Source organism: Hordeum vulgare, chromosome 5H (assembly GCF_904849725.1).
Source record: "Hordeum vulgare subsp. vulgare chromosome 5H, MorexV3_pseudomolecules_assembly, whole genome shotgun sequence".
Lineage (NCBI taxonomy): Eukaryota > Viridiplantae > Streptophyta > Magnoliopsida > Poales > Poaceae > Hordeum > Hordeum vulgare.
The window spans coordinates 131551600-131622689 of NC_058522.1; the positions used below are offsets into that span (position 1 = coordinate 131551600).

Here is a 71090-nt window from a genome sequence, read left to right on the forward strand (position 1 = left end):
CTGCAAAAACAAGTTAGACGTCCTCTAATTTGTTGTTGCATGTTTTATGTGGCTGTTATGGGTATCTAGTATGATCGCATCTTACTTACGCAAAGACACAACGGTGATATGCAAATTGCTATTTAACCTTCTCCAAGGACCGCTTCGGTCAAATCCGATTCAACTAAAGTTGAAGAAACAGACACCCGCCGGTCATCTTTATGCAACAAGTTGCACGTTAGTCGATGAAACTGGTCTCTCGTAAGCGTACGAGTAAAGTTGGTTCGGGCCGCTTCAATCCAACAATACCGTCGAATCAAGAAAATACTAAGGAGGGCAGCAAATTGAACATCAAATCCCACAAACTCTTTTGTGTTCTACTTGAGATATCATCTACGCATGAACCTAGCTCATGATGCCACAGATGGGGAACGTTGCATGGGAGATAAAAAAAATCTACGCACACGCAATACCTATCCATGGTGATGATCATCTACGAGAGAGGAGAGTGAATCTACATACCCTTTTAGATCGCTAAGCGGAAGCGTATATAACACGGTTGATGTAGTGGAACATCTTCGCGATCCAAATTGCAGCCCGTCTCGAGATCTCATCACAATCAGACCCGCGATCCCATCACTATCCATCCCGATCTAGTGCCGAACGGACGGCACCTCCACGTTCAGCACACGTATAGCTCGATGACGACCCCCGTCTTCTTGATCGAGCAAGAGGGGCGGAGAGGTAGATGAGTTCTCTAGCATGGAGCTCTGGTGGTGGTGGTGGTGAACTAATCCAGCAGGGCTTCGCCTAAGCACTGCCGAACTAGACTAGAGGACAAACATATTGATATGTCCATTTCGCATCATGTTTTCATGTTGATATTTATCGCTTCTTTGGTTGTTATTTCACTTCATGGTACAATTCTTATGCCTTTTATCTCTTATTCTCCAAGGTTTACATGAAGAGGGAGAATACCGGCAACTGGAATTCTGGCCTGAAAGTGGAGCAATGTTGAGATACCTATTCTGCGCAACTCCAAACGCCGTGAAAATCAACGGAGATTTTTTTCCCAATTTATAAAAAATACTGGGCCGAAGAAGTGCCGGAGGGGCACTAGGGGGTGCCCACAATCCTGCACGGCGCGGCCACCCCCCCCCCCCAGGTTGCGCCATGGGGGCTTGTGGGCAGCCCAATGGCCCACTGGCCCCCCTCTTTTGCTATATGGAGGGTTTCGTCCAGGAAAGAAATCAGGAGGGGAGCTTTTTCGTGGTTTCGCCGCCGCCACGAGGCGGAACTTGAGCACAACCAATATAGAGCTTTGGCAGGACGATCGTGCCGGGGAAACTTCCCTCCCAGAGGGGGAAATCGTTGCCACTGTCATCACCAACACTCCTCTCATCGGAGGGGAGTCGTCACCATCAACATCTTCATCAGCACCATCTCATCTCCAAACCCTAGTTCATCTCTTGTAACCAATCTCCGTCTCGCGACTCCGATTGGTACTTGTAAGGTTGCTAGTAGTGTTGATTACTCTTTGTAGTTGATGCTAGTTGGATTGCTTGGTGGAAGAGTTTATGTTTAGATCCTTGATGCTACTCATTACCTCTCTGGTCATGAACATGATTATGCTTTGTGAGTAGTTACTTTTGTTCCTCAGGACATGGGATAAGTCATGCTAATAGTAGTCATGTGAATTTGGTATTCGTTCGATAATTTGATATGTTGTATGTTGTTTTTCCTCTAGTGGTATTATGTGAACGTCGACTACATAACACTTCACCATTATTTTTGCCTAGAGGAAGCCATTGGGAAGTAGTAAGTAGATGATGGGTTGCTAGAGTGACGGAAGCTTAAACCCTAGTTTATGCGTTGCTTCGTAAGGGGCTGATTTGGATCCACTAGTTTAATGCTATGGTTAGACTTTGTCTTAATTCTTCTTTCGTAGTTGCGGATGCTTGCGAGAGTGGTTAATCATAAGTGGGATGCTTGTCCAAGTAAGGGCAGTACCCAAGCGCCGGTCCACCCACATATCAAACTATCAATGTAACAAACGCGAATCATATGGACATGATGAAACTAGCATGACAGAAATTCCCGTGTGTCCTCGGGAGCGTTTTTCCTTCTATAAGACTTTGTCAAGGCTTGTCCCTTGCTACAAAAGGTATTGGTCCACCTTTCTGCACCGTTGCTACTTTTGTTACTTGTTGCTTGCTACGAATCATCTCACCACACAATCACTTGTTACCGACAATTTCAGTGCCTGCAGATTTTACCTTGCTGAAAACCACTTGTCAGATCCTTCTGCTCCTCATTGGGTTCGACACTCTTACTTATCGAAAGGACTACGATTGATCCCCTATACTTGTGGGTCATCAAGACTCTTTTCTGGCGCCGTTGCCGGGGAGTGAAGCGCCTTTGGTAAGTGGAACTTGGTAAGGAAACATTCATATAGTGTGCTGAAATTTCTTGTCACTTGTCACTATGGATACTAATCCTTTGAGGGGCTTGTTCGGGGTATCTTCACCTCGAACGGAAGCACGAATGGTTGCTCCTCAACCTGCTGCACCTACTGAAAGTATTTGCTTTGAATTTCCTTCGGGTATGCTTGAGAAACTGCTGGCTAATCCTTTTACAAGAGATGGAACATCACATACAGACTTGCATCTAATCTATGTAGATGAAGTTTGTGGTTTATTTAAGCTTGCAGGTGTGCCCGAGGATGAGGTCAAGAAGAAGGTCTTTCCTTTGTCTTTGAAGGATAAGGCGTTGACATGGTATAGGCTATGTGATGATACTGGATCATGGGACTACAATCGGTTGAAATTGGAATTTCATCAAAAGTTTTATCCTATTTATTTAGTACATCGTGATCGGAATTATATTTACAATTTTTGGCCTCATGACAGAGAAAGCATCGCTCAATCTTGGGGGAGGCTTAAATCAATGCTATATTCATGCCCCAATCATGAACTCTCGAGAGAAATTATCATTTAGAACTTCTATGCTCGGCTTTCTCATGATGATCGCACCATGCTTGACACTTCTTGTACCGGTTCTTTTACGAAGAGAGATATTGACTTCAAATGGAATTTATTGGAGAGAATTAAACGCAACTCTGAAGATTGGGAGCTGGAAGAAGGTAAGGAGTCAGGTATGAATTTCACTTTTGATTGCATTAAATCCTTTGTTGAGACAAATACCTTTAGTGACTTTAGCGCTAAGTATGAACTTGACTCTGAGATAGTAGCTTCATTGTGTGAATCCTTTGTTGCTCATATTAATCTCCCCAAAGAGAAGTGGTTTAAATATCATCCTCCGTTAGAAGTCAATATAGTTAAACCCACTCCAGTTGAAAAGAAAGTCAACGCCTATAATGATCCTGTTGTTCCCAGTGCTTACATTGAGAAACCACCTTTCCCTGTTAGGATAAAGGATCATTCTAAAGCTTCAAATGTGATACGTAGAGGCTACATTAGAACACCTACACCCCCTGAACAAATTAGAATTGAAACTGGCATTGCTATTATCAAAGATCTTCTGTCTGAAGAAGTTGAGGGACATAATATTCACTTCTGTGAAGATGCTGCTAGAATTGCTAAACCTCGCGTTAGAGACAAACATAGGCCTGTGGTTTCTATTAAGACAGGAGATCACTGTTATCATGGTTTATGTGACTTGGGTGCTAGTGTTAGTGCAATACCTCAATCCTTATACGATGAAGTCAAAGATGAGATTGCACCTGTTGAGATAGAACCTATAGATGTCACTATTCAGCTTGCCAATAGAGATACTATCTGCCTTGTGGGAATTGTTAGGTATCTTGAAGTCTTGTGTGGTAAAACAAAGTATCCTGTTGATTTCCTCGTTCTTGCTACCGCACAAGATAGCTTTTGTCCCATCATATTTGGTAGACCTTTTCTCAATACTGTCAATGCTCATATTGATTGTGAGAAGCAAACTATCACTGTTGGCTTTGAAGGTGTGTCACATGAGTTCAATTTCTCTAAGTTCGGTAGACAACCTCATGAAAAGGAGTTGCCTAGTAGGGATGAAACTATTGCCTTAGACTCTATTGTCGTGCCTCCTACTGATCCCTTAGAGCAATACTTGCTTGAGCATGAAAATGATATGCATATGGATGAAAGGGATGAAATAGATAGAGTTGTCTTAGAACAATATCCTATCCTTAAGAATAACTTGCATGTTGAACTCCTTGGGGATCCACCCCCACCAAAGGGTGATCATGTGTTCGAGCTTAAACAGTTGCCTGATACTCTTAAGTATGCCTATCTTGATGAAAAGGAGATATATCCTGTCATTATTAGTGCTAGCCTCTCAGAGTATGAAGAAAAGAAGCTACTAAAAACTCTGAGGAAGCATCGTGCTGCTATTGGATATACTCTTGATGATCTTAAGGGCATTAGTCCCACTCTATGCCGGCACAAGATCAAAACTGATCCTGATTTCAAACCAGTTGCTGATCATCAAAGGAGATTGAATCCTAATATGAAAGAAGTAGTAAGAAAAGAAATACTAAAGCTCCTGGAAGCGGGTATTATCTATCCTGTTGCTCATAGCGATTGGGTGAGTCCGGTGCATTGCGTTCCTAAGAAGGGAAGCATTACCGTTGTCCCTAATGATAAGGATGAGTTGATCCCACACAGGATTATTACTGGCTATAGGATGGTGATTGATTTTAGGAAGTTGAATAAGGCCACTAGGAAAGATCATTACCCTTTACCTTTTATCGACCAAATGCTAGAAAGGCTGTCTAAACACACACACTTCTCCTTTCTAGACGGTTATTCTGGTTTCTCCCAAATACCAGTTGCACAAGCTGGTCAGGAGAAAACCACTTTCACCTGCCCTTTCGGTACCTTTGCTTATAGACGTATGCCTTTTGGCTTATGTAATGCACCTGCCACCTTTCAAAGATGTATGATGGCTATATTCACCAACTTTTGTGAAAAGATTGTTGAGGTTTTCATGGATGACTTCTCCGTTTATGGGTCTTCTTTTGATGATTGCCTCAGCAACCTTGATCGGGTCTTGCAGAGATGTAAAGATACCAATCTTGTCTTGAATTGGGAGAAGTGTCACTTTATGCTCAATGAAGGCATCATCTTAGGACATCAAATTTCTGAAAGAGGTATTGAAGTCGATAAGGCTAAGGTTGATGCAATCGAGAAAATGCCATACCCCACAGATATCAAAGGTATAAGAAGTTTCCTTGGTCATGCTAGTTTCTATAGAAGGTTCATTAAAGACTTCTCTAAGATTTCTAGGCCTCTTACCAATCTCTTGCAAAAGGATATTCCTTTTGTCTTTGACAATGATTGTGAGGAAGCCTTCGAAATACTTAAGAGGGCTTTGATAACTGCACCTATTGTTCAACCACCTGATTGGAACTTACCTTTTGAGATCATGTGTGATGCTAGTGATTATTTTGTTGGTGCTATTCTAGGGCAAAGAGTTGATAAGAAGTTGAATGTTATTCACTATGTTAGTAAACTCTAGACGATGCCCAAAGAAACTATGCCACTACAGAAAAGGAATTTTAGCAGTCGTGTTTGCATGTGAAAAGTTCAGGTCTTACATGGTTGATTCCAAAGTCACTATTCACACTGATCATGCTACTATTAAGTACCTCATGGAGAAGAAGGACGCTAAACCTAGACTTATCAGATGGGTTCTCTTGCTACAAGAATTTGATTTGCACGTTGTTGACACAAAGGGTGTTGATAACCCAGTAGCAGATAACTTGTCTAGGTTGGAGAACGTTCTTGATGACCCACAACCTATTGATGATAGCTTTCTCGATGAGCAATTGAATTTCATCAATGCTTCACGTAGTGCATCATGGTATGTTGATTATGCAAACTATATTATTGCCAAATACATACCACCTAGTTTCTCGTACCAGCAAAAGAAGAAATTCTTCTTTGACTTGAGACACTACTTTTGGGATGATCCTCACCTTTATAAGGAAGGAGTAGATGGTGTTATTAGACGTTGTGTACCTGAACATGAACAAGGACAGATCCTACAGAAGTGTCACTCCGAGGCCTACGGAGGACACCATGCGGGAGATAGAACTGCACACAAGGTATTGCAATCAGGTTTCTATTGGCCCACTCTCTTCAAGGATGCCCGTAAGTTTGTCTTGTCTTGTGACGAATGTCAAAGAATAGGCAATATTAGCAAACGTCAGGAAATGTCTATGAACTATTCACTTGTCATTGAATCATTTGATGTCTGGGGCTTTGATTATATGGGACCTTTTCCCAAATCCAACGGGTATACTCATATCCTAGTTGCTGTTGATTACGTCACTAAGTGGGTAGAAGCTATCCCCACTAGTAGTGTTGATCACAACACCTTTATCAGGATGTTGAAAGAAGTTATCTTCCCTAGATTTGGAGTCCCTAGATATCTAATGACCAACGGTGGTTCACACTTCATTCATGGTGCTTTCCATAAAACGCTTGCTAAGTACGATGTCAACCATAGAATTGTGTCTCCCTATCACCCTCAGTCCAGTGGTCAAGTAGAGCTAAGTAATAGAGAGATTAAACTGATTCTACAAAAGACTCTCAACAGGTCTAGAAAGAATTGGTCTAAGAAGCTCGATGATGCACTGTGGGCTTATAGAACTGCCTATAAGAATCCCATGGGCATGTCTCCCTACAAAATGGTGTATGGGAAAGCATGTCACTTACCTCTTGAGTTAGAGCATACAGCTTATTGGGCAATCAAAGAGCTCAACTTTGATTTCAAACTTGCCGGTGAGAAGAGGTTATTTGACATTAGCTCGCTTGATGAGTGGAGAACTCAGGCATACGAGAATGCCAAGCTGTTCAAAGAGAAGGTTAAGAGATGGCATGATAAGAGGATACAAAAGCGTGAGTTCAATGTAGGTGATTATGTCTTGCTATATAACTCTCGTTTAAGATTCTTTGCAGGCAATCTTCTCTCTAAATGGGAAGGTCCCTATGTTGTTGAGGAAGTATATCGTTCCGGTACTATCAAGATCAATAACACGGAAGGTAACTGTCCGAGAGTTGTAAATGGGCAGAGAATCAAGCATTATATCTCAGGTACTCCCATAAATGTTGAAAGCAATATCATCAATACCATAACTCCGGAAGAATACCCAAGGGTCATTTATCAACCTATTTCAGACTTCGAAAACAAAGAGGTATGTGATTCGGTAAGAAAACAGAGTCCAAAACTTTTTCAGTAGGAAATTTTCTCCGTTTTGGAATATTTGAAAAAATAAAAAAATTGGAAGTAGTCCGGAAAGTGCGCAAGGAGGCGACAAGCCTGCACGGCGCGGGCCCACCCCCTGGCCGCGTCGTGAGGGCTTGTGGCCACCTCGTGCACCTCCCGCACTCCGTTTTCGTGCAGGGTACTCCTTCTGGTCTGGAAAAAATCATTATATATACTTCCGTTTGGTTTGACCCCTCCATCACGCAGATTTCCTCTGTTTTTCGTTTCGAGCCTGCTTCTGTTGCAGATCTAGATTGCCATGACTTCCCCAAAAGCTCCAAAGGACAAGATCTTCGAGAAGGTCATCAATCCCTACCTCACGGAAGTGCTGCAACACCCTCAATCTATCGAGATGCGTGAGGGATGTTGCACATCCGTGATGTTGAGGGGCCTAAGAAGACCGGAAGCATGGAGACGAGGCTCAAAGCAATGGAGCAACAAGTCTTCAAGTGCCAAGGGATGGTGGAGCGTGGACTCACCGCCAACCACATGATGATCACGGAGTTCACTAACAAGCACAGGATTGATGCCAATGACATTGGGAAGCACCTCTCCAGGCTCTATGATAGGGTTGATCAACTCCAGGGCCAGATCTATGACCTGCAGAACCAAAACTGTGAGTATGAGTATAGATTTAAATCAATAAGGTTGCCTGCAGATTTGAGGATTTCGTAGACTCATTCATCTTTCCATGGTGGAGCACCTATGCCTTCGAAGATGGAGCATCAAACTCATGTTGCAACAACTCCACCACCATCACCACCAAAGGAACACAACTGAGCATTGGTATGGGCAATCCCCTTGGCTTGTGCCAAGCTTGGGGGAGTTTCCCCAGTATCGTATCACCATCACATCTTTTTGCCTTTACCTTTGTTTTAGTTTTCCTTTTCAGTTTTCTTTTTCTCTAGCAGTTTAAAAGTCTTAGTGTTTTAGTTTTGAGTTTTGCTTTGTGTCACCCCCGATGTATTCTTGCTCGTGAGCCATATAATAAAGAGTGTCTTAGTTGAAGGGCTTTGCCTCTTGCCATGATCAAAAGAGTGAGAATAGAACAAAAGCATGAAAGATCATGTAGTGATCTTATGGGAAGTGATGGCTTCACATATAAAAAGAATGAGGATTGAAACTTGTTGAGGGTAGGCAAACATAGACCTTGGTCATTGTTGCAATTAATAGGAAGTGATAAAGAAGGAGAGGTTCACATATAAATATATCATCTCTGACACCATCTACGATTATGAACACTCACTAAACTATTACATGCCTAGAAGTAGATGTGAGACAAGGAAGACAACGTAATGGATTGTGTTTGCTTGGCTCTGAACAATGTTATATGATTAGAGATCCCTTAGCATGTGACGATTCCTTCCACCTCATATTAGCCAAAACTCCCGCACCAAGTAGAGATACTACTTGTGCATCCATAAACCTTCAAACCAGTTTTGCCATGAGTGTCCACCATACCTACCTATGGATTGAATAAGATCCCTCAGGTAAGTTGTCATCGGTGCAAGCAATAAAAATTGCTCTCTAATATGTAAGATTTATTAGTGTGTGGAAAATAATCTTTATACAAACCTGTGATGAGGAAGACATAAAAGCGACAGACTGCATATTAAAGTTCTTTATCATAGGAGGCAATATAAAGTGATGTTCCTCCGCACTAAGAGGACAGGCATCCAAACCTCAAAAGCGCATGAGAACCTCTGTTTCCCTCTGCGAAGGGCCTATCTTGTACCTTTACTTTTTGCCCTTGAAAGAGTCATGGTGATCTTCACCAATTCCTTATTTTGCCTTGGTCTTGGCTACCGTCACATGCTTGGGAAAGATCTATATTCATATGTCAACTTGGAGGTAGGTATCCATGAATTATTATTGTTGACATTACCCTTGAGGTAAGTGATACGTCTCAAACGTATCTATAATTTTTTATGGTTTCACGCTGTTATCTTGTCATCTTTGGATGTTTTATGTACCTTTTATATCTTTTTTGGGACTAACGTATTAATTCAGTGCCAAGTGCCAGTTCCTGTTTTTTCTGTGTTTTTGGCTCTTTTCAGATCTGATTTTGGAACGGAGTCCAAACGGAATAAAATCCCCAAAATGATTTTTTCCCGAACGGAAGAAGATCAGGGGGGCTGTGGACCAAGCCAGGAGGGCTCTTGGGAGCCCACAAGCCCCCACTCCGCCACCAGGGGGAGGCGGCGGTGGCAGGGCTTGTGGCCTCCCTGGCCGCCCCCTGACCTAGATCCTTGGCCTATATATTCCCTAAAATACAGCAAAAAATCAGGGGAGCCTCGAAAATACTTTTCCGCCGCCGCAAGCTTCCGTTTCCGCGAGATCTCATCTGGAGACCCTTCCCGGCGCCCTGCCGGAGGGGACTTTGGAGTTGGAGGGCTTCTTCATCATCATCGTCGCCCCTCTAATGACTCGTGAGTAGTTCACTTCAGACCTACGGATCCGTAGTTAGTAGCTAGATGGCTTGTTCTCTCTCTTGGATCTTCAATACAAAGTTCTCCATGATCTTCATGGAGATCTATCCGATGTAATCTTCTTTGGCGGTGTGTTTGCCGAGATCCGATGAATTGTGGATTTGTGATCAGAGTATCTATGATATATATTTGAGTCTTTGCTGATTTCTTATATGCATGATTTGATATCCTTGTAAGTCTCTCCGAGTCTTGGGTTTTGTTTGGCCAACTAAATATATGATTCTTGCAATGGGAGAAGTGCTTGGTTTTGGGTTCTACCAGGTGGTGACCTTTCCCAGTGACAGTAGGGGAAGCAAGGCACACATTAAGTAGTTGCCATCAAGGGTAACAAGATGGGCTCTGTCGTTGATATGAGATTGTCCATCTACATCATGTCATCTTGCTTAAGGCGTTACTCTGTTCTTTTGGACTTAATACACTAGATGCATGATGGATAGCGGTCGACATGTGGAGTAATAGTAGTAGATGCAGAAAGTATCGGTCTACTTGTTTTGGACGTGATGCCTATAGATATAATCATTGCCATAGATATCGTCACGACTTTGCGCGGTTCTATCAATTGCTCGACAGTAATTTGTTCACCCACCGTCTACTTGCTTTCATGAGAGAAGCCACTAGTAAACACTACGGCCCCCGGGTCTATTCACATCCATCGGTTACACCTCCGCTTTTACTTTGCTTTGTTACTTTGTTGCTTTCAGTTCTCACTTGGCGAACAATCTATAAGGGATTGACAACCCCTTCATAGAGTTGGGAGCAAGCTTTTGTGTTTGTGTAGGATCTTGTGATACTCCTCCACTGGATTGATACCTTGGTTCTCAAACTGAGGGAAATACTTACCACCGCTGTGCTACATCACCCTTTCCGCTTCGAGGGAACACCAACGCAAGGCTCCATAGCTGTAGCAGAAGGATTCCTTGTGCCGTCGACACGACAGTTCCTGTCGCCATTGCCGGGGAAGCACAGCTGACATCAGTAAGCAGTTGGGAGGCAAAACTGTAAGCCCCTATCTTTCTCTGTGTCCAGCTGAAACTTTGATCTCATGAGTACCATGTAAGTCGTAGCAATTGTATAGAACGAAAGAATTTTTGAGTATGTGGATTTGCTTTACAAGCTCTTATTTGACTCTTTCTGATGTTGTGATAAATTGCAATTGCTTCAATGACTAAAGACTATCAGTTGTTACTTCTCGGTAAGGTTCTTGATCCATGCTTTACTTTGTGAAGGAATTATCACTTTAGCATGAGATATTATATGTTGGTATTGCTGTTCTGATCTTGATCATGATGCATGCATGTTCGTATCTTATTTTGTCGACACCTCTCTCCCTAAACATGTGGACATATTTATTGAGCTCGGCTTTCGCTTGAGGACAAGCGAGGTCTAAGCTTGGGGGAGTTGATACGTCCATTTCGCATCATGTTTTCATGTTGATATTTATCGCTTCTTTGGCTGTTATTTCACTTCACGGTACAATTCTTATGCCTTTTCTCTCTTATTTTGCAAGGTTTACATGAAGAGGGAGAATACCGGCAACTGGAATTCTAGCCTGAAAATGGAGCAATGTTGAGATACCTATTCTGCGCAACTCCAAACGCCGTGAAAATCAATGGAGATTTTTTTCCCAATTTACAAAAATACCGGGCCGAAGAAGTGCCGGAGGGGCACCAGGGGGTGCCCACAAGCCTGCACGGTGCGGCCACCCCCCGCCCCCCAGGCCGCGCCATGGGGGCTTGTGGGCAGCCCATTGGCCCACTGGCCCCCCTCTTTTGCTATATGGAGGGTTTCGTCCAGGAAAAAAATCAGAAGGGGAGCTTTTTCGTGGTTTTGCTACCGCCACGAGGCGGAACTTGAGCAGAACCAATCTAGAGCTCCGGCACGACGATCCTGCCGGGGAAACTTCCCTCCCGGAGGGGGAAATCGTCGCCATCGTCATCACCAACACTCCTCTCATCGGAGGGGACACGTCACCATCAACATCTTCATCAGCACCATCTCATCTCCAAACCCTAGTTCATCTCTTGTAACCAATCTCCGTCTCGCGACTCCGATTGGTACTTGTAAGGTTGCTAGTAGTGTTGATTACTCTTTGTAGTTGATGCTAGTTGGATTGCTTGGTGGAAGAGTTTATGTTCAATTCCTTGATGCTACTCATTACCTCTCTGGTCATGAATATGATTATGCTTTGTGAGTAGTTACTTTTGTTCCTGAGGACATGGGATAAGTCATGCTAATAGTAGTCATGTGAATTTGGTATTCGTTCGGTAATTTGATATGTTGTATGTTGTTTTTCCTCTAGCGGTGTTATGTGAACGTCGACTACATAACACTTCACCGTTATTTGGTCCTAGAGGAAGGCATTGGGAAGTAGTAAGTAGATGATGGGTTGCTAGAGTGACAAAATCTTAAACCCTAGTTTATGCGTTGGTTCGTAAGGGGCTGATTTGGATCCACTAGTTTAATGCTATGGTTAGACTTTGTCTTAATTCTTCTTTGGTAGTTGCGGATGCTTGCGAGAGGGGTTCATCATAAGTGGGATGCTTGTCCAAGTAAGGGCAGTACCCAAGCACCGGTCCACCCACATATCAAACTATCAAAGTAACGAACACGAATCATATGAACATGATGAAACTAGCATGACAGAAATTCCCGTGTGTCCTCAGGAGCGTTTTTCCTCCTATAAGACTTTGTCCATGCTTGTCCCTTGCTACAAAAGGGATTGAGCCACCTTGCTGCACCGTTGCTACTTTTGTTACTTGTTGCTTGCTACGAATCATCTCACCACACAATCACTTGTTACCGACAATTTCAGTGCGTGCAGATTTTACCTTGCTGAAAACCACTTGTCAGATCCTTCTGCTCCTCGTTGGGTTCGACACTCTTACTTACCGAAAGGACTACGATTGATCCCCTATACTTGTGGGTCATCACATATCTTGATGAAGTAGAGGGAGCATGTGGCAATTAGGGTTAGCTTTTCCCTCTAAATCCTCTAGTATATATAGGAGGGAGGGAGGGGAGGATGCAGCCAAAAAACCCTTTAGGGGTTCGGCCGAACTAGGAGGAGGTGGAAGAGTCCACCTCCAATCCTACTCCAAGTAGGATTTCTTTCCTACTTGGACTCCTTCCCTTCCTTTCCTTTCCTGTGGGTTTTCCCCACCTCTAGCCGCATGGGCCTTGGTGGTTGGTTCGGCCAGCCCACTAGGGGATGGTTTGACTCCTCCCACAGCCCATGAGGCCTCTTGGGTCGAGACACCCCTCCCGATGGCCCCCCGGTACCCTCCCGGCACTCCCGGTACACTACCGATGAGCCCGAAACCTTTTCGGTGACCAAAACAGGACTTTCTATGTATCAATCTTTACCTCCGGACCAATCCGGAGCTCCTCGTGACGTCCATGATCTCATTCGGGACTACGAACAACTTTAGGTTACCAACACCTATAACTCAACTATACCGAAACGTCACCGAACCTTAAGTGTGCAGATCCTGCGGGTTCGAGAACTATGCAGACATGACCTGAGACACTCCCCGGTCAATAGCCAATAGCGGGACCTGGATGTCCATATTGGCGCCTACATATTCTACTAAGATCTCTATCGGTTGAACCTTTATGTCAAGGATTTAGTTATTCCCGTATGTTGTTCCCTTTTCCTTCAATATGTTACTTGCCCAAGATTCGATCGTGGGTATCTCCATACCTAGTTCAATCTCGTTACCGGCAAGTCTCTTTACTCGTTCCATAATACAAGATCCCATGACTAACTCCTTAGTCACATTGCTTGCAAGGCTTGTTGTGACCTTATATTACCAAGTGGGCCCCGAGATACCTATCTGTCACACGGAGTGACAAATCCTAGTCTTGATCCATGCCAACCCAACAGACACCTTTGGAGATACCTGTAGAGCACCTTTATAGTCACCCAGTTACGTTGCGACGTTTGATAACCCACAAGGTATTCCTCCGGTGTCCGGGAGTTGCATGATCTCATAGTCATAGGAACATATACATTGACATGCACAAAATAGTAGCAATAAAGTGACACGATCATATGCTATGTTTATAGTTTGGGTCTTTTCCATCACATCATTCTTCTAATGATGTGATCCCATTATCAAGTGACCACACTTGTCTATGGCCAGGAAACCTTGACCATCTTTGATCAACGAGCTAGTCAACTAGAGGCTCATTAGGGACAGTGTGTTGTCTATGTATCGACACATGTATTTGAGTTTCCAATCAATACAATTCTAGCATGGATAATAAATGATTATCATGAACAAGGAAATATAATAATAACCAATTTATTATTGCCTCTAGGGCATATTTGCAACATGATGCATGTCGCATAATTTAGCCACGGATACTTGAGGTGGCATTGGAGTATCTAGGTGAAATTAGGGTTGATTGATATGTATCATGGGTGTTATTCTAGTACGAACCCTAGAGCTGTTTGTGATGCTTATAGGAATAGCTCAAAAGATTGATCGGGAAGAATAGATTTGAGTTGGTTCATTGCCTACAACAATTTCACCTTATGTTCTCCACTACTTATGAACTTCGGAGTGATTCTTTGTTGCACGCGAGGGATGATCATATGATTCTACTATGTTAGCATTGTTGAGAGATTGCACTAGTGAAAGTATGAACCCTAGGCCTTAATTTTAAGCATTTATATAATGTTTTGCTTGCTGTTTGCCACTTTCTACCTTGTTGTTTTTATTTTTTTAGATTACAAAAATCTATTTCTAATATGCATACAACACTTGTATCACTATCTCTTCGCTGAACTAGTGCACCTATACAATTTTCCATTGTGTTAGGTGTTTTGGGGACACAAGAGATCTCTTGTATTTGATTACAGGGTTGTTTGAGAGAGACCATATTCATCCTACACCTCCCGCGAATTGATAAACCTTAGGTTATCCACTTGAGGGAAATTTGTTGCTGTCCTACAAAACTCTACACTTGGAGGCCCAACAAAGGCTACAAGAACAAAGTTGCATAGTAGACATCACAAACCACTCAATATCTTCTCCATACCACCCTCAAATGAATGGTCAAGTTGAACTCTCGAATCGAGAGGTAAAAATGATACTACACAAGATAGTGCATAAGTCCAAGAGGGACTGGGCTAGGAAATTAAATGAGACCCTCTGGGCCTACCACATCGCTTACAAGAACCTCATGGGTTTAACACCATACCTACGCTAAGGCATGCCATTTACCTTTATAATTATATCACAAATCTTATTTGGTAATAAAAAAATATAAATTTTGATCTTAAAGAATCAGGTAAAAAGATATTGCTAGTTATGCATGCCTTAAAAGAACTTCGGAATAATGCTTATGAGAGTGTCGGTTGTTTGAAGAAAAATTAAGATGTAGCATGGTAGAAGATCCTAAGATGCACATTCACTACGGGGGGACAAAGTCCTGCTATTTAACTATTGTCTTAAGTTGTTTTCAAGAAAAACTCATGTCTCGATGGGAAGGACCCTACGAGATTGAGGAGGTGTGTTATTCCGGAGCCGTTCGGTTGAAAGGTGGAAAATATGCTCCATGGATAGTCAATGGTGAGCGCACAAAGTTATACCTCACTAACGAACAAAGGGAAACATGGGAGGTTGAAGAGGTAAGTTTCATCACAGTCGGTTGAGCTGAGACTTATAGAAGAAAGAAATAAAGAATGTAAAATAGAGTAATCTTGTAATCCTTAGTGTTTGCTAATGTTAATTGAATATTAAGTCTAATTTTTGTTGCTTTAAGACATAATTGGATTGAATCACCAAGTCTGTATATGGAGATTGGAAGTCTCATTAATAGCTTTTCAGGAGAGAATTTTTTCTAAGGAAAAGTTGTCGAGAAGAGGACGTAGACGATGTTTCATACCATCGAAGACACTTGTATGGATGGTCGTATGAGAGGAGGACAGAACACCATGACAGAGTCAACGACAGTGTACCATATGACCGGTGATGGTCGTATGGATGCTCGCATGCCTTTGAGATGCTAGGAGAGTTTTGCGACAAAATCGAAGGCAATGTTCCATAAGGGCTTCGATGATCGCATAGGTGGTCGCATGGATCAACTTTGATGCTAGGTTTGAAAAAAGGAATCGATAGCAGGTAGTACGACAGACCATACAAGCACACCCGCCCATATGGAAGGTCGTCGATCGATTTAATTGCGTGATTCTTTCTTGATTTTGTCTCGGTTTCTTCTTAACTAACTTTTTGTATCTAATCTTGAGATAATCAATTTGCCTAACCATTATAAAAGACCGAGGGGTCACATCCCTTAGAAACAATCTCATCTCAAGATAATTGGTTGTAGGAGGTAAGCACAGAGAGAACAACGCCTCCAGAGTGAACGAGATGTTATATACAAGTAGCCTCGCTCATATCGTATGAGCGGCCGTATGGATCTCTGGGGCCACAACCCCCCTTCTAGACGCCCACCTTACAAGGGCGCCTACATGAGGCTCCTAGGGCCCTAGGGCCAGGCCCACTAGTTCACTAGTGATGCAAAAACACTCATGCATTTTCTTGGATTTTTGAGACTTTTTGTACGATCATTTTTTTAAGTACCAAAATCCACAGGAAACATGACATGTAAGTAGGCACTGAATTAATTGGTTACTCAACAAAAAATCTTTAGAATAATTACAAATTTACAAGATAATAGTCATGAAGCATACAAAATTATCGATGCGTCGGAGATGTATCAAGACCTATCCATTCGTTAGAGGCCAAACTATTGAGTAGGTTGTGTAACACGTGCCATCCATAGAAGTATGGAGAAGCTTGTACCACATCGGTGGCAAGAAGCCTCTCGTAGAGCTTGGCGTGACTCATCTTCCTGTAAGATGCCAAGGCGACGTGGTAGAAACCGGTATGACCTTAGTGTGAGTGTCAAAACTGTGGTCCGCTTTAGAGATCTGGTAACTGGGGTTTTTCAGTGTTTTGACCCGAGGGGGTAACTTAATCACGGAACGAACTCGTTTGAAAACAATTTCATGTTTTGACCCTTCTTTTTGAAACGCCACAAACTGTGGCATTGCAGCTCTATAGAGAAACGCCACTCTATTGTGGTGTTGCAGCCCTTCTGTGCAACGTCTGTGTACTGTGGCGTTTCTGGCCTGAGGTGAAACGCCAGGTACCATGGCGTTTCTTGGCTTTATATTCTGCCACCCCGACCCCCTCGCCCACCAACCACCATTTCTCCTCTTCTCTTGTTCTTCCTTTGACGAAAAAGCTCTCCCTTGTCCTCAAGATCCCCCCCCTTTGATCTCCCTCCTCCCTCAACCTTTTTGTTGGTTCTTTTGGGCAAATCAAAGAGGCCGGTAAGCTCCTCCAATCCCTCCAATTAGTTTTTGCAATGACTTTGTATCTGTGTAGCTTTTTTGCACTAGGTGTTCCATTTATGTTGCATTGTATTGGTTGGTTTATTATTATTGATAAGATTTAGTGTTAGGTTTAGGGTTATGCCTAATTTGGTTGGACAAGGGTTAGGGTTAGTGTTAGGTTTTGTGTTATGCCTAATTTGGATGGACAAGGGTTAGGGTTAGGGTTTGTGTTATGCCTAATTTGGATGAACAATGGTTAGGGTAATGTTTTGTTATACTTAGAATTGGTAAATTTGTCCCCTTTTTAGATGGATAAGATTGTGAATATTCATTATGTTGACAAAGAGGCATTCATGAATGTTGATATTGTTGACAAATATGAGGAAGTGTTGACATTTCTTGATAGTCCTACTTATGAAGAGGTTGTGGCAAAAACTCGGATAAGATTGAAGTGGGTTGATCCAAGTGACCAAGTAGAATTATTAGGAAGATATGATGTTGGGTCGGCACACAAGTGTCGAATGAAGACAATGCCTATCAAGTCCAATTTTCATTGGGTTGCATACAAGGAGGCTGTTGCATCCTCGATAGACAAGTCACTCGAAGTGTTTGCTAGTACGGTGGTCAATGCTCCTCTTCATGTTGACTTGAACCAACCCTTAGTAGATGATTTGAGCCCGTATAATGGTGTGGCACCTATTGTTGAGCATAAAGTAGAAGTGCAAGTCAATGAGTATCCTCAATATGAGTTTGGAGGTAGTGCACCGATCAAAGATGATGGTCATGACTCCAACGAAGAGTATGAGAGGCAACACAACATTGTTGGTGACGTAGAGGCTCAAGTAAGACATGATGACATGGATCCTGACATTCTTGTAATGCCACAATAGGGTGGCGTTTCTCTGTAGAGCTGCAACGCAACGGTTTATGGCATTTCAAAAGGGTCAAAACATGAAATTGTTATCAAACGAGTTCGTTCCGTGATTAAGTTACCCCCCGGATCAAAACAGTGAAAAACCCCTGGTAACTGTGGTGAGGGGCAAAGTTAGGAGTAATTGAAATTTCTATTAAGTTATTTCTGTGATACATCATTTAATATGTCTAATTTGAGCTTCAATTGCAACTGGGCAAAGACGGCGGGTGTATCTTTGAGAAGGATGACATCATCTACAATTGTGCCTGTTCAATTTGCGACTAAGGATCCAAGACTAACCAGTATGTACTTCCGTGTTATCTATCATGTGTGTTGAGGCCTCAGTGGAGGTGAAGTGTACACTGATTTGAGCACTTGCAAACTGTTCTATCTATGTAGGCTCTGCATTATGCAGCTGATCATGCTACCTGAAGAACACCTGCACCTTTTCTACAAGAAGGGTCCAATTGGCCATGATCATATGGCACAGGAACGAGTCGAGGATTTTGGTAACCATGTCAACGGTGCTATCAAGGAATTTGCCCGTCTATTCAAGGAGGTTACTGGAAATGATTTCGAGCCATGGGAGAGAGAAAAGAAGTTTGAGAAGAAGAGTATGAAGATGTACCCCTTGGACATGGTACATCTTTCAGTTTCTTTCTTTTATGATTCCATGCTATGGAGTAGCACCCAGAAACATAACTGTTTTTTCTCTCCTTATCAGGACTAGTCCGTTGCCCGTGCGTTGCTACGGTGCCATGCATATACTCTGGTTCAACACCAGTTCTGAAGTATACCTTTAGAATCCTCATGAAAACTAAACAATATTGTTATCCTTTTCTTTACAATTAAATCACTATTTTCATTTACCGTCAATTTATTTTTATTTCATTGATCTACAGAAAAATATATATGTGTGCTTGCATAATTTGCTACATCATGGGTTGCCAACGCCTTATATTTGACTTTTGTAATTGGATATCCAACCTATACTTGGGAAAGGGGTGCTTCCTTGTTGTAAGAGCTATGCAATAACCTTGAGACTGGGATTAGCAGCCTAGTATATGAGAAGACATGCCTTTATCCTAGTGTCGTATATATATCAAAATTATGTATTATGCCTTAATCAGAAGAACTCCGGAAAATCTACCAAATAAAAAAACAACAAGCACATGAGCACATTTCCCACTTCCAGAAATAAAGAAGAACAAGGAAAGTGTGTATGAGAAAGAAAAACAACTTTTAAAAAGAGTGAATAATGCAAAAGTGTGTATGAGAAGAGACACAAAACTGAAGGCAAATGGACATAATTCTCATCATACCAATATGCATGATACTTGTTTTGTGCATACATACATGTTCGAGAGTAATACTTTTTGTGTGCATACAAGTGCCGCAAAAGCAGCTTGTCTAAAAGTAGCAAAACTAAGAAGAGAAACAAACAACCTTCTCTGCTCCCATGGCTCTTTTCAGTTGTTTTTTGTTAAACAATCTACTGATCACACCGTTGCAATTGATCTGCAAGACTGATTCTCGAGGCTCAAACCTCAATTGCAAGATTGAATTGAATAGCAATATGTTGGTCAAAACCGTTTGCGTCTCCATCTTGTTCTACCTGATCCACCATGGAACATACAGTAATACTTTATGTACAAAGTAGAGTATATACTTTTTGCCAGAAGAAAACAAAGCAGCGTATGTACTTTGTGACACAAGAGGTAATATTACAAGCTAAAAAATGCTCCCTCCGTCCCAAAACAAGTGACTCAACTTTATACTAACTTTAAAATTTGTACAAAGTTGAGTCACTTATTTGGGATGGGGGGAGTAGTAAACAAGTAGCATGCCTCTTACTTAACATATTAACACACTAACTTCAGATATCATATCATGTCACAATGATGAGCGAACAATTTAATACAGCAGAAAATATAAATAAATGTAACCACTATGAAACAAACAGTACTGGAATGAACCATGTATCTATTTAACTTTTTAAACAGATTGTTAACAAACTAAAAGAAATACAATCTACTGTATGAGGGAAGACTATTAGTGCAATTTTTCCAGTCAAAAAATATATATTACCAGTCTATTTTTCATTTAAGAAAATAAAAATTATGTTTGCATGAGAGAATATAACTTCTACAACAGACAAATCTTAAAGCATGGGAAGTAATGTGAGGAGTTTTCTTGCATCACGTTGTGATGTTGTCTCTTCTCCTCTATTGATAATGTGGTTAATATCTTCATTTCTTATTATGCTAGCCTTAGAACTGAATACCATTTCAGCAAATAATCTCACCATCAGCTCATCCTTATTGGCAACTAATAAAGAACACAACAACAAAAGTACATTAATACGTGTTCCACTTTAACATGAAAATTAATGAAATTACAAGTAGTGGGAAGAATCATATTCACAGTCTCAACAACAACTTGTACATACTTGAAGAAAGATACAGGCCGATAAATGCAGCAAGAAGAATTGTTGAAGGGCAAACAAACCTCTCTTCAAATGGGCATCTGTAAGCATCCCAATAGGAAGGTCAGGCAGATCCTGGGCCATCTCTGTCAAAGCATACCTGTGACACAAACCAGTAGGTATCATATTTGTTATGATCTCTCCGACAAACAGAGAGCCACTAAATTGTAGGCGACTAAACTATTCAGCAAGTTAAACAATTCCCCAAGAAACATGAACATGTGTTAACTGACACGTGTATATTTATTGGCCGCACAATTGCTTTAGAAGAAAAGAAATGGTAGGGTCAAGCTTGCAGTGTGCTGCTGCAGCTCCCAGCTGACGAAGTGACGCACCTCCATGACGCACCTCCATGACGCACGTCGAAACCAACATCCTGATAAGGAGAGAAAAAACAGTTATGTTTCTGGGTGCTACTCCATAGCATGGAATCAGAAAAGAAAGAAACTGAAAGATGTACCATGTCCAAGGGGTACATCTTCATACTCTTCTTCTCAAACTTCTTTTCTCTCTCCCATGGCTCGAAATCATTTCCAGTAACCTCCTTGAACAGACGGGCAAATTCCTTGATAGCATCGTTGACACGGTTACCAAAATCCTCGACTCGTTCCTCTGCCATATGATCATGGCCAATTGGACCCTTCTTGTAGAAAAGGTGCAGGTGTTCTTCAGGTAGCATGATCAGCTGCATAATGTAGAGCCTTCATAGATAGAACAGTTTGCAAGTGCTCAAATCAGTGTACACTTCACCTCCACTAAGGCCTCAACACACATGATAGATAACACAGAAGTACATACTGGTTAGTCTCGGATCCTAAGTCGCAAATTGAACAGGCAGAATTGTAGATGATGTCATCCTTCTCAAAGATACACCCGCCGTCTTTGCCCAGTTTAGAGTCCTTGTGCACCGATCTTTTGCGAGCAAGTTTCAGCTGCCCAACCAAAACAGAGCTATTGATTACCCGACTGAAGCTGCAATTATAAGTGCAAAAGTTAAAGGCAACTAATTACCTCTGCCGCCAAAGTCTCGATGGCCTCCTCGCTTGGATCAAGCTTGTCCAGCGGCAGTCCTGTGCCCTCCGGAACAACATCCGATACAATATCATAAGCAGCCAATGGCTGGGCTTCCTTCTTCTGAATGCTATCGACTATCCAGTTCTCACTCACTACAGGAGTTCCGCGCTCCCTGTGCATGCATGGTCCAATTGTGCAATGAACACATGATCAGAAAGGGTAATGTACAGGCAAGCATTCCTTTTTAAAAGTAAAAATAGAAATGGACTGCTTTCATATGTGCTAAACACAGCATGGACTACAATGGAAGATAAGAAAGTGGTCATCAAGGGATTATTATAGTGCTTCAGCAAACCCTCCTCAGCCTCCCTTGTCTCTCTCAGCTGGAAAAGCAACTACACATGTGACACCTGGAATGCAAAGGCACCGACATCAGCAATGGCAGCAGTTCATAGATGATACAACAGAAAGGTTAGTACTACATGTTACCCACCAAGCACGAAATTATTCACTTGTCCTCCATGGTTCAGAATCTGCTCCTTGAAATAAGCATGGCCATTTTCAGAAGCAATAGAATCGGATTTATGCAACACATAATCGTAATGTAGAAGGGGGTAAGTGTTCAGGTACAATACGTGTGAGCGCGACATCCGTCCAGACAGCGCAACCATCATGCCTGAGAAGATATGGGCCTCTTCATCCACATCACGCTTAGGGTACCCCTTCCCTTCTTGCCGCTTCAGCCACTGCAGGGGATCAAGCAAATTATTTCAAATTGTTGACCGTTCACAAAGTGAATGCAGCACTGGTACATAAATACCCGGAAGAGTGTGGCCTCATTTCCATGTTCAAAAAACCATTGCTGACATCCTCCGGCACCTTTATAGGATCATATTTCCTTGGAGGACTATTGCTGCTGAAAATGCAGCTTGCCCACTCACTGTATTTGCTAGTACACTTGTATTTCCACCCCTTGCACTCAAGCTGACCACCACAAATTGGGCACTTCTCGAGAGGCCCATAAACATCATATCCTCACTATGGTCATCAAGCAGTATTGTTAGGAGTTGGCAGAACATTTAGAATATAACTTCTACAATGAACAAATCTTAAAGCATGGGAACTAATGTGAGGAGTTTTCTTGCATCAGGTTGTGATGTTGTCTCTTCTCCTCTATTGATAATGTGGTTAATATCTTCATTTCTTATTATGCTAGCCTTAGAACTGAATACCATTTCAGCAAATAATCTCACCATCAGCTCATCCTTATTGGCAACTAATAAAGAACACAACAACAAAAGTACATTAATACGTGTTCCACTTTAACATGAAAATTAATGAAATTACAAGTAGTGGGAAGAAACAAAAGCAACTTTTCTGTTCTGGCAATAAATCTTGCTGAATGAACAAAGCATCCAAGGCAAGCTTCTTATATGCTCTCTTGATTACTTTTGCCTCAATAGTAATACTGCAATAGAAATTTTCTGCATGACACAAGTAAAACATACTGCTACCCTTCCATTTCCAAAAATAAACTAAGATACTCAGTGCAAACACGGAAGATATGGAATTCTTTTACAAATTCTATATTACAGTATTCACCTTGCAAGATGTGAGGTCAAAGATGATGAATCCGCAGCAAGTCCCCTCTCCATTTTTACGAAGCTCAACAATATGGCATGGAGCAACCTCAAAACCTGCAAAAGATTGGTAAGTAAATATTATAACCTTGAGTTTGAAGCAAACATATAAAATGTGTGATAATGTATCTATTCTGTCTCTAGGAACTAATATATTATTGATGTCATGAGCATAAACATAGAGATGTAATATACATATATCAAACAAAGAAAATGCATACTATGATCTTATAGTAATATTCCATGATGATTTTGTATCATCATCATTCATGAAATAACCTGTAGAAAAGTATTCATTTCTTCTTGATGAGGGGTCCTACTTCAGGATGTATGTAGCTAGCGTGATGACCATCTAAGCGAGCCATGGCACGTGTCTGTACCTGCAGCCGCAGCACGGCCTTGTAGACCAGAGATAGAGAGAGAACGAGAATAAGAAAGCTTCAACACTTGATAATTATAAGAAGCCAAAGATTGATCTTTTAGTAGTAAACAGTATGCCTATGAGTTCCCTTGTCTAATATCGTTTCTTTCTCCATTGGGGTTATATCATAATTAACAAATTAAGAACGCCTGCAGTTTATTACCTGGAAAAACGGCATGCCATTTTAATTACTGTAGAAATTAGCATGCTTACCTGACAAAGATCACAAAGCTTTGTGTGGAAATTATGGATAGCAATGAACAAGAGATGCCATATATTTTTGAGAAAATTCACAACCAATGCACCGCCCCTATGTTTTTTAAACAACCATTATCAAAGAGGAAAATAATGCTGAAAACCAAGATTAGGACAAGCTCCGACGAATCAATGCTGGAATCAAACCTCAATAAGTCATTCTGAAAAAAATGAGAGGTCTTTCCCTAGAAATTTGTTACCATGCAGGACAAAAGATTGTTCTTTTGCATGCTAAGCGGGAGTCGAGGAGCGCCGGGATGGCGACGGCGTCTAGGTCGTCGTAGAGACACGCGTGCGCCCCATCGCCCGCATCCCTGAACCAGTCGAACGCGGCGGGAAGCTGCGCGGCGCGGATCTGGCCGTCGCTGAGATGAGGGTCGTCCCAGCGAGGAGGGGAGCGGCAGGAGCGATGGAGTGGGGGAAGTTGGGGGCTGGGGACCTGCGGGAAGTGGTGGTCGACGTAGAAGCCCAGCGATATGAGGGTGAGGAGGCGGTTGAGTGTCGACCTTCTCGCCGTCGAAATGGGAGTCGAGGAGCGCCGGGATGGCGACGACGTCCAGGTCGTCGTAGAGATACGCGTCCGCCCCACCGCCCGCATCCCTGAACTAGTCGAACGCGGCGGAAAGCTGCGCGGGGCGGATCTGGCCGCCGCTGAGATGAGGGTCGTCCCGGCGAGGAGGGGAGCGGCACGAGCGATGGAGTGGGGGAAGTTGGGGGCTGTGAGTTGGATGCGTCGTGCGGGGGGAGGTGCCAGCGGATTTTCCAATCGCAGAGGAAGAAAGAGATTTTTTAATTAAACCGACTGGTTTTTGAAGGGTTGAATAAAAATCGGTGGTGGAACGTGGGTGGGAGGGTAGCGAGCGTTAGCGTTGGGAGGTCGAACCATCGCGGAGGTTGAACCATCACGACGGCACATCCTGCTTTAACAGTAGAGATGTTGGTTTTGACGTGCGTCATGGAGGTGCGTCACTTCGTCAGCTGGGAGCTGCAGCAGCACACTGCAAGCTTGACCCTACCATTTCTTTTCTTCTAAAGCAATTGTGCGGCCAAGAAATATACACGTGTCAGTTAACACATGTTCATGTTTCTTGGGGAATTGTTTAACTTGCTGAATAGTTTAGTCGCCTACAATTTAGTGGCTCTCTGTTTGTCGGAGAGATCATAACAAATATGATACCTACTGGTTTGTGTCACAGGTATGCTTTGACAGAGATGGCCCAGGATCTGCCTGACCTTCCTATTGGGATGCTTACAGATGCCCATTTGAAGAGAGGTTTGTTTGCCCTTCAACAATTCTTCTTGCTGCATTTATCGGCCTGTATCTTTCTTCAAGTATGTACAAGTTGTTGTTGAGACTGTGAATATGATTCTTCCCACTACTTGTAATTTCATTAATTTTCATGTTAAAGTGGAACACGTATTAATGTACTTTTGTTGTTGTGTTCTTTATTAGTTGCCAATAAGGATGAGCTGATGGTGAGATTATTTGCTGAAATGGTATTCAGTTCTAAGGCTAGCATAATAAGAAATGAAGATATTAACCACATTATCAATAGAGGAGAAGAGACAACATCACAACGTGATGCAAGAAAACTCCTCACATTACTTCCCATGCTTTAAGATTTGTCTGTTGTAGAAGTTATATTCTCTCATGCAAACATAATTTTTATTTTCTTAAATGAAAAATAGACTGGTAATATATATTTTTTGACTGGAAAAATTGCACTAATAGTCTTCCCTCATACAGTAGATTGTATTTCTTTTAGTTTGTTAACAATCTGTTTAAAAAGTTAAATAGATACATGGTTCATTCCAGTACTGTTTGTTTCATAGTGGTTACATTTATTTATATTTTCTGCTGTATTAAATTGTTCGCTCATCATTGTGACATGATATGATATCTGAAGTTAGTGTGTTAATATGTTAAGTAAGAGGCATGCTACTTGTTTACTACTCCCCCCATCCCAAATAAGTGACTCAACTTTGTACAAATTTTAAAGTTAGTATAAAGTTGAGTCACTTGTTTTGGGACGGAGGGAGCATTTTTTAGCTTGTAATATTACCTCTTGTGTCACAAAGTACATACGCTGCTTTGTTTTCTTCTGGCAAAAAGTATATACTCTACTTTGTACATAAAGTATTACTGTATGTTCCATGGTGGATCAGGTAGAACAAGATGGAGACGCAAACGGTTTTGACCAACATATTGCTATTCAATTCAATCTTGCAATTGAGGTTTGAGCCTCGAGAATCAGTCTTGCAGATCAATTGCAACGGTGTGATCAGTAGATTGTTTAACAAAAAACAACTGAAAAGAGCCATGGGAGCAGAGAAGGTTGTTTGTTTCTCTTCTTAGTTTTGCTACTTTTAGACAAGCTGCTTTTGCGGCACTTGTATGCACACAAAAAGTATTACTCTCGAACATGTATGTATGCACAAAACAAGTATCATGCATATTGGTATGATGAGAATTATGTCCATTTGCCTTCAGTTTTGTGTCTCTTCTCATACACACTTTTGCATTATTCACTCTTTTTAAAAGTTGTTTTTCTTTCTCATACACACTTTCCTTGTTCTTCTTTATTTCTGGAAGTGGGAAATGTGCTCATGTGCTTGTTGTTTTTTTATTTGGTAGATTTTCCGGAGTTCTTCTGATTAAGGCATAATACATAATTTTGATATATATACGACACTAGGATAAAGGCATGTCTTCTCATATACTAGGCTGCTAATCCCAGTCTCAAGGTTATTGCATAGCTCTTACAACAAGGAAGCACCCCTTTCCCAAGTATAGGTTGGATATCCAATTACAAAAGTCAAATATAAGGCGTTGGCAACCCATGATGTAGCAAATTATGCAAGCACACATATATATTTTTCTGTAGATCAATGAAATAAAAATAAATTGACGGTAAATGAAAATAGTGATTTAATTGTAAAGAAAAGGATAACAATATTGTTTAGTTTTCATGAGGATTCTAAAGGTATACTTCAGAACTGGTGTTGAACCAGAGTATATGCATGGCACCGTAGCAACGCACGGGCAACGGACTAGTCCTGATAAGGAGAGAAAAAACAGTTATGTTTCTGGGTGCTACTCCATAGCATGGAATCAGAAAATAAAGAAACTGAAAGATGTACCATGTCCAAGGGGTACATCTTCATACTCTTCTTCTCAAACTTCTTTTCTCTCTCCCATGGCTCGAAATCATTTCCAGTAACCTCCTTGAACAGACGGGCAAATTCCTTGATAGCACCGTTGACATGGTTACCAAAATCCTCGACTCGTTCCTGTGCCATATGATCATGGCCAATTGGACCCTTCTTGTAGAAAAGGTGCAGGTGTTCTTCAGGTAGCATGATCAGCTGCATAATGGAGAGCCTACATAGATAGAACAGTTTACAAGTGCTCAAATCAGTGTACACTTCACCTCCACTAAGGCCTCAACACACATGATAGATAACACAGAAGTACATACTGGTTAGTCTCGGATCCTAAGTCGCAAATTGAACAGGCACAATTGTAGATGATGTCATCCTTCTCAAAGATACACCCGCCGTCTTTGCCCAGTTTAGAGTCCTTGTGCACCGATCTTTTGCCAGCAAGTTTCAGCTGCCCAACCAAAACAGAGCTATTGATTACCCGACTGAAGCTGCAATTATAAGTGCAAAAGTTAAAGGCAACTAATTACCTGTGCCGCCAAAGTCTTGATGGCCTCCTCGCTTGGATCAAGCTTGTCCAGCGGCAGTCCTCTGCCCTCCGGAACAACATCCGATACAATATCATAAGCATCCAATGGCTGGGCTTCCTTCTTCTGAATGCTATCGACTATCCAGTTCTCACTCACTACAGGAGTTCCGCGCTCCCTGTGCATGCATGGTCCAATTGTGCAATGAACACATGATCAGAAAGGGTAATGTACAGGCAAGCATTCCTTTTTAAAAGTAAAAATAGAAATGGACTGCTTTCATATGTGCTAAACACAGCATGGACTACAATGGAAGATAAGAAAGTGGTCATCAAGGGATTATTATAGTGCTTCAGCAAACCCTCCTCAGCCTCCCTTGTCTCTCTCAGCTGGAAAAGCAACTACACATGTGACACCTGCAATGCAAAGGCACCGACATCAGCAATGGCAGCAGTTCATAGATGATACAACAGAAAGGTTAGTACTACATGTTACCCACCAAGCACGGAATTATTCACTTGTCCTCCATGGTTCAGAATCTGCTCCTTGAAATAAGCATGGCCATTTTCAGAAGCAATAGAATCGGATTTATGCAACACATAATCGTAATGTAGAAGGGGGTAAGTGTTCAGGTACAATACGTGTGAGCGCGACATCCGTCCAGACAGCGCAACCATCATGCCTGAGAAGATATGGGCCTCTTCATCCACATCACGCTTAGGGTACCCCTTCCCTTCTTGCCGCTTCAGCCACTGCAGGGGATCAAGCAAATTATTTCAAATTGTTGACCGTTCACAAAGTGAATGCAGCACTGGTACATAAATACCCGGAAGAGTGTGGCCTCATTTCCATGTTCAAAAAACCATTGCTGACATCCTCCGGCACCTTTATAGGATCATATTTCCTTGGAGGACTATTGCTGTTGAAAATGCAGCTTGGCCACTCACTGTATTTGCTAGTACACTTGTATTTCCACCCCTTGCACTCAAGCTGACCACCACAAATTGGGCACTTCTCGAGAGGCCCATAAAACATCATATCCTCACTATGGTCATCAAGCAGTATTGTTAGGAGTTGGCAGAACATTTAGAATATAACTTCTACAATGAACAAATCTTAAAGCATGGGAACTAATGTGAGGAGTTTTCTTGCATCAGGTTGTGATGTTGTCTCTTCTCCTCTATTGATAATGTGGTTAATATCTTCATTTCTTATTATGCTAGCCTTAGAACTGAATACCATTTCAGCAAATAATCTCACCATCAGCTCATCCTTATTGGCAACTAATAAAGAACACAACAACAAAAGTACATTAATACGTGTTCCACTTTAACATGAAAATTAATGAAATTACAAGTAGTGGGAAGAAACAAAAGCAACTTTTCTGTTCTGGCAATAAATCTTGCTGAATGAACAAAGCATCCAAGGCAAGCTTCTTATATGCTCTCTTGATTACTTTTGCCTCAATAGTAATACTGCAATAGAAATTTTCTGCATGACACAAGTAAAACATACTGCTACCCTTCCATTTCCAAAAATAAACTAAGATACTCAGTGCAAACACGGAAGATATGGAATTCTTTTACAAATTCTATATTACAGTATTCACCTTGCAAGATGTGAGGTCAAAGATGATGAATCCGCAGCAAGTCCCCTCTCCATTTTTACGAAGCTCAACAATATGGCATGGAGCAACCTCAAAACCTGCAAAAGATTGGTAAGTAAATATTATAACCTTGAGTTTGAAGCAAACATATAAAATGTGTGATAATGTATCTATTCTGTCTCTAGGAACTAATATATTATTGATGTCATGAGCATAAACATAGAGATGTAATATACATATATCAAACAAAGAAAATGCATACTATGATCTTATAGTAATATTCCATGATGATTTTGTATCATCATCATTCATGAAATAACCTGTAGAAAAGTATTCATTTCTTCTTGATGAGGGGTCCTACTTCAGGATGTATGTAGCTAGCGTGATGACCATCTAAGCGAGCCATGGCACGTGTCTGTACCTGCAGCCGCAGCACGGCCTTGTAGACCAGAGATAGAGAGAGAACGAGAATAAGAAAGCTTCAACACTTGATAATTATAAGAAGCCAGAGATTGATCTTTTAGTAGTAAACAGTATGCCTATGAGTTCCCTTGTCTAATATCGTTTCTTTCTCCACTGGGATTATATCATAATTAACAAATTAAGAACGCCTGCAGTTTATTACCTGGACAAACGGCATGCCATTTTAATTACTGTAGAAATTAGCATGCTTACCTGACAAAGATTACAAAGCTTTGTGTGGAAATTATGGATAGCAATGAACAAGAGATGCCATATATTTTTGAGAAAATTTACAACCAATGCACCGCCCCTAAGTTTTTTAAACAACCATTATCAAAGAGGAAAATAATGCTGAAAACCAAGATTAGGACAAGCTCCGACGAATCAATGCTGGAATCAAACCTCAATAAGTCATTCTGAAAAAAATGAGAGGTCTTTCCCTAGAAATTTGTTACCATGCAGGACAAAAGATTGTTCTTTTGCATGCTAAGCGGGAGTCGAGGAGCGCCGAGATGGCGACGGCGTCCAGGTCGTCGTAGAGACACGCGTGCGCCCCACCGCCCGCATCCCTGAACCAGTCGAACGCGGCGGGAAGCTGCGCGGCACGGATCTGGCCGCCGTTGAGATGAGGGTCGTCCCGGCGAGGAGGGGAGCGACAGGAGCGATGGAGTGGGGGAAGTTGGGGGCTGGGGACCTGCGGGAAGCGGTGGTCGACGTAGAAGCCCAGCGATATGAGGGTGAGGAGGCGGTTGAGTGTCGACCTTCTCGCCGTCGAAGCGGGAGTCGAGGAGCGCCGGGATGGCGACGACGTCCAGGTCGTCGTAGAGATACGCGTCCGCCCCACCGCCCGCATCCCTGAACCAGTCGAACGCGGCGGGAAGCTGCGCGGCGCGGATCTGGCCGCCGCTGAGATGAGGGTCGTCCCGGCGAGGAGGGGAGCGGCAGGAGCGATGGAGTGGGGGGAGTTGGGGGCTGGGAGTTGGATGCGTCGTGCGGGGGGAGGTGCCAGCGGATTTTCCAATCGTAGAGGAAGAAAGATATTTTTTTTTAATTAAACCGACTGGTTTTTGAAGGGTTGAATAAAAATCGGTGGTGGAACGTGGGTGGGAGGGTAGCGAGCGTTAGCGTTGGGAGGTCGAACCATCGCGGAGGTTGAACCATCACGACGACACATCCTGCTTTAATAGTAGAGATACTTCACACAACAAATGCCTATCGTTGATATGATGAATCTATGAGAGTTGGTCTAATGGTCAAGCGGACCCCTCGCCTTTCTTTGGGGGGTAAAAATGGATTAATTTTGTACGGATGACAAAGTGAATCTCCCAACTTAACTTGAACGTTTGAAAAACTCGAGATCAAACTTTAGAAATAGAAAGAAAAAGAAAAACTTATTCTTAAGGGAAGATGAGATGGAAACCCAATTCTCGGGCCGGCCCACCTCCACTCTCTGTCTTGTCGGTCTCGTGCACCACCATCCCGGGAGAGGAACAAAACCCTCCTCTCCTCTCCTTCCACCAAAGCCGTAGCAGCCGTCCGGCCGGAGCAGAACCGTCCGCTCCCCCCTCGTGCTCCTCGGCGGCGGCCGCGGCCCTCCACCGGGATGGAGTCAACCGGAGGAGATCCGTCCGGATTCGTCGCTGCGGGTGAGCCGGCCCTACCCAGCAGCTTGCTTATTAGGCTACCTTTTCTTCTTCTTCGCCGTGAGCAATCAAACCCGAATCCTGTGCGCTTTTAGCAACCCTCAATGCATCCCTGCGTGATTCCATCCGATCCGATCGATCCGATCATTCTTCTCCCGCGCGCGCGCGCGCAAGCTCGATCTTAGCTTCCTGGTTGGTGCCTCGGTGGGTCCCATGCTGCGTGTGAACCCGCGCACCGGGGCAAGTCAATCATGGATGGATGCCTGCTTTCTTCTTAGCCACGCGTGTTTTACTAGTTACCACTTTCCTCTTTTACATGTTTATTAATTAATTGACTAGCAGCATGTCGGGCTATATGGTGATATTTGATGGCGGCGAGTTTAGGCTGAGAATTGCATATTCAAGTGTTCAACAAGTGCAACCATGCTAGTATCTACAAGTAGTTTTTAATTGCCGGGAGCTGGGTGGTATTTAGTTCATAAGATTTGTTGTTTTCTGTTCATACTAATGTTTTTGTTCCTTTTCTCTACTTTGTCTTTTCCCTTGCTAGCTTTACATGCTTCTAGTGATGCGAGCGAACATGAAGAGATTAAACCCGCTGATGACAGCAACACCATTTCAGACCATGCCCAGGAACCACTGATTTTTTTTCTGGAACAAGAATCAAACGATGCTAGTGTTAGTACAGAAAAGAAACAGCCTGTCGTGTCCAAATGCAAGTCGGTGGAAGAAATTCCAAGAGAAGCAACCGCAAAAAGGTGCAAGAACATTGATTCCAAGAAGCTCTTCTCAAATAACAACAATAGTCCAAGCCTCACTGGTATTCAGGCTCTCAGGAAGCCCCCAAGAAAGGCGGGCCATCCTATTCAACTACGTGAGAGCGAAGTGTTTCAAGACAAAAAGCCTCCTTCCACATGGATATGCAAAAATGCAGCCTGCAAAGCTGTGCTTACCTCAGAGAATACATTCTGTAAACGGTGTTCGTGTTGTATATGTCACCTTTTCGATGACAACAAAGATCCTAGCCTTTGGCTCGTCTGCTCATCGGAGACTGGTGACACAGATTGCTGTGAGTCGTCCTGCCACGTCGAGTGCGCACTCCAGCGCCGAAAGGCAGGGCGCATTGATCTTGGGCAATCTATGCACCTAGATGGTAACTATTGCTGTGCTGCCTGTGGGAAGGTTATTGGAATACTTGGGTGAGTAGTTTTGCTTCTTGCTGATGCATTGGCTTATATTTTCGGTATGGGAATGTTGCTATGCATTTTCTGTTATGTTGCATTTTTCCTGATTTTATCAGTTAAGGCTGGAATTCTTGAGATTTTGATTTCCTCTCATTTTTACTAGCTGACTCAGAACTTTTCTATGATAGATTTTGTTCGGTTTTAAACATTTAAGTCGTGATATTCCCCAACCTCAGCTAACCTATTTGTTAATTTTGCCTGAAACATACATTAGAAGTATGACAGTTATACTACATTTTATCCATACATTATTGTACATGAGCTCTGTTATAGTGAATCATTTTCCTGTTTATTTCCTTTTAGTTTTTCTTATTTATGGTACCTTTGGATGGAGCAGGTTCTGGAAAAGGCAGCTAGCGGTTGCTAAAGATGCTCGTCGGGTTGATATTCTTTGTTCTCGTATACACCTAAGTCATAGGCTTTTGGATGGCACAACCCGTTTTAAAGAGCTGCATCAGATTGTACAGGATGCAAAGGCAAAGCTGGAAACTGAGGTTGGTCCCCTTGATGGGTCTTCTAAGATGGCCCGGTGCATTGTGGGACGGCTTCCTGTTGCTGCCGATGTGCAGAAACTTTGCTCTCTAGCAATGAAGAAGGCAGATGACTGGCTGCAGTCAAACTCTCAAGCAGAAACTAAACAAATTGGTAATTCATTATTTTATTTATGTTTTACCTCTTTCTAGTGGTTTCATGTGGAACTTAACACTTCTATGAATCTTACAAACTTCTTTTCATGGTGCAGATACACTTCCTACTGCCTGCAGGTTTAGATTTGAAGATATTACAGCTTCATCATTAGTGATTGTTCTGAAAGAAACTGCTTCCTCACAGTATCATGCTATCAAAGGCTACAAGCTTTGGTACTGGAACAGCAGAGAACCGCCTTCCACTGGGGAGCCTGTTATTTTCCCCAAAGACCAAAGAAGGATACTGATCTCCAATCTGCAGCCCTGCACGGAGTATGCCTTTCGGATCATTTCATTTGTTCAGGGTGGTGAACTTGGCCACTCCGAGTCTAAGTGCTTTACCAGGAGTGTGGAGATCATACACAAGAACACAGAGCACGGTGCAGAAGGTTGCTCGTCTACTGCCAAAAGAAATGTCAGGAGGCAAAATGGCAGGTCGTCAGGCTTCAAGGTGCGCCAGCTGGGTAAAGTATTACGGAGGGCATGGGAAGAGGATGGTTGCCCCAGTGAGTTCTGTAAAGATGAGATTGAAGATTCCTGTGATCAGAGTGATTCAGTGCTACCAGAGAAGGGTCAAGTTGCACATGTTGTTCCACGCAAACTCGACCTTAATGAAACCTCAGTCCCAGATTTAAACGCTGAGGTAGTCATGCCAACAGAGTGCCTCCGAAATGAGAATGGGTATAGTTCAAGAAAGAATGATTTGAGAAAGTCCAATGGCTGTGGTGATTTTGCGACCTGCACCGAGGGGCATGTCGGGGAGGCACCTGCAATGGAATCCCGATCACAAAGTCGGAAGCAGACATCAGACTTGGAGCAGGAAACCTGTGCGGAGGATGGCAATCTGGTCATCGGTTCACAGAGGCACTTCTCCCGTAGGTTGGGTGAGCTAGATAATAACTATGAGTACTGTGTGAAGACCATTCGATGGTTGGAATGTTGTGGCCACATCGAGAAGGAATTTAGGATGAGATTTCTAACCTGGTTTAGCCTGAGATCGACGGAGCAGGAGCGGAGGGTTGTCTTGACCTTTATCCGCACCCTGGTTGATGAGCCCGGTAGTTTGGCAGGGCAGCTCCTGGATTCATTTGAAGAAATTGTTGCCAGTAAAAGGCCGAGGACTGGTTTCTGCACTAAGCTATGGCACTAATCCGGATAAGCAAACACTAAACAACACCAGTATACTAGTATCCAATATTCTTTGCAAGGGAACATAACACTGGTTTGTGTACTAAGCTATGTCACTAATTGATATTATTTCTTATAATACTCTTACGAGGGGAAATTAACTGGGATATCACAGTTTTCTACTTCGTTGTAATATCACTTCTAACTGCTGATAAATGTATGTGCGGTTAGTTTTGTTGCTGGACTCTGAACTCTACCATGATAATTGATTGATGCCTGTAATTCTGTGTCTGATTAACTGGAAAAGTAACATCAGGGAACTATTACAGATGACGAGTTCTACACCTCCACTACAACAGATTCCTAGCAATATATATTGATTCTTTTGGTTGCGATTTCAAACTTAGCATTGCATATGAGGAACCTACGTGGGTGTTTAGTTGGGCTTTTCACTTTGGCTTATACTCCGTTCCTAAATACTTCCTTCATACCGAATTACTTGTCGTACAAATGTATAAAAATGGATGTATCTAAAATTAAAATACATCTTAGATACAATCATTTTTATGACAAGTATTTTCAGACGGAAAGAATATAAGACCTTTTAGAGATTCTACCATGGACTACATACGAATGTATAGTCATATTTTAAAGTGTAGATTCATTCATTTAAAAGGTTTTATATTTAGGAACAAAGGAAGTATATACCATGATAGTTGGACAAAGTTGAAAATGAAAGTAACTGTTACTGGAGCCATCTTATTGCTAAATTTGCATCTCGTTAGGCAGACACCACCATGAAGAATCAAAAATTAAGTCGCATGAAAAAAAAAAAGATTTTTTGTACAGATAGAATACCATCGAGTGCATACTAATGCAGTCATTTCCATACGACACCATCGAGTGCATACTAATGCAGTCATTTCCATACGACACTGTTGACCATACAGCAGTAAATCCTTGTGGTACCCTATGGCAGGGCAGATATGAATGACCCACATGGCCATATCCAAGCACCAGCAAAGTTTAGTTCATACACTACAAGCAATACATTTCAACCAGATGTTGACAGACACGATCCACCAGAGAGTAAAAACCACAACATCTACCTGCCCAAGAACACAAGACTCTTATCATTTCAGTAACTCTGCACCTTCTTCTTGTATGTCCTCCAATGCCTTGGTTTCAGATTTCAGCTCGGGATGATCGTCCTCCATTTCTACAATCTCGGAGCTTACCTGGGGCTGTTTGCTTGTGCTTCCCTCTGGTCTGTCATCTTCAAGTTGGCTTTCCAGCCGATCCAAGAACACCTCTTCAGCTTCGGTGAGGGGATGGTCGCCTTCCTGTTCACTGTCGAAACAGGTGTTGTACCTCACCAAATAATCCACCTGCCCCCCGGACTTGCTGATCTGGCTGTGCATATCGCTCAGCTCACAGCTTCTGTCCATCATCTCCCGCTCACTGCCATAGTATTCGGCATCAGAATGCCTACCAGAAGATGCTGGAGATGAGTATGGAGTGTACTCTCCAGGAGCTACATCATCACGCTCTCGAAGAGTTCTCAAGATCAATGTTTTGAGAAAGTTCATGACTTGCACAGCATGCATCAGGGCTGTCAAAGGATCTGACATCTAGCATTCAATAAAAAGTTTAAAGATTAGCTGCAGTAATTGACAACTTGCTAGCAGGTTTTTCCTTTTCCGGAGGTTAGGTCAGTACACATGTGCTACCCTGCAAGAATAGTAATGTGCTGATTACCTGAGTCATGTTGGGGGCAAACACCATGGCTATGTTTCTAGCATTCATCTTGTTTAGCTCCTCCTCTTCCACAACATCAGCCATTAGCTCAACAGCCCAATTGAGGAGTGCAGCTGGAGTGGGGCGCAGTAGCGTCACAAGCTCTAGGAATTCCTCTTCAGAATTGCATTGCAGAACCTGCTCCGGGGAGAGGCTATCCAGCACACCTTCAGGAAGCTCCCTGAACCATGCCTGACCAATACATACAAGTTCCAGTCATGTCGTCTTGTAAAACCAACAGACTTTGTTTAACATTTGATTTTAGACATATGATTACAGTCTATCGATCGTGTGAACACACTGTCCTTGTTCTGTCATCATATTTTGAGACGAGTGAAGGACAAGCGTACCTTAATGAGGCTTGCCAAGCAGTGAACATCAATGTCCTCAGGAACAACTCCTTTGTTCAGTTGATCCCTCACATGCTCTTCTTGGTCATTCTCCGGGTTTATGCGAAAGATCCCTTCAGCCTGAAGATACAAAACCTCAGATGAGCAAATTCATGCTGATTCAGGCCTGCTGGTATGGAGCAACTAATGACTAATGATGTCTGACCTTTAGCCCCCCCTGACCATACAACCTCTCCTGCATAAGCAGCAGTATGGTTGGGACCGAGTTTCCCTTGCCATCGTAAGTGCATTGCATTGATTCGGCCGAGACACCGAAAACACTCGCACTGAGGGAAAAAATGTAAGCATCCTTAGTCACGCTTTGTGGAGTGAATTGTGTTCAGATATAGAATCTTGGACAAAGTCATATCAGTTTTAGTGTTCAAGTTAATTCCATGTGCACACGACGGAATCTTGGACAAAGTCACCATTAAATACCATTTTGTAGTCATGCAGTTAATTCCATGTGCATATTAAATAACAGTTTTAGATGTCCTGTTAACTCCATGTGCGTACTGAATTTGGAAGGGCAAATTTATGACAACAAACATTCTGAATCTGAAATAAAAGAAGTACTATACTACTCCCTCCGTTCCTAAATATAAGTCTTTTTAAAGGTTTCACTACAAAAGTACATACGGATGTATATAGACATACTTTAAAGTGTAAATTCACTCATTTTGATTCGTATGTAGTCTTCTAATGTACTCCTAATCTCTAAAAGACTTATATTTAGGAACGGAGGGAGTAGTTGGCTAAAATTCAAAATTCCTTATGACATTTCCAACAAAGTTGTTGTATCATCCCACTGAACCATACACAGTCTACATCAGTTGAAGTCTTGGTTTTATAAAGGAAGCTATTAAAGGCACCCACCGTTACAGGGACTTTTGAATTAATACGAACGGAAACTCCTGCCGCGTTTCCAGATCTATCTATCTATCAGGAAGTAAACGTTGCTTGAACAGGTCAAGAAAATTTAACAAAAATGACAGCAATTCCACATCAAGCAACCAGCACGAGTTGCTCAAGGCCGAGTTCCAAATCAGCAACCTCCGTGATTTTTTTCTCTGCTTCACCAAAAATGTTGAACCTTAATTTGGGAGAGTTTGCAGAAGCTAAAGACTTGTGGAACATGGAAAGAAGCTAGGAAGGTTGATGAGATCTCATGGATGTAAGGAAGGGTACCTGGCGCTGGGGACGCGGGGAGGCATCTCCACCTCGAACTCGACGGGGAGGCCGAGGAAGCCGTGGAAGCGGTCGAAGGTGACGTGCGCGACGTGGCGGACGTCGGTGGGCCAGCCGATCTCCATCTCCGCCAGCTCGGGGGAGGCCGCATCCTCGCCGTCCTCCCCCCAGCGGCGGTCCGGCTCCCGCTCCACCCGGCACGCCACGACCGACCTCCGCACGGCCGCGAGCAGTAGCGCCAGCACCGACAGCTGCTGCCTCTCCCGCTCCTCCGCCTCGCCCCCGCCGCCGCCGCCGCCGCCCCTCTTCTTCCCCAGGCTTCCGCCCTTGCACCCCGTGGAGACCACCACCACTCCCGTCATCCTGGGTTGCTTCCACCGCCCCTCCTCACACAGCGGCCGAGCTCGCGCGCATTGGGGGTCGTCGTCGCGCGGCTTTCTCCCCCACCCGAACTCGCCGCCTCCCCCTCTCGTACTAATCCCTTTCGAAATCGCAGCTCCGAACACGTAGATCGAAGCTCAAGCCGCTCTCTCTCTCCCTCTCCGCTTCTTGGAAGTTGGAACTGCACAAAATCCCCTTCTCTCTCTGTTTCTCTGCGGTGGTGAGGTGGTGAGCTCAGAGAAGCATTAATGAGGGGGGGGGGGGGGGGGGGGGGGGGGGGGAGGAGGACTGTGGAGGACCGAAGCGTAAATAGTTTTTGAACGAACAGGGGGCGACGTGCAAAAGGGCATGCCAAGGATTCAAACCCTGACCCGACCGGCCGCAGGAACTGAAAAGCGGCTTCGTGTCCTTTGCCTTTTCCACGTCACATTTGAAACGGAAGAAAATATTTTGCTTCGAAAGCACACAATCCACCTGACCTGGTGTTTGCAGCTTCGTCAACGCTTGTACGGAGGCTGGAACTGATGTTACTCGATCATCCTTATCTACATCATTACACTCGCGAATATAGCACGAAATTGAAGGACAGGTTTAAAACATCACCTAAAAATGATATAAATTACCACTTGACATCCAAGCAACTCGAGTTACCATACTCCAACAAAACAAATGATGCGGCTTATGAAACAAGCCAGAACAAATTGAAGATAGAGATTTCGTTCGATATTTTTGTGATAAGGTTCGCACGGGCTCTATCCTACAGTAGCTATCATGTACAAGGCAATGCACACGACATATGAAACGTCCCCGAGTCGTAGCAAGCTACAAGGACTCTTTAAGACACAACGAAAACAACTGTAAGACGACCGTGAACAAACGAATTCACTAGATGTCGAACCCCAACCTCACATCATGCATCTGTTGGAAGATTGTCCTATAGGTAACTACTTGCATTTTCACCTAAGAACTTCTGTAATTTTCTAGTCATTTAATCGGGTCCACGGATACAATGAGTAAAATCTATCACTCAACTCCTAGCAATAACACTACCCGTCCAGTGTATCACATCCGTCAACACATAACCAGAGATCTCGGAAACTCATCTATCTCAGACCCTCGCAATCACAACGATATCAAGTATGACAATATTGTTGGATAACGTAGCATAAATTCAAAATTTTCCTACGCCATATTCAAATCTTCCTATGGAGAGACCAGCAATGAGAGAGGGGTGAGTGCATCTTCATACCTTTGAAGATCGCTAAGCGGAAGCATTGCTAGAACGCGGTTGATGGAGTCGTACTCGCGGCGATTCAGATCGCGGTGTGATTCCGATCTAGTGCCGAACCACGGCACCTCCGCGTTCAACACACGTGCAGCCCGGTGACGTCTCCCGCACCTTGATCCAGCAAGGAGGAGGGAGAGGTTGGGGAAGATCTCCGGCAGCAGGACGGCTTGGTGTCGATGGAGAGACGAGGTCTCCCGGCAGGGCTTCGCCAAGCACCGTGGGAGAGGAGGAAGGAGGGAAGCAGGGCTGCGCCGAGGGAGATTGAAAACTGTGTGCAAAACAGCCCCAAAACCCTATCTATATATAGGAGGAGGGGAGGGTGTGTGACACCCCTAGGGTTCCCACCCTAGGTGGTGCGGCAGCCCCCTTAGATGGGAGGTGCGGCGGCCAGGGCAGGGAGAGGGGGTGGCGCACCCCTAGGTGGGCCTTAGGCCTGTTGGGGAACGTTGCATGGGAAACAAAAAATTTCCTACGCGCACGAAGACCTATCATGGTGATGTCCATCTGCGAGAGGAGATTTGGATCTACGTACCCTTGTAGATCGCATAGCAGGAAGCGTTAAGAAACGCGGTTGATGTAGTGGAACGTCTTCACATCCCTCGAACCGCCCGACGAACCGTCCCGCGATCCGTCCCACGATCCGTTCCGCGATCCGTTCCGATCTAGTACCGAACGGACGACACCTCCGCGTTCAGCACACGTACAACTCGATGACGATCTCCGCCTTCTTGATCCAGCAAGAGGGGGCGGAGAGGTAGAAGAGTTCTCCGGCAGCGTGACGATGCGCCGGTGGTGGTGATGATCTACTCCGGCAGGGCTTCGCCTAAGCTCCGCAGAAATACGATCTAGAGGAAAAACTGCGTGGTATAGGGTCGAGCAGCACATGGCAAAGTTGTATCTCAAAAACCCCCAATACCTCTAATATATATAGGAGGGAGAGAGGGGAGGAGGCAACCTCAAACCCTCAAGGTTTGGCCGAAATTGGAGGTGGAGGAGTCCTACTCCAATCCTACTTGGAGTAGGATTCCACCTTCCCACTTGGAAACTCTTTCCACCTTGTGTTTTTCCTTCTCAAACCTTATGGGCCTTAGTGGAAACTTATTCCAGCTCACTAGGGGCTGGTTTATCTCTTCCCATAGCCCATGAGACCCCTTGGGCGTGACACCCCTCCCGATGGTCCCCGACACCCCTCCCGGCACTCCTGGTACATTACCGATAAGCCCGAAACTTTTCCGGTGACCAAAACAGGACTTCCTATATATCAATCTTTACCTATGGACCATTCCGGAGCTCTTCGTGACGTCCTGGATCTCATCCGGGACTTCGAACAACATTCGGTAACCAACCATATAACACAAATACGCATAAAACATCACCGAACCTTAAGTGTGTAGACCCTGCGGGTTCGAGAACTATGTAGACATGACCCGAGACACTCCTCACTCAATATCCAATAGCGGGACCTTGATGCCCACATTGGATCCTACATATTCTCCGAAGATCTTATCGGTTGAACCTTAGTGTCAAGGATTCATATAATCCCGTATGTCATTCCCTTTGTCCTTCGGTATGTTACTTGCCCGAGATTTGATCGTCGGTATCCGCATACCTATTTCAATCTCGTTACCAGCAAGTCTCTTTACTCGTTCCGTAATACAAGATCCCGTGACTTACACTTAGTCACATTGCTTGCAAGGCTTGTGTGTGATGTTGTATTACCGAGTGGGCCCCGAGATACCTCTCCGTCACACGGAGTGACAAATCCCAGTCTTGATCCATACTAACTCAACGGACACCTTCAGAGATACATGTAGAACACCTTTATAGTCACCCAGTTACGTTGTGACGTTTGATGCACACAAGGTATTCCTCCGATGCCAGTGAGTTATATGATCTCATGGTCATAGGAACAAATACTTGACACGCAGAAAGCAATAGCAATAAAACGACACGATCAATATGCTACGTTCATAGTTTGGGTCTTGTCCATCACATGATTCTCCTAATGATGTGATCCCGTTATCAAGTGACAACACTTGCCTATGGCCAGGAAACCTTGACCATCTTTGATCAACGAACTAGTCAACTAGAGGCTCACTAGGGACAGTGTGTTGTCTATGTATCCACACATGTATTTGAGTTTCCAATCAATACAATTCTAGCATGGATAATAAACGATTATTATGAACAAGGAAATATAATAATAACTAATTTATTATTGCCTCTAGGGCATATTTCCAACAGTCTCCCACTTGCACTAGAGTCAATAATCTAGTTCACATCACCATGTGATTTTAACGAATCCAACACCCATATAGTTCTCGGGTCTGATCACGTTTTGCTCGTGAGAGAGGTTTTAGTCAAAGGTTCTGAAACTTTCAGATCCATGTGTTCTTTACAAATCTTTATGTCATCTGATAGATGCTGCTACTACGTGCTATTCGGAAATACTCCAAATATCTACTCTACTATACGAATCCATTTCACTACTCATAGTTATTCGGATTAGTGTCAAAGCTTGCATCGACGTAACCCTTTACGACGAACTCTTTAACCACCTCCATAATCGAGAAAAATTCCTTAGTCCATTAGTTACTAAGGATAACTTTGACCGCTGATCAGTGATTCAATCCTGGATCACTCTATGTGCCTCTTAACAGACTTGTAGCGAGGCACACATCAGGTGCGGTACTCAGCATGGCATACTTTAGAGTCTACGGCTAAGGTATAGAAGACGACCTTCACCTATTCTCTTTATTCTGCCGGGGTCGGGTTTTGAGTCTTACTCAAATTCACACCTCACAACACAACCAAGAACTCCTTCTTTGCTGATCTATTTTGAACTCCTTCAAAAAAACTTGTCAAGGCATGCATCTTGTTGAAACTTCTATTAAGCGTTTCGATCTATCTCCATAGATCTTGATGCTCAACGTTCAAGTAGCGCAATCCAGGTATTCCTTTGAAAAACTCCTTTCAAACAACCTTTTATGCTTTACAGAAATTCTACATTACTTCTGATTCACAATATGTCAACCACATATACTTATCAGAAATTCTATAGTGCTCCCACTCACTTCTTTGGAAATACAAGTTTCTCATAAACCTTGTACAAACCCAAAAGCTTTGATCATCTCATCAAAGCGTATATTCCAACTCGGAGATGCTTGCACCAGTCCATAAAGGATCGCCGGAGCTTGCATACTTGTTAGTATCCTTAGGATCGAAAAAAACCTTCTGATTGTATTACATACAATCTTTCCTCAAGGAAACCGTCGAGGAAACAATGTTTTGTCTTCCTATGTGCAATATTTCACAAATAATGCAGCAACTACTAACATAATTCCAACAAACTTTTAGCATCGCTACGAGTGAGAAAGTCACATCATAGTCAACTCTTTGATCTTGTCGAAAACATCTTTGCGACAAGTCGAGTTTTTCTTAATAGTGACTTATCACCATCATCGTATGTCTTCCTTTTAAACACTACTGGAATCAGAGAATTTGCCATCTGCTGCTTCTTTGCCGTCTGCTGGCTGATGGTAAAGACACTCTTTGCCATCAGCTATCCAAAACCAAACGACAAAGAGTAGGCTGATGGAAAACATCCTCTTTGCCATAAGTGTACTCTTTGTCGTCTGCCAGCTGACGACAATGCACATGCAGGCAGACCGCAAAGAACCCACCCCACACCGCCCTCTAACCCATAACGGTCCAACACTTTGCCGTCAGCCTATTACCACTTTGCCGTCGGCGGCAGACGGCAAAGAGGCAACTAGACCTAACGTCGTCAACCCCCACCCCACCCCATCTCTCTCCCCCATAACGGTTCACCACAACCCCCTTCTCTCTCCCCGCGCTGCCGCTGGAGCTCGCCCCCTCCTCCTCCCCGTGACCCGCCGCCGGAGCTCGCCCTTCTCCCCGTGACCCGCCGCTGGAGCTCGCCCCCTCCTCCTCCCTGCGCCCCTCCTCCACCACCGTGCCCCTACTCCACCACCGCCCCCTCCTCTCCGTGCCCCTGCTCCACCACCGCCCTGGTGCCCTCCTCCCCGCGACCCCCTCTCATCCACCATTGCGCCACCCCTTGCCGTGGTGCCCTCTCCTCCCCACGACCCCCTCCTCCACCAGCTCCGGCCAGGTCACCCACCGCCCCGACCGTCACCGCCCCGGCTGCCCACTACTAACCAAGGTGCTTTTTTTTGCTAATTAATAGATTTAGTGGTATATATAGTTTAGTTGGTAGGTTAGTTAATTAGTAGATTTAGTGGTAGTTTAGTTAGTTGGTAGATTATCTTTAGTTAGTTGGTAGTTTAGTTAGTTGGTAGATTTAGTTAGTTAATTAGTAGATTTAGTAGGTAGTTTAGTGGTAGATTCTGTTTTGTTAATTAGTGGTAGCTAGATTCTTTTTTAGTTACTTAGTGGTAGATTATGTTTTTGTTATTTTTTTGCTGTTTAGTGTTGTATAGGTTTAGCTAGCTTGGTTAGTTAGGTTAGTTAGTTAGTTAGCTTAATAGAAAGAAGAGGAGGAGGAGAAGAGGAGAGGAGGAGGAGGAGGAGGAGAAGAAGAAGAAGAGGAGGAGGAGAAGAAAAAAACAAGAAGAAGAAGAAGAGAAGAAGAAGAGAAGAAGAGAAGAAGGCATAATTAGCCCATTTAGCTCCGAAATGCCATAATAAGTCCAAAATGGCATAAGAACCTTGGTTAGCTCATGAATATTATATTCTTAGCTTGTTTTCCTCTAAAATGACATAATTAGCCCATATAGCTCCAAAAAGACATAATTAGATAATTTAGCTCCAACAAGAGGAGAAGAGGAGAAGAAATAGGAAAAATGAAAAGAAAGAAGAAGAAGAAGAGAAAAAAATACCTTCTCCTTCTTCTCCTCCTCCTCCTTCTCATTCTTCTTGATTTCTTCTTCTTCTTCTCCTCCTCCTCTTTCTTCTCCTCTTTCTTATTCTCCTTACCTTATTTTCCCCAACAATGAGATAATTAACCCATTTAGCTAGAAAATGGCATAAAAACCTTGGTTAGCTCATGAATATTATATTCTTAACTTGTTTTCCTCGAAAATGACATAATTAGCATATTTGTGTTGATCGAGTGGATTTACATGTGATAGTTGTCTCGTCGCTGTGAGGTCTGCTGTGCGAAGACCTCCTCGTGCGTTCTACGTGCTCCGCCCCTGCATTCATGGGTCAATACAAATTTCATCTCCTCCTCGCCCCTTCATTTACTATGGCTCGGTTTCCGGATGAAACTTTCTAGATTTAGGTAATTAAATTAATTTATCAGTATGCGTGACCAGTATGCGTCTCCCGTTCGAAAGGGAGACATCTATAAATATGCATGTCTTTGCATATTTATAACCGCCATCCTTTCGAATTGTCCAACATTATCCATGGACAACCCGAGTATGTGTAGATTGGGTTTGTTTTCCCGTATGCTGTGCTCTAGATCCGATGCGGAATTTCGTCAGTGCCTCCCTGTTGTTCTCCGGATGCACATCCTCTCTGTTTATTGCGGAGACGTGTATCAGGAGATCAGCGAGGAGGTGCTGCCGAAGTTTTGCGTTGGATCCGGAGCAGAGCATGGGAAAACGAACCCAATCTACACATACTCGGGTGGGATTAGGACCTATCTTTACCTATTAGCGTGTAGGTTGCGTGGACGTAATAAAAATGGCAAACCTGATTAACCGATGAATATAAATGCTAAATTATATATAAATATATTTCTTTTGTCTTTAGTAGCTAGGCAAGATGAGTGATCGTGCGTGGATGTATACCGGTCACCCTAGTCAGAAAGAGATGACGAAAGAATGGTTTGTAAAAACAAAGGAATTTGTGAAAGCCGCATTCGCAAATGGCCAGGAAAGAAACTATTGCCCCTGTCCTAGATGCGACCACTATAAAAAGACGACAGAGGCTGTAATGATTAAACACCTGCAGAGGAGGGGTTTTAAGCCTAATTATACGGTGTGGACATTTCATGGTGACTCTATATAACGCACAAGAGCTGAGGTGGTCCGTCTCGCACCGACGAGCATGGTACCGGGATCGAAGACATGGTGCAAGACTTTGATGATGCTCGGGATTCGGAAGATGAGATGGAGGAATATGCAAAGGCATTTTATGAAATGTTGGAGTCTTCAAAACGTCCTCTCCATGAGCACACTGAGCTCTATTAGCTGGATGCAATTGCACAAGTAATGGCTCTGAAGGCTCAGTTCAACTTGGGAAGAGAATGCTACGACGCGATGATGACACTATTTGGACGCTTCCTACCCAAAGGCCATGTCATGCCTGCAAACCTGTACCAGTCGGACAAAATACTTCGTGTACTTAAGATGCCCTATGAGAAGATAGATGCATGTGAGAAAGGATGTGTCTTATTTAGGAAGGAGTATGCACACTTGGACTATTGTCCCAATTGTGAGTCTTGCAGGTATCTTGTGGTAGACAACGGTATGGGTGAGAAGAGGCACACCAAAATCGCAGTTAGTGTTCTTCGGTATATGCCAATCGTACCAAGACTTCAACGTCTTTTCATGGTCGAAGAGACAGCCAGACAGATGACATGGCATAAATTGGGCAAAAGAACCGAACTAGATGCGGATGGGAATAAGATGGTGGTACACACATCGGATGGGGAAGTGTGGAAACATTTTGATGGATTGCATCAGGATAAAGTGGCAGATCCAAGGAATCCTCGAGTCTACATCGCCACGGATGGTTTTAATCCCTTCGGCATGACGGCAACCAAATATAGTTGTTGACCTGTATTTGTCATTCCACTCAATCTCCCCCCCCCCCCGGACAGATTATGCAAAGAAAGAACATATTTCTGACGTTGATAATTCTAGGGCCCAATTATCTGGGGAAGAATATGAATGTGTACCTACAGCCGCTTAAGGATGAATTAGAAGAAGCTTGGGATAATGGGGTCAAGACATACGATGCCGCTAGAAAACAAAACTTCAAAATGCATGTGTGGTACATGTACTCTATGCATGACTTGCCGGCGTATGCACTATTCTCTGGATGGTGTGTGCATGGAAGGTTCCCGTGCCCCCAATGCAAGGCAGCTCTTCAGTTTCATTGGTTGCAGGAGGGTCGGAAGTATTCTTGCTTTGACTTGCATAGACAGTTCCTGGATCCTGACCATCAGTTCAGAAAAGACAAGAAGAACTTTACCAAAGGTAAAGTTGTCAAAAACTTGGCACCACCTGCGTTGACAGGGCAACAGATCCTGGATCAGTTAAACGCCCTCGAGCCTGATCCAGAGCGTCGAGGGTATTTCAAGGGGTATAATTGAAAACACGCCTGGGCTCACAAGCCATGCTTCTGGGATCAGCCTTACTTCAAAGACCTCCTTCTTCCACACAATATCGACATGATGCACACTGAAAAGAATATCGGAGAGGCTATTTTTGGTACATTGTTCGACATAGATGGGAAGACAAAGGATAATACTAAGGCTAGAGTCGATCAAAAGACACTATGTCATAGACCGTTACAAAACATGCGAGAAGGCAAAGGAAAGCAGAAGTGGTCGAAGCCAAAGGCCTGGTTCAATCTTGGAAGGCCAGCTATGAGGAAAATTATCTTGTGGGTCAAAATGCACTTGATGTTCCCCGATGGGTATGCAGCGAATCTAAAGAGGGGAGCGAGTCTTGAAAAATTAAAAATCTTTGGTCTCAAGAGTCTTGATTGGCACATATGGCTAGAGCGGGTAATGCACCTGGCGTGGTAGAAGACATGGAGGAGTTTGCACCGGAGTTGTTGTGCAAGTTAGAGAAGATCTTTCCACCGAGCTTCTTTAATCCAATGCAACATTTGATTTTGCATCTACCGACCGAGGCAAGATTGGGTGGGCCCGTGCAAGATCGTTGGTGCTATGCAACTGAGAGGATGCAGAAGACCCTTCGAGCTAAATGTAAAAATAAGCGTAGAATTGAAGCATCGATGGCTGAGGCATTCATTACTGAGGAGGTGGCAAACTTTGTGACAGCACACTACGAAGCGAAAAATCATCATTTGCATAATCTGAAGCCTCGACATAATGATGTAGACCCTAAAAAGGTGGGTCCAACCTCAGCCTATTCAAAGGGAAGCTCGCACCACCCGGTGCTTCGGAACCAATAACGTCGGATGTCGAAGAATGGGGGAACATTTCATTGTATATCTTCAACAACCTAACAGAAGTGCGGCGGTACATCGAGTGAGTTCTCGACACATTTTCCCGTAACTTCTAATTCCTTTGAACTGCTCTTATTCCCGGATATTTCAAACAACCGTTACGTCGCCAAATTCTCGGATGGAGCGGTGATCAAAAATGATTCCGTCAAAGAGTATGAGCTTCTGTCAAAGACAGGAGGCGGCTATCCCAGTTTCATCTCTTGGTTCAAACAAACGGTAATTATCAATAATGGACCATTTCATTTCTTGGTCTAACTTGCGGCTAATGCAACAATCGTTTCGTATTAAACTTGTAAGCTAATTCAGAGTCTATGGATGCCGAATTGAGGCAAGTCGCTAATGGTTTTGACTATAAGGTCCGTTCATTTGAGAAATACAACATCAACGGGTATCTCTTTCGTACCTTTGGCAAAGAGCTATCTATGTCCGACCGGAAATCTACAAATTGTGGTGTCTCTGCTATCGGCGAAGGTGTTATCGAGTATTATGGAAGAGTTGGAGCAATTTATGAACTTCAATTCTATGGTGAAAACCCACCGAACGTCGTAGTCTTCAAATGTTATTGGTTCTAGCCGAAGGAGACTAGAAGGACTCATGAACATATAGGACTAGTCGAAATCAATCCAAACACCCATTTAGATGTTCCCGATGTCTATATTACAGCTCAACAGGCGACCCAAGTTTTCTATCTACCGTGGGCATGCCAAACGGATAAGAATCTGGAAGGTTGGTATGTTGTTTATGAAGTGCCGCCACATGTCAGACCACCTCTCCCAAATGAACAGGATTATGAACCTCACATTAACCCAGACACATATGATGGAGAATTCTTCCAAGAAACACGTCTTTCCAAGAAACATTTCAAGAACCACCATGCTTCACCCAAGAAGATGGAAGTAGACAGCGACAATGAATCCGACTCCACCCCTGAGCCGGAACCAGAAGACCTGGAACTCATAGAGGTTACTGATGCGGATGACGTGTCAATGCTTCAACGATTAAAGAAAGGCCTTTCACAACTTCACGCCGTTGAACCCGACGAGCACGTCATTCATGAAGACATGCGTGATAGTGATGATGATGATGCATTTATTGATGATGATTATTAGTTTGTAAGATTCACAACTTAAATTATATATATTTTAATCTTTATTATTCATGTACATATTATTATTCATGTCAGTTATTCAATTTTTTTATGTTGTACTAATTTCTTTTAATCTTTATCATGGAAGGTCACCAGGTGTTGAAAGATGGTGGGCGCTGGTCCAGATCCTTCGACGGGTTCTTCCGAGGCGCCCCGCACGAGGGGTGGTACTTCCCTTCCACCCCTATCTCTCCGTAGAGCCTTGGCAGACAGTCTGTCGACACCACCCGTGGGTTCTTCTTTGTCGGTGGCATTGCCCACTGGGAGAGGTGCTGGTCCGGTAGGGAAGAAGGGGAAGGGTACAGGGAGAGGTGGTGGTCGCGGAAGATCCAGGAGGACTGTTGAGCCGTCCTCGCCACCACCACCAGCTCATTCACCCGAGCATAGGACTACTATGGTCGACCCGTTTGCAGAGGAGGCTACGGGGACTCCGGTCCAGGAGCCTGGTGTTGACGGGCATTCTTCCCATGAGACTCCGGTCCAGGATCAGCCTCGGGTCGAGGTGCATTCGGCCCACGAGACTACGGTTTCGGAGGCTTCACCCGACGTGGAGAGGCCCGGATGGGATGCCTGGCCGGATCGGACTAAGTTGACGGATTGGACCGAGGGTCCGGGTGGATCACGGGGCGGGGATGGCGGGGATGAGTTTATGGATAGTGAGGGCGATGTGCAGGTGGACGGGGCCATCGTGTACAAGCGTGGTAGTACACGTCTCCCGGTCGTGCTGGCTACCCGCGAGCAGAGGCCGGTGATTAAACCTGAAGGAGATAGGTAAGTACATTTACTCTTTTTTTAGCTTTTGCCTTCAAGTTTGTTCAAATATCTAATGCCTTGACCTTATCATACTGCAGGGGATGGGCACACCCTCGTGGAGTTCGCAAGCCAAACTCCGTCCTTGGTGTGCTTTGCCGGAAAAATTTCCGGGGTTTGTCACGTTGCCTGGTGAGGGTCAGGTTCCTACACTAGGATTTTCCTGGGAGCACTACCAGGCTGCGCAGGCCCCGCCGGAGGATATTATAGATGGTGTCTTGTGCCACACGAGGGCCGAGATGGTGATCAAGAGCTTTTGGGTAAATTATCCTTTTACACAATCTAAAATAATAGTATAGCTAATTATTGTACTAATCGGTGTTTTCACATTTGATTGCAGACCTTCTATAGGTGTGAGGATGGATATGAGGAGGAGGCGGCCAAGGTTCTCGAGGCCGAGTGTAGGCGGTTACTACAGAACTTACGGCACGAGGCTCGGCCGCAGGCTATTCGAGACTACTATGCCACGCGTGGTATTAAGAAGCAGAAGAAGGATTGCCGCGGAAAGTTTCTGAAGAAGGAGCAATACATGAAGGTAATTACCTACTCTTAAGTCCTTCCACGTAGTTTTCTTGATTTCATTCATAGGCGTAGCGCTCAAAATTCTTTCTAATAACTTACAGGTGCCCCCGAGATGGTGTGCGGATAAGATGGATTGTTGGGAGGCGTTGGTTGATGAGTGGTGCACAGGCAGCTGGTGAGCCGTCCATGACAATGCGAAGGATCGGCGTAGCCAAATGGTTGGTGTGCCACACCATCAAGGCAGCGCCAACTTACTTCAGTTCGGACGAAAATGGGTATGTGATTTGCTTCATGATTCATGCAATTCATTCTTCATGCTAATATTTTGTTCCTCTCTTTTAGGCGCATCACAATAAGACGGAGATGCCACACTTGTACTACCTTTATGGCATGGCCCATACTGCCTCGTACAAGAAGGCGAAGGCATTCTCTGAGTCTGACCTAGATGATCCAAATAACTTCACCAACATATCATCCCACCACAAGCTCGTGACATACAGGGACACGGGGAAGGCTACGAAAGGGGATGACTTTAACCCGAGCCAGGAACCTTTGGATCCAGAGCTGGTCATGATATCTGGTGGTGGGAGGCCCCATGGCTCAATAGCCATTGGAGATGGGATAATACGTTGTCCACTCACTCTCCCGGAGATCAAGGCGCGCCAGTCGAGCAGCTGTCCTGAGATAACGCGTCGTCCACGACCAGACAATCTTGCCATCGAGGTTAGTTGTACGGACTAAGAAAACTTTCATCCATTTCATTATGTGTGTCACCATAGATTATTACTATGGTAATGAGGAATGGTGTTTCAGGCTGCTCTTCAGAAAGAGAGAGCGGCAAACCAGGCTGCTCTTGAGAAAGAGAGATTGTCAAGCCAGGCTGCTCTTCAGGCTGCTCTTGATGAGAGGGACCAGACCACGGCACGATTGATTGAGGAGGAGAGGGCCCGGAATGAGGCGGGTCAACAGGCCCTGTACGAGCTTTTTGTGGTAAGTTTTTTTTCACATTAGCCAAATCATGTGTGTAATGTCTGTTTCATTACTAAGTAATACGACCAACTCTTCACGGTCTGTGCAAGAAGAGCGGTCAAGTCCCTCCGCCGATGCCCGTCGTCTCTTCGATTGACACGGTGAGTTTCATTATAAACTAGTATTAATAATTGAGTGTCATCATGCTAACTGAGACATTGCAAAATATCTTTTCTGCAAAATAACTCCCGAGCGGCATCGCACAACCCTTCTCCAGGTGTTTCTCCTCCTTGATGACCACTACGGTAAGTTTCTCTTCTCCTCTTTCATATTCTCCTTGCCTTAATTTCCCCAACAATGACATAATTAGCCCATTTAGCTCCAAAATGCCATAATAACCTCAAAATGGCATAAGAACTTTGGTTAGCTCATTAATATTATATACTTAGCTTGTTTTCCTCTAAAATGGGATAATTAGCCCATTTAGCTCCAAAAAGACATAGTTAGCTAATTGAGCTCCAAGAAGAGGAGACTAGGAGAAGAAATAGGAAAAATGAAAAGAAAGAAGAAGAAGAAGAAGAGAAGAAGGAGAAGGAGGAGGAGGAGGAGGAGAAGGCCAAGGACCTTCTAGTCCTTCTCCTCCTCCTCCTCCTTCTCCTCCTCCTTCTTCTTCTCCTCCTCCTCTTTCTTATCCTCTTTCATATTCTCCTTGCCTTAATTTCCCCAACAATGACATAATTAGCCCATTTAGCTCAAAATGCCATAATAACCTCAAAATAGCATAAGAACCTTGGTTAGCTCATTAATATTATATACTTAGCTTGTTTTCCTCTAAAATGGGATAATTATACCATTTAGCTCCAAAAAGACATAGTTAGCTAATTGAGCTCCAAGAAGAGGAGAAGAGGAGAAGAAATAGGAAAAATGAAAAGAAAAAAGAAGAATAAGAAGAAGAGAAGAAGGAGAAGGAGGAGGAGGAGGAGGAGGAGGAGAAGGAGGAGAAGGCCAAGGACCTTCTAGTCCTTCTCCTCCTCCTCCTCCTTCTCCTCCTTCTTCTTTATTTCTTCTTCTTCTCCTCCTGCTCTTTCTTCTCCTCTTTCATATTCTCCTTGCCTTAATTTACCCAACAATGACATAATTAGCCCATTTAGCTCCAAAAAGACATTATAAGCTCAAAATGGCATAAGAACCTTGGTTAGCTCATTGATGTTATATACTTAGCTTGTTTTCCTCTAAAATGGGATAATTAGCCCATTTAGCTCCAAAAATACATAGTTAGCTAATTGAGCTCCAAGAAGAGGAGAAGAGGAGAAATGAAAAGGAAGAGCAAAAAGAAGAAGAGAAAGAGAAGAAAAGGATAAGGAGAAGGAGGAGGAGGAGAAGAAGAAGAGAAGAAGGAGAAGGAGGAGGAGGAGGAGGAGAAGGGGGAGAAGGCCAAGGACCTTCTAGTACTTCTCCTCCTCCTCCTTATCCTCCTTCTTCTTTATTTCTTCTTCTTCTTCTCCTCCTCCTCTTTCTTCTCCTCTTTCATATTCTCCTTGCCTTAATTTCCCCAACAATGACATAATTAGCCCATTTAGCTCCAAAAAGACATTATAAGCTCAAAATGGCATAAGAACATTGGTTAGCTCATTAATATTATATACTTAGCTTGTTTTCCTCTATAATGACATAATTAGCCCATTTAGCTCCAAAAAGACATAGTTAGCTAATTGAGCTCCAAGAAGAGGAGAAGAGGAGAAATGAAAAGGAAGAACAAAAATAAGAAGACAAAGAGAAGAGAAGGAGAAGGAGAAGAAGGAGGAGGAGAAGAAGAAGAGAAGAAGGAGAAGGAGGAGGAGGAGGAGGAGAAGGCCAAGGACCTTCTAGTCCTTCTCCTCCTACTCCTCCTTCTCCTCCTTCTTCTTTATTTCTTCTTCTTCTTCTCCTCCTCCTCTTTCTTCTCCTCTTTCATATTCTCCTTGCCTTAATTTCCCCAACAATGACATAATTAGCCCATTTAGCTCCAAAAAGACATTATAAGCTTAAAATGGCATAAGAACCTTGGTTAGGTCATTAATATTATGTACTTAGCTTGTTTTCCTATATAATGACATAATTAGCCCATTTAGCTCCAAAAAGACATAGTTAGCTAATTGAGCTCCAAGAAGAGGAGAAATGAAAAGGAAGAACAAAAAGAAGAAGAGAAAGAGAAGAGAAGGAGAAGGAGAAGAAGGAGGAGGAGAAGAAGAAGAGAAGAAGGAGAAGGAGGAGAAGGAGCCCTCCTTATTCTCCTTCTTCTCCCCTCCTTCTTCTCCTCTTCTTCTCCTTCTTCTTCTCCTATTCTCCTCCTCCTTCTCCTTCTCCTTCTCCTTCTCCTCCTCCTCCTCCTTATTCTTGTTTTTTCTTCTCCTTCTTCTCTTCTTGCTTCTTCTCTTTTTTCTTCAATTTAGATTATTTGTCATATATATGTTGTTGTTCTTCTTCTTCTGACTTTCTTATTCCCATTTTGCAGATTGGATGTACTACATGCATGGAAGCTGGCATTGGAGTGCTTTAGTTCCTGTTTTTATTTGAGTTGATGAACAATGTGGAACTATATGTATATGTATATATGGATACAATATATGTGCAACTATATGTATCTATATATATGGATGAAACTTTGTATGTGTTGGTTCTTTTGATATATGGGATGTATGTTGATGAACAAATGGCATTGATGAGCTTTATATGTATATCATATATGTGTTGTGACCTATTTATCATATATGTGCTATGAATTATATATATATGTGCTGTGAAATAGAAAAAATAAAAAAATGTGACAATATAGGCTCTTTGCCATCTGCCAGCTGATGGCAAAGGCCTTTGCCATCAGGCAGCTGATGGCAAAGGTGCCACGTGGCGCCCAACTGTGCAACCTGGGCAGCAGCTGGCCATATAGTCTCTTTGCTGTCTGCTTCCTGGGGGGGGGGGGCGGACAGCAAAGAAGATGGCACAGAGGAGGGGGGAGGAGGGGTAGGCAAACGACAAAGAGTGGAGGGGGGGAGGAGGTGGAGGCAGACGACAAAGAGTGGAGGTGGAGGCAGACGACAGAGAGTGGAGGGGGGGGGGGAGGAGGTGGAGGCAGATGGCAAAGAAGAGGGCGAGGCAGACGGCAAAGCCTCCGTTAGCCCCTAACGAGGGCAATGCCTGTTGGCTGCCGTCTCGACCTCTTTGCCGACTGCTCTTATGAAAAGCTGACGACAAAGCTTTTGTCCGTCCGCTTCGGTGAGGCTGACGGCAAAGAAGCTACAATGCCGTTGTAGGCTGACGCAGAATTTTTGCCGACAGGAGTTTTCTTTGCCGTCTGTGTATTACTCTTTACCGTCAGTGGATTAATCTTTGCCGTTTGTGATGGCAGACGACAAAGAAGATAATTCCTGTAGTGAAAAATCCATCCTTTCTTAATATTCTCACTACCATCAAGTAGTTCTTCCAAAGTCTACACTTTGTTTTATACATGGATCCTGTCTCGGATTTCATGGCCTCCAGCCATTTTTCGGAATTCGGGCCCACCATTGCTTCTCCATAACTCGTAGGTTCATTGTTGCTCAACAACATGATCTCCAAGACAGGGTTACCATACCACTCTGTAGTAGTACGCGACCTTTGTCGACCTACGAGGTTTGTAGTAACTTGATCCGAAGCTCTAATGATCACTATCATCAGCTTCCACTTCAATTGGTGTAGGCGCCACAGGAACAACTTCCTGCGCCCTGCTACACACTGGTTGAAGTGACGGTTCAATAACCTCATCAAGTTCCACCACTCTCCCACTCAATTCTTTCGAGAGAAACCTTTCCTCGAGAAAGGATCCGTTTCTAGAAACAAACACTTTGCTTCCGGATCTGATATAGGAGATATATCCAACTATTTTGGATATCTTATGAAGATGCATTTATCCGCTTTGGGTTCTAGCTTATCAGACTGAAACCTTTTCACATAAGCATCGCAGCCCCAAAATTTCAAGAAACGACAGCTTATGTTTCTCCAAACCATAGTCTATACTGTGTCATCTCAACGAAAATACGCGGTGCCCTATTTAAAGTGAATGCGGTTGTCTCTAATGTATAACCCATAAACGATAGTGGTAATTCGATAAGAGACATCATAGTATGCACCATATCAAATATGGCGTTGCTATGACATTCAGACACATCATCACACTATGGTGTTCCAGGTGGCATGAACTGTGAAACAATTTTCACTTTGTCCTAACTGCGTACCAAAAACTCGTAACTCAGATATTCATCTCTATGATCATATCATAGACAGTTTATCCTCTTGTCATGACGATCTTCACTCTGAAATTGCTTTGAGCTATTCAATATTTCAGACTTGTGATTCATCAAGTAAATACTCCTGTATCTACTCAAATCGTCAGTGAAGTAAGCATAACGATATCCACTGCCTGCTTTAGCACTTATTGGACTGCACACATCAAAAATGCATTACTCCCAACAAGTTACTCTACTTATTTCATGTGGTATGTTTTGCATGTCTCAAGTGATTCAAAATCAAGTGAGTCCAAACGATCCATCTCTATGGAGTTTCTTTATGCATTTATACCATCACGTATGGTTTGCATGTCTCAAACTTTTCAAAAATGAGTGAGTACAAAGATCCATCAGTATGGAGCTTCTTCATGCATTTTATACCAACATGACTCAAGTGGCAGTGCCACAACTAAGTGGTACTATCATTATTACTTTGTATCTTTTGGCACCAATATTATGAACATGTGTAACACTACGATCGAGATTCAATAAACCATTGAGGGTAATTATTCAAGCAAATAGAATAACTATTATTCTCTTTAAATGAATAATCGTATTGCAATAAACACGATCCAATTATGTTCATGCTCAACGCAAACTCCAAATAACAATTATTTAGGTTTTACCACCAATCCCGATTGTAGAGGGAGCGTGCGATGTTTGATCATATCAACCTTGGAAACACTTCCAACACGTATCGTCACCTCGCCTTTAGCTAGTCTCCATTTATTCCGTAGCTTTCATTTCGTGTTAATAATCACTTAGCAACCGAACCGGTATCCAATACCCTCGCGCTACTAGGAGTACTAGTAAAGTACACATCAACATCATGTATATCAAATATACTTCTTTCAACTTTGCCAGCCTTCTCATCTACCAAGCATCTAGGGTAGCTCCGGCTCAGTGACCGTTCCCCTCATAACAGAAGCACTTATTCTCGGGTTTGGGTTTAATCTTGGGTCTCTTCATTAGTACATCAACTGTTTTGCCGTTTCACGAAGTATCCCTTCTAGCCCTTGCCTTTCTTGAAACTTAGTGGTTTTACTAACCATCAACTATTGATGCTCCTTCTTGATTTCTACTTTTGCAGTGTCAAACATCGCGAATCGCTCAAGGATCATTGTATCTATCCTTGATATGTTATAGTTCATCACGAAGCTCTCTCATCTTGGTGGCAGTGACTTTGGAGAACCATCACTATCTCATCTGGAAGATTAACTCCTACTTGATTCAAGCGATTGTCGTACTCAGACAATCTGAGCACACGCTCAACGATTGAACTTTTCTCCTTTACTTCGTTGACAAAGAATCTTGTCGGAGGTCTCATACCTCTTAACAAGGGCACAAGCATGAAATCACAATTTCATCTCTTTAGAACATCTCTTATGTTCCGTGACGTTTCAAAACGTCTTCAACACCTTGCTTCTAAGCCATTAAGTATTTTGCACTGAACTATCGCATAGTCATCAGAAACGTGTATGTCGGATGTTCACAACATCCACAGACGACGCTCGAGGTGCAGCACACCGAGTGGTGCATTAAGGACATAAGCCTTCTGCGCAGCAACGAGGACAATCCTCAGTTTTACAGACTCAGTCCGCAAAGTTTGCTACTATCAACTTTCAACTAAATTTTCTCTAGGAACATATAAAAACAGTAGAGCTATAGCGCAGGTTACATCGTAATTCGCAAAGGCCATTAGACTATGTTCATGACAATTAGTTCAATTAATCATATTACTTAAGAACTCCCACTCAAAAAGTACATCTCTCTAGTCATTTGAGTGGTACATGATCCAAATCCACTATCTCAAGTCCGATCATCACGTGAGTCGAGAATATTTTCAGTGGTAAGCATCTCTATGCTAATCATATCAACTATACGATTCATGCTCGACCTTTCGGTCTCTTGTGTTCCGAGGCCATGTCTGCACATGCTAGGCTCGTCAAGTTTAACCCGAGTGTTCCGCGTGTGCAACTGTTTTGCACCCGTTGTATGTGAACGTTGAGTCTATTACACCCGATCATCACGTGGTGTCTCGAAACGATGAACTGTAGCAATGGTGCACAGTCGGGGAGAACACAATTTCTTCTTGAAATTTTAGTGAGAGATCACCTCATAATGCTACCGTCGTTCTAAGCAAAATAAGGTGCATAAAAGGATTAACATCACATGCAATTCATAAGTGACATGATATGGCCATCATCATGTGCTTCTTGATCTCCATCACCAAAGCACCGGCACGATCTCCTTGTCACAGGCGCAACACCATGATCTCCATCAACGTGTTTCCATCGGGGTTGTCGTGCTACTTATGCTATTACTACTAAAGCTACTTCCTAGCAATATAGTAAACGCATCTACAAACACAAATGTTAGTTTAAAGACAACCCTATGGCTCCTGTCGGTTGCCGTACCATCGACGTGCAAGTCGATATTAACTATTACAACACGATCATCTCATACATCCAATATATCACATCACGTCATTGGCCATATCACATCACAAGCATACCTTGCAAAAACAAGTTAGACGTCCTCTAATTGTTGTTGCATGTTTTACGTGGTTGCCATGGGTATCTAGTAGGATCGCATCTTACTTACGCAAACACCACAACGGAGATGTATGAATTGCTATTTAACCTCTATCCAAGGACCTCCTCGGTCAAAGCTGATTCAACTAAAGTTGGAGAAACCGACACTCGCCAGTCATCTTTGAGAACTGGGGTTGCTCGTAGCGATGAAACTAGTCTCTCGTAAGCGTACGAGTAATGTCAGTCCGAGCCGCTTCGATCCAACAATACCGCGAAATCAAGAAAAGACTAAGGAGGGCAGCAAATCGCACATCACCGCCCACAAAAACTTTTGTGTTCTACTCGAGATGACATCTACGCATGAACCTAGGTCATGATGCCACTTTGCGGAATGTTGCATGGGAAACAAAAATTTTCCTACGCGCATGAAGACCTATCATGGTGATGTCCATCTACGAGAGGAGATTTGGATCTACGTACCCTTCTAGATTGCAGAGCAGGAAGCGTTAAGAAACACAGTTGATGTAGTGGAACGTCTTCACGTCCCTCGAACCGCCCCACGAACCGTCCCACGAACCGTCCCGCGATCCGTCCTACGATCCGTCCCGCGATCCGTTCTCATCTAGTGCCGAACGGACGACACCTCCGCGTTCAGCACACGTACAGCTCGATGACGATCTCCACCTTCTTGATCCAGCAAGAGGGGGCGGAGAGGTAGAAGAGTTCTCCGACAGCGTGACGGCGCGCCGGTGGTGGTGATGAGCTACTCCGGCAGGGCTTCGCCTAAGCTCCGCAGAAATACGATCTAGAGGAAAAACTGCGTGGTATAGGGTCGAGAAGCACGTGGCAAAGTTGTGTCTCAAAACCCCCCAATACCTCTAGTATATATAGGAGGGAGGGAGGGGAGGAGGCAGCCTCAAACCCTCAAGGTTTGGACGAAATTGGAGGTGGAGGAGTCCTACTCCAATCCTACTTGGAGTAGGATTCCACCTTCCCACTTGGAAAGTCTCTCCACCTTGTGTTTTCCTTCTCAAACCTTATGGGCCTTAGTGGGAACTTATTCCAGCCCACTAGGGGCTGGTTTATCTCTTCCAATAGCCCATGAGACCCCTTGGGGCATGACACCCCTCCCGATGGTCCCCGGCACCCCTCCCGGCACTCCCGGTACATTACCAATAAGCCCGAAAGTTTTCCGGTGACCAAAACAGGACTTCCTATATATCAATCTTTACCTCCGGACCATTCCGGAGCTCCTCGTGACATCATGGATCCCATCCGGGACTCCGAACAACATTTGGTAACCAACCATATAACTCAAATACGCATAAAACATCACCGAACCTTAAGTGTGCAGACCCTGGATGCCCATATTGGATCCTACATATTCTCCGAAGATCTTTTCGGTTGAACCTCAGTGTCAAGGATTCATATAATCCCGTATGTCATTCCCTTTGTCTTTCGGTATGTTACTTGCCCGATATTTGATCGTCGGTATCCGCATACCTATTTCAATCTCGTTACTGGCAAGGCTCTTTACTCGTTCCGTAATACAAGATCCCGTGACTTACACTTAGTCACATTGCTTGCAAGGCTTGTGTGTGATGTTGTATTACTGAGTGGGCCCCGAGATACCTCTCCGTTCATCGGAGTGACAAATCCCAGTATTGATCCATAGTAACTCAACGGACACCTTCGGAGATACCTGTAGAGCACCTTTAAAGTCACCCAGTTACGTTGTGACGTTTGATGCGCACAAGGTATTCCTCCGGTGCCAGTGAGTTATATGATCTCATGGTCATTGGAACAAATACTTGACACGCAGAAAGCAATAGCAATAAAACGACACGATCAATATGCTACGTTCATAGTTTGGGTCTTGTCCATCACATGATTCTCCTAATGATGTGATCCCGTTAGCAAGTGACACTTGCCTATGGCCAGGAAACCTTGACCATCTTTGGTCAACGAACTAGTCAACTAGAGGCTCACTAGGGATAGTGTGTTGTCTATGTATCCACACATGTATTTGAGTTTCCAATCAATACAATTCTAGCATGGATAATAAACGATTATTATGAACAAGGAAATATAATAATAACTAATTTATTATTGCCTCTAGGGCATATTTCCAACAAGGCCCACCAGCGCCTAGTATTCAACCATACGACAACGATCATATTTCCAACAAGGCTACATCATAATTCACAAAGACCATTAGACTATGTTCATGATAATTAGTTCAATTAATCATATTACTTAAGAACTCCGAGTCAAAAAGTACATCTCTCTAGTCATTGGAGTGGTACATGATCCAAATCAACTATCTCAAGTCCGATCATCACGTGAGTCGAGAATAGTTTTAGTGGTAAGCATCTCTATGCTAATCATATCAACTATACGATTCATGCTCGACCTTTCGGTCTCATCTGTTCCGAGGCCATGTCTGCACATGCTAGGCTCGTCAAGCTTAACCCGAGTGTTCCGCGTGTGTAACTGTTTTGCACCAGTTGTATGTGAACATTGAGTCTATCACACCCGATGATCACGTGGTGTCTTGAAACGACAAACTGTCGCAACGGTGCACAGTCGGGGAGAACACAATTTCGTCTTGAAATTTTAGTGAGAGATCACCTCATAATGCTACCGTCGTTCTAAGAAAAATAAGGTGCATAAAAGGATTAACATCACATGCAATTCATAAGTGACATGATATGGCCATCATCATGTGCTTCTTGATCTCCATCACCAAAGCACCGGCACGATCTTCTTGTTACTGGCGCCACACCATGATCTCCATCAACGTGTCTCCATCGGGGTTGCCGTGCTACTTATGCTATTACTACTAAAGCTACGTCCTAGAAATATAGTAAACGCATCTGCAAACACAAACGTTAGTTTAAATACAACCCTATGGATCCTGCTGGTTGCCGTAACATCGATGTGCAAGTCGATATTAACTATTACAACATGATCATGTCATACATCCAATATATCACATCACGTCCTTGGCCATATCATATCACAAGCATACCCTGCAAAAACAAGTTAGACGTCCTCTAATTGTTGTTTCATGTTTTACGTGGCTGCTATGGGTATCTAGTAGATCACACCTTACTTACGCAAAAACCACAACGGAGATGTGCAAATTGCTATTTAACCTCTCCAAGGACCGCCTCGGTCATAACCAATTCAACTAAAGTTGAAGAAACCTACACCCGCCAGTCATCTTTATGCAACGAGGTTGCATGTCAAGCGATGAAACCAATCTTCCATAAGCATACGAACAATGTCGGTCCAGGCCGCTTCAATCCAACAATACCGCTGAATAGAGAAAAGACTAAGGAGGGCAGCAAATCGGACATCACCGTCCACAAAACCCTTTGTGTTCTACTCGAGATAACATCTACGCATGAACCTAGCTCATGATGCCACTGTTGGTGAACGTTGCATGGGAAACAAAAAATTTCCTACGCACACGAAGACCTATCATGGTGATGTCCATCTACGAGAGGAGATTTGGAGCTACGTACCCTTGTAGATCGCACAACAGGAAACGTTAAGAAATGCGGTTGATGTAGTGGAACGTCCTCACGTCGCTCGATCCGCCCCACGAACCGTCCCACGAACCGTCCAGCGATCCGTCCCACGAACTGTATCGCGATCCGTTGCACGAACCGTCTTGCGATCCCTCTCATGATCCGTTTCGGTCTAGTGCCGAACGGACGGCACCTCCGCGTTCAACACACGTACAGCTCGACGATGATCTCAGCCTTCTTGATCCAGCAAGCAAGACGGATAAGTAGATGAGTTCTCTGGCAGCATGACGGCGCTCCGGAGGTGGTGAGGATCTACTCATGCAGGGCTCCGCCCGAGCTCCGTAGAAATACGATCTAGAGGAAGAACTATGGTGTCTAGATCTGAGTTGCATGTGGCAAAAGTTGTCTCAAATCAGCTCTAAATCACCACTATATATAGGAGGGAGGGGGAGGAGGCTGCCTTGAGGACCAAGTCCCCAAGGGGCGCCGGCCAAGAGGAGAGGAGGAGCCCTACTCCAATCCTATTCCAACTAGGATTGGAAAGTGGAGTCCTTCTCTTCCTTCCCACCTTTCTTTTTTTTCTTTTTCTTTGGTTTTCTCTTTATGGCGCCTAGGCCCCCTTGGGATGTCCCACCAGTCCACTAAGGGCTAGTGCGCCACCCCTAGGGCCTTTGGGCTTCCTTGGGGAGGGTTGCCCCCCTCCCGGTGAACTTCCGGAACCCATTAGTCACTCTCAGTACATTCCCGGTAATGCTCGAAAACCTTCCGGTAACCAAATGAAGCCATCCTATATATCAATCTTCGTTTCCGGACCATTCTGGAAACCCTCATGACGTCCGTGATCTCATCCGGACTCTGAACAACATTCGATAACCACACATATAACTCAACTATACTAAAACATCATCGAACCTTAAGTGTGCAGACCCTGCGGGTTCGAGAACTATGTAGACATGCCCCGAGGTACTCCTCGGTCAATATACAATAGCGGGACCTGGATGCCCATATTGGATCCTACATATTCTCCGAAGATCTTATCGGTTGAACCTCAACATCAAGGATTCATATAATCCCGTATGTCATTCCCTTTGTCCTTCGGTATGTTACTTGCCCAAGATTTGATCGTCGGTATCCGCATACCTATTTCAATCTCGTTACCGGCATGTCTCCTTACTCATTCCGTAATACAAGATCCCGTGACTTACATTTAGTCACATTGCTTGCAAGGCTTGTGTGATGTTGTATTACCGAGTGGGCCCCGAGATACCTCTCCATCATACAGAGTGACAAATCCTAGTCTTGATCCATACTAACTCAACGGACACCTTCGGAGATACGTGTAGAGCACCTTTATAGTCACCTAGTTACATTGTGACGTTTGATGCACACAAGGTATTCCTCCGGTGCCAGTGAGTTATATGATCTCATGGTCATAGGAATAAATACTTGACACACAGAAAACAATAGCAATAAAATGACACGATCAATATGCTACGTATATAATTTGGGTCTTGTCCATCACATGATTCTCCTAATGATGTGATCCCGTTATCAAGTGACAACACTTGCCTATGGCCAGGATGTTGGGGAACGTCGCATGGGAAACAAAATTTTCCTACGTGCACGAAGACCTATCATGGTGATGTCCATCTACGAGAGGGGATGTGTGATCTACGTACCCTTGTAGACCGTACAGCAGAAGCGTTAGTGAACACGGTTGATGTAGTGGAACATCCTCATGTCCCTCGATCCGCCCCGCGAACAATCCCGCGATCAGTCCCACGATCTAGTACTGAACGGACGGCACCTCCGCGTTCAGCACACGTACAGCTCGACGATGATCTCGGCCTTCTTGATCCAGCAAGAGAGACGGAGAGGTAGAAGAGTTCTCCGGCAGCATGACGGCGCTCCGGAGGTTGGTGATGACCTTGTCTTAGCAGGGCTCCGCCCGAGCTCCGCAGAAACACGATCTAGAGGAAAAACCGTGGAGGTATGTGGTCGGGCTGCCGTGGAAAAGTCGTCTCAAATCAGCCCTAAAACCTCCGTATATATAGGTGGGAGGGAGGGGACCTTGCCTTGGGGCTCAAGGAGCCCCAAGGGGGTTGGCCGAGTCCAAGGGGGAAGGCTCCCCCCCCAAACCGAGTTGGACTTGGTTTGGTGGGTGGGAGTCCTTCCTTCCCTTCCCACCTCCTCTTTTTTTTCTTTTCTCTTTGATTTTCTTTCCTAGGCGCATAGGGCCCTTTTGGGTTGTCCCACCAGCCCACTAAGGGCTGGTGTGCCACCCTCAAGGCCTATGGGCTTCCCCGGGGTGGGTTGCCCCCCCGGTGAACTCCCGGAACCCATTCGTCATTCCCGGTACATTCCCGGTAACTCCGAAAACCTTCCGGTAATCAAATGAGGTCATCCTATATATCAATCTTCGTTTCCGGACCATTCCAGAAACCCTCGTGACGTCCGTGATCTCACCCGGGACTCCGAACAACATTCGGTAACCAACCATATAACTCAAATACGTATAAAACAACATCGAACCTTAAGTGTGCAGACCCTGCGGGTTCGAGAACTATGTAGACATGACCCGAGAGACTCCTTGGTCAATATCCAATAGCGGGACCTGGATGCCCATATTGGATCCTACATATTCTACGAAGATCTTATCGTTTGAACCTCAGTGCCAAGGATTCATATAATCCCGTATGTCATTCCCTTTGTCCTTCGGTATGTTACTTGCCCGAGATTCGATCGTCAGTATCCGCATACCTATTTCAATCTCGTTTACTGGCAAGTCTCTTTACTCGTTCCGTAATACAAGATCCCGCAACTTACACTAATTCACATTGCTTGCAAGGCTTGTGTGTGATGTTGTATTACCGAGTGGGCCCCGAGATACCTCTCCTTCACACGGAGTGACAAATCCCAGTCTTGATCCATACTAACTCAACTAACACCTTCGGAGATACCTGTAGAGCATCTTTATAGTCACCCAGTTACGTTGCGACGTTTGATACACACAAAGCATTCCTCCGGTGTTAGTGAGTTATATGACCTCATGGTCATAGGAATAAATACTTGACAAGCAGAAAAACAGTAGCAACAAAATGACACGATCAACATGCTACGTCTATTAGTTTGGGTCTAGTCCATCACATGATTCTCCTAATGACGTGATCCAGTTATCAAGCAACAACACCTTGTTCATAATCAGAAGACACTGACTATCTTTGATCAACTGGCTAGCCAACTAGAGGCTTGCTAGGGACGGTATTTTGTCTATGTATCCACACATGTAAATGAGTCTTCATTCAATACAGTTATAGCATGGATAATAAACGATTATCTTGATACAAGAATTATAATAATAACTATATTTATTATTGCCTCTAGGGCATAATTCCAACTGTCTCCCACTTGCACTAGAGTCAATAATCTAGCCCTCACACCATCATGTGAATTACATCGTAATAAATCTAACACCCATACAGTTCTGGTGTTGATCATGCTTTGGCCGTGGAAGAGGTTTAGTCAGCGGGTCTGCTACATTCAGATCCGTGTGCACTTTGCATATATTTACGTCCTCTCCCTCGACGTAGTCGCGGATGAGGTTGAAGCGTCGTTTGATGTGTCTGGTCTTCTTGTGAAACCGTGGTTCCTTTGCTAAGGCAATGGCACCCGTGTTGTCACAGAACAAGGTTATTGGATTCAGTGCGCTTGGCACCACTCCAAGATCCGTCATGAACTACTTCATCCAGACACCCTCCTTAGCCGCCTCCGAGGCAGCCATGTACTCCGCTTCACATGTAGAATCTGCTACGACGCTTTGCTTGGAACTGCACCAGCTTCCCGCACCCCCATTAAGAATAAATACGTATCCGGTTTGCGACTTAGAGTCGTCCGGATCTGTGTCAAAGCTTGCATCGACGTAACCTTTTACGGCGAGCTCTTCGTCACCTCCATACACGAGAAACATCTCCTTAGTCCTTTTCAGGTACTTCAGGATATTCTTGACCGCTGTCCAGTGATCCACTCCTGGATTACTCTGGAACCTACCTGCCATACTTATGGCCAGGCTAACATCCGGTCTAGTGCACAACATTGCATACATGATAGAACCTATGGCTGAAGCATAGGGGACGGAGCGCATATGCTCTCTATCTTCATCAGTTGCTGGGCACTGAGTCTTACTCAATCTCGTACCTTGTAAAACTGGCAAGAACCCTTTCTTGGACTGTTCCATTTTGAACCTCTTCAAAACTTTATCAAGGTATGTGCTTTGTGAAAGACCTATCAGGCGTTTTGATCTATCCCTATAGATCTTAATGCCTAGAATGTAAGCAGCTTCTCCTAGGTCCTTCATAGAGAAACTCTTATTCAAGTAATCCTTTATGCTCTCTAAAAACTCCACGTTGTTTCCAATCGGCAATATGTCATCCACATATAATATTAGAAACGCCACAGAGCTCCCACTCACTTTCTTGTAAATACAAGATTCTCCAACCACTTGTATAAACCCAAATGCTTTGATCACCTCATCAAAGCGTTTGTTCCAACTCCGAGATGCTTGCACCAGTCCATAAATGGATCGCTCGAGCTTGCACACCTTGTCAGCATTCTTAGGATCGACAAAACCTTCGGGTTGTATCATATACAACTCTTCCTTAAGGAAACCGTTAAGGAACGCCGTTTTGACATCCATCTGCCAGATTTCATAATCGAAAAATGCAGCTATTGCTAACATGATTCTGACGGACTTAAGCATCACTACGGGCGAGAATGTCTCATCGTAGTCAACTCCTTGAACTTGTGAAAAACCCTTTGCCACAAGTCGAGCTTTATAAACGGTCACATTGCCGTCAGCGTCCGTCTTCCTCTTAAAGATCCATTTGTTCTGAATAGCCTTGCGACCCTCAGGTAGTACCTCCAAAGTCCACACTTTGTTCTCATACATGGATCCTATCTCGGACTTCATGGCTTCTAGCCATTTGTTGGAATCTGGGTCCACCATTGCTTCTTCATAATTTGCAGGTTCATTGTTGTCTAACAACATGATTGATAAGACGGGATTACCGTACCACTCTGGAGCAGCACGTGGTCTCGTCGACCTGCGTGGTTCGACAGAAACTTGAACTGGAGCTTCATGACCGTCATCATTAACTTCCTCCTCAACCGGCGTCGCAACGACAGAGGTTTCCCCTTGCCCTGCGCCACCATCCAGAGGGATGAGAGGTTCGACAACCTCGTCAAGTTCTATCTTCCTCCCACTCAATTCTCTCGAGAGAAACTCCTTCTCGAGAAAAGCTCCGTTTTTAGCAACAAACACTTTGCCCTCGGATTTGAGATAGAAGGTGTACCCAACTGTCTCTTTTGGGTAACCTATGAAGACGCACCTTTCCGCTTTGGGTTCCAGCTTTTCAGGCTGAAGCTTTTTGACATAAGCATCACATCCCCAAACTTTAAGAAACGACAACTTTGGCCTTTTCCCATACCACAGTTTGTATGGTGTCGTCTCAACGGATTTTGATGGTGCCCTATTTAAAGTGAATGCAACTATTTCTAATGCATAACCCCAAAACGATAACGACAAATCGGTAAGAGACATCATAGATCGCACCATCTCTAATAAAGTACGATTACGACGTTCGGACACACCATTACGCTGTGGTGTTCCAGGCGGTGTTAACTGTGAAACAATTCCACATTGTCTTAAGTGAGCACCAAACTCGAAACTCAGATATTCACCCCCACGATCAGACCGTAGGAACTTGATCTTCTTGTTACGATGATTTTCAACTTCACTCTGAAATTGCTTGAACTTTTCAAATGTCTCAGACTTGTGCTTCATCAAGTAGACATAACCATATCTACTCAAATCGTCAGTGAAGGTGAGAAAATAACGATATCCACCGCGTGCCTCCACGCTCATCGGACCACACACATCGGTATGTATGATTTCCAACAAGTCACTTGCACGCTCCATTGTTCCGGAGAACGGAGTCTTAGTCATCTTGCCCATGAGGCATGGTTCGCACGTGTCAAGTGAATCAAAGTCAAGTGACTCCAAAAGTCCATCAGCATGGAGTTTCTTCATGCGCTTTACACCAATATGACCTAAGCGGCAGTGCCATAAAAATATGGCGCTATCATTGTTAACTCTAACTCTTTTGGTCTCAATGTTATGTATATGCGTATCGCTATCAAGATTCAATATGAACAATCCTCTCACATTAGGTGCATGACCATAAAAGATGTTACTCATAGAAATAGAACAACCATTATTCTCTGACTTAAAAGAGTAACCGTCTCGCAATAAACAAGATCCAGATATAATGTTCATGCTCAACGCAGGCACTAAATAACAATGATTTAAGTTCATCACTAATCCTGATGGTAACTGAAGTGAAACTGTGCCGACGGCGATTGCATCAACTTTGGAACCATTTCCTACGCGCATCGTCACTTCATCTTTCGCCAGCCTTTGTCTATTCCGCAGTTCCTGTTTCGAGTTGCAAATATGAGCAACAGAACCGGTATCGAATACCCAGGCACTACTACGAGAGCCGGCTAAGTACACATCAATAACATGTATATCAAATATACCTGATTTTTCTTTGGCCGCCTTCTTATCTGCCAGATACTTGGGGCAATTGCGCTTCCAGTGACCCATACCCTTGCAATAGTAACACTCCATTTCAGGCTTAGGTCTAGCTTTGGGTTTCTTCGTCGGATTGGCAACAGGCTTGCCGCTCTTCTTTGAATTACCCTTCTTGCCTTTGCCGTTTCTCTTGAAACTAGTGGTCTTATTCACCATCAACACTTGATGCTCTTTACGGAGTTCAGACTCTGCGACTTTCAGCATCGCAAACAACTCGCCGGGAGACTTGTTCATCCCTTGCATGTTGTAGTTCAACACAAAGCCTTTATAGCTTGGCGGCAGTGATTGAAGGATTCTGTCAGTGATAGCCTCTTGCGGGAGTTCAATCCCCAGCTCAGCTAGACGGTTTGAGTACCCAGACATTTTGAGCACATGTTCACTGACAGACGAGTTCTCCTCCATCATGCAAGCATAGAATTTATCGGAGGTCTCATACCTCTTGATCCGGGCGTTCTTCTGAAAGATAAACTTCAACTCTTGGAACATGTCAAATGCTCCATGACGCTCAAAGCGACGTTGAAGTCCCGGTTCTAAGCCATACAAGACTGCACATTGAACTATTGAGTAGTCCTCCTTACGTGCTAACCAAGCGTTCTTAACATCCTGATCAGCCGTAGCGGGTGGTTCATCTCCTAGCGCAGCATTAAGGACATAATCCTTCTTCCCAGCTTGTAAGATTAGCTTAAGATTACGAGCCCAGTCTACAAAGTTGCTTCCATCATCTTTCAACTTAGCTTTATCTAGGAACGTATTAAAATTCAGGATGACTGTAGCGTGAGCTATGATCTACAACACAAATATATTCAAAGTGGACTTAGACTATGTTCAAGATAATTAGAGTTTAACTTAATCAAATTATTCGCTAAACTCCCACTCAAAAAGTACATCTCTCTAGTCAGTTGAGTGGTTCATGATCCACTTACACTAGCTCAAGTCCGATCATCACGTGAGTTGAGTATAGTTTCAGTGGTAAGCATCCCTATGCTAATCATATCATCTATATGATTCATGATCGACCTTTCGGTCTCTTGTGTTCCGAGGCCATGTCTGCACATGCTAGGCTCGTCAAGCTTAACCCGAGTGTTCCGCGTGCGCAACTGTTTTGCACCCGTTGTATGTGAACGTTGAGTCTATCACACCCGATCATCACGTGGTGTCTCGAAACGACGAACTGTAGCAACGGTGCACAGTCGGGGAGAACACAATTTTGTCTTGAAATTTTAGTGAGAGATCACCTCATAATGCTACCGTCGTTCTAAGCAAAATAAGGTGCATAAAAGGATTAACATCACATGCAATTCATAAGTGACATGATATGGCCATCATCACGTGCTTCTTGATCTCCATCACCAAAGCACCGGCACGATCTTCTTGTCACCGGCGCCACACCATGATCTCCATCAACGTGTTGCCATCGGGGTTGTCGTGCTACTCATGCTATTACTACTAAAGCTACATCCTAGCAAAATAGTAAACGCATCTGCAAGCACAAACGTTAGTATAAAGACAACCCTATGGCTCCTGCCGGTTGCCGTACCATCGACGTGCAAGTCGATATTTTCTATTACAACATGATCATCTCATACATCCAATATATCACATCACATCGTTGGCCATATCACATCACAAGCATACCCTGCAAAAACAAGTTAGACGTCCTCTAATTTTGTTGTTGCATGTTTTACGTGGTGACCATGGGTATCTAGTAGGATCGCATGTTACTTACGCAAACACCACAACGGAGATATATGAGTTGCTATTTAACCGCATCCAAGGACCTCCTCGGTCAAATCCGATTCAACTAAAGTTGGAGAAACCGACACTTGCCAGTCATCTTTGAGCAACGGGGTTACTCGTAGCGATGAAACCAGTCTCTCGTAAGCGTACGGGTAATGTCGTTCCAAGCCGCTTCAATCCAACAATACCGCGGAATCAAGAAAAGACTAAGGAGGGCAGCAAAACGCACATCACCGCCCACAAAAACTTTTGTGTTCTACTCGAGAAGACATCTACGCATGAACCTAGCTTTGATACCACTGTTGGGGAAGGTCGCATGGGAAACAAAATTTTCCTACGCGCACGAAGACCTATCATGGTGATGTCCATCTACGAGAGGGGATGTGTGATCTACGTACCCTTGTAGACCGTACAGCAGAAGCGTTAGTGAACGTGGTTGATGTAGTGGAACGTCCTCACGTCCCTCGATCCGCCCCGCGAACAATCCCGCGATCAGTCCCACGATCTAGTACCGAACGGACGGCACCTCCGCGTTCAGCACACGTACAGCTCGACGATGATCTCGACCTTCTTGATCCAGCAAGAGAGACGGAGAGGTAGAAGAGTTCTCCGGTAGCGTGACGGCGCTCCGGAGGTTGGTGATGACCTTGTCTCAGCAGGGCTCTGCCCGAGCTCCGCAGAAACGCGATCTAGAGGAAAAACCGTGGAGGTATGTGGTCGGGCTGCCGTGGAAAAGTCGTCTCAAATCAGCCCTAAAACCTCCGTATTTATAGGTGGGAGGGAGGGGACCTTGCCTTGGGGCTCAAGGAGCCCCAAGGGGGTCAGCCGAGTCCAAGGGGGAAGGCTCCCCCCAAACCGAGTTGGACTTGGTTTGGTGGGTGGGAGTCCTTCCTTCCCTTCCCACCTCCTCTTTTTTTTTTCTCTTTGATTTTCTTTCCTAGGCGCATAGGGCCCTTTTGGGCTGTCCCACCAGCCCACTAAGGGCTGGTGTGCCACCCTCAAGGCCTATGGGCTTCCCCGGGGTGGATTGCCCCCCCCGGTGAACTCCCGGAACCCATTCGTCATTCCCGGTACATTCCCGGTAACTCCGAAAACCTTCCGGTAATCAAATGAGGTCATCCTATATATCAATCTTCGTTTCCGGAGCATTCCGGAAACCCTCGTAACGTCCGTGATCTCATCCGAGACTCCGAACAACATTCGGTAACCAACCATATAACTCAAATACGTATAAAACAACGTCGAACCTTAAGTGTGCAGACCCTGCGGGTTCGAGAACTATGTAGACATGACCCGAGAGACTCCTCGGTCAATATCCAATAGCGGGACCTGGATGCCCATATTGGATCCTACATATTCTACGAAGATCTTATCG

The 71090-nt window shown here is 44.0% G+C and overlaps 4 protein-coding genes and 1 long non-coding RNA gene across 9 annotated transcripts; 2 read left to right on the forward strand and 3 right to left on the reverse strand.

The window, feature by feature from the left end:
• The first annotated feature begins 18215 nt into the window (after positions 1-18215).
• Positions 18216-18929, forward strand: LOC123398990. The gene is made up of 3 exons (XR_006610299.1): positions 18216-18303; positions 18401-18641; positions 18726-18929. It is a non-coding gene; the product is annotated as an uncharacterized LOC123398990 (long non-coding RNA).
• Positions 18930-19363: 434 nt separating this feature from the next.
• LOC123396426 (protein ADP-ribosyltransferase PARP3-like) lies at positions 19364-24552 on the reverse strand. Of its 3 annotated transcripts, none has more exons than XM_045091365.1 (11): positions 24017-24552; positions 23103-23197; positions 22321-22538; positions 22136-22246; positions 21994-22033; positions 21498-21910; positions 21285-21418; positions 20947-21187; positions 20822-20862; positions 20510-20586; positions 19364-19616 (listed from the first exon to the last, which is right to left on the reverse strand). In XM_045091365.1, the coding sequence occupies exons 6-11, from the start codon at positions 21678-21680 to the stop codon at positions 19585-19587; spliced, it is 708 nt and encodes a 235-aa protein (XP_044947300.1). In that variant the 5' UTR covers positions 21681-21910; positions 21994-22033; positions 22136-22246; positions 22321-22538; positions 23103-23197; positions 24017-24552; the 3' UTR covers positions 19364-19584. The 3 variants fall into 3 exon arrangements, with proteins under 3 accessions (XP_044947300.1, XP_044947302.1, XP_044947301.1); XM_045091367.1 differs by having other exon boundaries at positions 21994-22039; XM_045091366.1 differs by lacking the exon at positions 24017-24552 and adding an exon at positions 23420-23977.
• Positions 24553-26669: 2117 nt separating this feature from the next.
• On the reverse strand, positions 26670-30607 carry LOC123396461 (protein ADP-ribosyltransferase PARP3-like). 3 transcript variants are annotated; one of them, XM_045091393.1, is made up of 10 exons: positions 30029-30607; positions 29432-29550; positions 29115-29209; positions 28332-28550; positions 28147-28257; positions 28005-28044; positions 27509-27921; positions 27296-27429; positions 26958-27198; positions 26670-26873 (listed from the first exon to the last, which is right to left on the reverse strand). In XM_045091393.1, exons 7-10 carry the CDS (start codon positions 27689-27691, stop codon positions 26868-26870), a joined length of 564 nt encoding a protein of 187 aa, XP_044947328.1. In that variant the 5' UTR covers positions 27692-27921; positions 28005-28044; positions 28147-28257; positions 28332-28550; positions 29115-29209; positions 29432-29550; positions 30029-30607; the 3' UTR covers positions 26670-26867. The 3 variants fall into 3 exon arrangements, with proteins under 3 accessions (XP_044947328.1, XP_044947327.1, XP_044947329.1); XM_045091392.1 differs by lacking the exon at positions 29432-29550; XM_045091394.1 differs by lacking the exon at positions 29432-29550 and having other exon boundaries at positions 28005-28050.
• A 401-nt stretch (positions 30608-31008) lies between these two features.
• On the forward strand, positions 31009-34556 carry LOC123398334 (VIN3-like protein 1). The gene is made up of 4 exons (XM_045092813.1): positions 31009-31219; positions 31767-32415; positions 32798-33105; positions 33203-34556. The coding sequence occupies exons 1-4, from the start codon at positions 31177-31179 to the stop codon at positions 34294-34296; spliced, it is 2094 nt and encodes a 697-aa protein (XP_044948748.1). The 5' UTR covers positions 31009-31176; the 3' UTR covers positions 34297-34556.
• A 622-nt stretch (positions 34557-35178) lies between these two features.
• LOC123398335 (rho GTPase-activating protein 2) lies at positions 35179-38251 on the reverse strand. The gene is made up of 5 exons (XM_045092814.1): positions 37649-38251; positions 36627-36747; positions 36422-36541; positions 36033-36263; positions 35179-35905 (listed from the first exon to the last, which is right to left on the reverse strand). The coding sequence occupies exons 1-5, from the start codon at positions 38008-38010 to the stop codon at positions 35408-35410; spliced, it is 1332 nt and encodes a 443-aa protein (XP_044948749.1). The 5' UTR covers positions 38011-38251; the 3' UTR covers positions 35179-35407.
• Positions 38252-71090: the final 32839 nt, after the last annotated feature.

Bases quoted from the DNA above. Each gene is read 5' to 3' on its own strand.
- LOC123396461 (XM_045091392.1), bottom strand. From the start codon at position 27,691: ATGCACAGGGAGCGCGGAACTCCTGTAGTGAGTGAGAACTGGATAGTC. The intron at 27,430-27,508 runs GTAATTAGTTGC...TTGGTTGGGCAG, and splicing joins TCAAGACTTTGGCGGCACAG to CTGAAACTTGCTGGCAAAAG. The intron at 27,199-27,295 runs GTATGTACTTCT...CTATCTATGTAG, and splicing joins TTAGGATCCGAGACTAACCA to GCTCTCCATTATGCAGCTGA.
- LOC123396426 (XM_045091365.1), bottom strand. From the start codon at position 21,680: ATGCACAGGGAGCGCGGAACTCCTGTAGTGAGTGAGAACTGGATAGTC. The intron at 21,188-21,284 runs GTATGTACTTCT...CTATCTATGAAG, and splicing joins TTAGGATCCGAGACTAACCA to GCTCTACATTATGCAGCTGA. The intron at 19,617-20,509 runs GTTTGTTTGCCC...ATGGTGGATCAG, and splicing joins AGATGCCCATTTGAAGAGAG to GTAGAACAAGATGGAGACGC.
- LOC123398334 (XM_045092813.1), top strand. From the start codon at position 31,177: ATGGAGTCAACCGGAGGAGATCCGTCCGGATTCGTCGCTGCGG. The intron at 31,220-31,766 runs GTGAGCCGGCCC...TTCCCTTGCTAG, and splicing joins GTCCGGATTCGTCGCTGCGG to CTTTACATGCTTCTAGTGAT. The intron at 33,106-33,202 runs GTAATTCATTAT...TTCATGGTGCAG, and splicing joins AGCAGAAACTAAACAAATTG to ATACACTTCCTACTGCCTGC.
- LOC123398335 (XM_045092814.1), bottom strand. From the start codon at position 38,010: ATGACGGGAGTGGTGGTGGTCTCCACGGGGTGCAAGGGCGGAAGCCTG. The intron at 36,264-36,421 runs GTACGCTTGTCC...TGTATTGGTCAG, and splicing joins GCTTGGCAAGCCTCATTAAG to GCATGGTTCAGGGAGCTTCC. The intron at 35,906-36,032 runs GTAATCAGCACA...ATTGAATGCTAG, and splicing joins TTGCCCCCAACATGACTCAG to ATGTCAGATCCTTTGACAGC.